Source organism: Magallana gigas, chromosome 9 (genome assembly GCF_963853765.1).
Source record: "Magallana gigas chromosome 9, xbMagGiga1.1, whole genome shotgun sequence".
Lineage (NCBI taxonomy): Eukaryota > Metazoa > Mollusca > Bivalvia > Ostreida > Ostreidae > Magallana > Magallana gigas.
Window position 1 is genome coordinate 22,331,067 of NC_088861.1, and position 72,089 is coordinate 22,403,155.

Consider the following 72,089-nt stretch of genomic DNA (forward strand, 5'->3'; position numbering starts at 1 on the left):
AATATAAAACAATTCTTTATTCCGCCTTAAAGAAGGTGTGACCCTTTATTTAAACAAACTTATTTTCCCTTTATCTAAGGATTCTTTGTGCCAAGTTTGATTGAAATTTAGCTGAGTGTTTCTGGAGAAGAAGTCGAAAACGCAAAATGTTTAATACGACGGACATACAGATCACCGCCGGAGAAAAAGTTATAAGAAAAACTTACTTGAGCTTTCAGCTCAGGTGAGCTAACATGTTTAGGCAATACATGTTTGATCGATATCGTCCAATTTTGATAAGACAATTTACAATAGCTGGTATGGAAATGGCAAGCCAATGGTATAGTTAACGAAAACGAATGTCATAAATGTGAATACCGGTATGCATTAGTTTTCTCTGGCATTAAAGATTTTATCGTGTGTTACCTAATAAGGTGTTTTTAGTGTTCAAATTTCCGTAAAATTAATCACCCATATATCAGAAAGGAAAAATCTTTTGAAATACAGTATTGAAGAAAAATTTCGTTAAACTATGGTGTTCTGATGGGGCCACTTCGACCTTCGCACTTTCGCCTTTAGGTCGAGGTGCGAGAGTGAGAAGTTGTGAAGGCGAAAGTGCGAAGGTGCGACGGCGAAGGAGCGAAAGTGCGAAGATGCGAAGGCGAAGAAGCGATACTACTATCGCTCCTTCGCCATTGCAACTTCGCGCTTTCGCCTTCGCCTTTTTATAATTGTAGAGCTCTCCATCGTTTAAAGACAATTTTAGCTGTATAAAAGGACACATGAGGTAGACGATGAACTTTTTAGAATTTATTTTCAACAGCCTGTGTAGATCCATAACATTTTCTAGGGGGGGGGGGGGGTTCCGAGACATATTTTAGAGATTTCACTATATATAATTATTACATTTTCCGGTGGGATGGGATCCGGACCCTCTCTCCCCCTTTACTGCATGTGTGAAGTTATTAATATTGGATTTTCCGGGGGCGGACCCCCTCTCCCCCTCTAGGTCCATACATAAACAAGGAGTGTCGCATAATGAAATTAGAATGTTTCTGTGTATGATCCACGGTAAAAAGACAGCTGGTAAGTGACAGGAGTCTAGAAGTGAATATGTATACATTCTTGCGGACATTACATTCTATACGGAGTATATAATGATTCGGCATAGCCAGCACTGGTAAACTTATATGTCACATATACACTTTGAAATATTTATAAACATTCATAGTAAGCAAAATGGCCTAGCGCATGCGTACCAATAATAGCATGGATTAATCGGAAAAACCTTGGCGAGTACGGTACCCGCATCAAATTCTATGTAATCGACCGAGACTTTCTGAATGCTATCAATAAAGGCGAAGGCGAAAGTGCGAAGTTGCGAAAGCGAATGAGCGATAGTAGTATCGCTCCTTCGCCTTCGCACTTTCGCCGTTGCATCTTCGCACTTTCGCTCCTTCGCCGTCGCACTGTAAAATGAACATTACTTAATTTGTTGTTATTATAAAAATGTTATTAGATATTTTTTCATAATAATCCAATATAAAAAGCAAAAAAATATTTTACTTAAAAGAAAATGAATTTAAAAAACGCCGTCTATATGATTCGAACACTTTCTCACTTAAGTTGAAATTGCTTCGTCTTCATTGCTCCGCGTGGGGGATATACAACGCCTTGTACGCCCCTGTTCTTTGTATATTTGGTGTGAAAGTATATGTACATTTTGCGAATTATTAAGCTTTCATTTTGTTTTTGAAAATAAATTCCTGGAAACAATATTTACAGAGGCATTTCAACAAGGCATGGTTTCCCCATTTTTGAATCCTCCATTTTCGGGTCATGTGGATTCAAATTAAGTGTCAGTAATGTTGGGTAATCGTCTCAGAACACAATTTTTATAAATTTGCAGCATATAAAAAAAATAATGCCAGTCAGAAAATATATTTACAACTACTGATACTCAAGTAACAGTGACCAGTTTCTTAGAAATGTAAATGACAGTTGCGATTCAGAATGAAATGATCGTCATTGTGTCAGCATTGTGACAAAAATAAAAATAGACCTTAAGAAAAATAACAAACAAGATTTAAAAAAATGACACCTAAGCTGGATGAATCATTTTATTCAATTGAATCTCTTTTTTCTCTCTTTCACATTATCATAAATGCGCAGAAAAATATGTTTCAGGTATAGTGACCCGCAATTGGGGAAATTTCTTCCGATTGATTGATTGATTGGCGTAAATTTATTTGAGCAGTTATCATTCTCAATAATTGTTGACATATAACTGAATGCATGTGCAATATCTTTCATCCATTAATGCCCTCCCACAACTTTCACATCACGCTGCAGCGTAAATAATGAAAATAGCATGTCAAAGATGTTTGAAAATCTCCATCTCGAAAGCGCTTGATTTCTGAATTTGTTTCTTGGAGGGTCTGTCAATGTTAATTTTCGAAATATCGTTTAATGATCAAAGACAAAAAGGCCTATAATTCGTGATCAATATATTTATTAAGTTATTAATGCTTCAATTTAAACAAGGTGACATGAAAAACACATGAATGACCCGGAATTGGAGATGACCCGCAATTCAATGGCTATTTTCACTGTATATGAATAAAAATTGTTTGTCATTTACTAGATAAGTTGGGGAGCGCCTACTGGCACTGTACCAGTTATTGGCTAAAATTTAACGTTTTCTTTTCATATTTTGATCTTATTTCTTGATATTTTTTGGATAAAACTTGACATACTTTAAATGGTGAACTCTTGGTTTAATTATCCATCTGTTTGAATTATATCATTATTAAGATCTGATAACATCTTGTTTTTTTTGTGCTTTTTAGTAGCCCCCAGTTTTATGATTTACTGTACCAGTTATCGGTTTTGCAATAATAACGGAGAAAAACCCCTGTTCATGTTCATTTGATACTCTGCAAAATGTAATTTGAATTATGCCCCTTTTAGGGTCATAGGGGTTATGATACATAAACAAAACTCATGAAATTATTTGTTTGTTATCATACGGTAATACAGTCGCACCTGTTTTAAGCGGCCACCTGTGGGACAATGCCAAACTGGCCGCTAAAGACAGGTGGCCTCTTATTCCAGGTTTCAAATTAATGGGAAAAAAACATCGAGTATTTTCATTTTGGATCCATTGCACCGATTTATTAATAGCATCTGTAATGGCGGCGTACACAGAGATGGTGAATGCACAGCTCGGATTGCTAAATAAACAGTTTATATTAATTTTAAATGGCCGTTTTAATTCCATTTATCTATCAAGGGATTAAGAACAAAACATTTTCTGCTAAATGCGCCCAAATGATAATTTTCAAGGGATTAAATGCAGTAAACAAACAGAAGTAGCGTTTCCGTACAAAGGCTACTTACTGAACTACGATAGCCAATGTTTTACCTTTTTAAAAAAAGTATCAAAATTCCATTCTTATATATATTAAGAACCCGTTTTATTATCTCAAAGAAATTTTTTAGGAAAAAAAGTGCATATTACCGGCTAATTGCTGCACATGTTAAGCTGTTCCGCGCAAGACTGGCCATATACAATGACTTTGTAATGAAGTATATAAGTACGTGTCGATATATAAACAACACAAAACAGGTGTTATGATAATCAATTATCACATTAAATCTCAGCAGACTTCAAATAACACACTCAATTATTTGTCATTAACTCATTATCAGCTTTCGAAGTTTTGTGACAAAACAGACAAAATGGCCGTAGAATACTGGCATGTTGAAGCCACAGGACCTAAAAACAGTGGCCGTTGGCCGCGTTAAACAGGTGGCCGCTTAAATCAGTTAAAATATAGTGTAAAACTAAACGGGCGGGATTAAAACTGGCCGCTCATGGCGAGTGGCCGCTGAATAAAGGTGGCCGTAACAGCAGGTGCGACTGTACATAAAATCTTAGACTATTCAACATATAATATTCTGCAATCAGGGGTTCAACTGCGCTATGAATCTATCAAAATTAATCATTAATTTCCTTTTGTTTCTACATGTCATATGTATATACTGGTATATTGATATTTTATGTCAAATCAAAGAAGGCATATAATGACTTATCACAGAGAAGTAATATTCTATTTTTAACGTATAACTATTACGTCACGTCTGCCACTGCTGAAAGTGCAAAGATGTACCAGGTAAATCAGTGAGAAACAATGATCGTTTAAGCTCATGGTTAAATCATATCCAAGAAAGTTTTATTTATTTGAAACAGACGACTGAATTGAAAAATCTCGAAAAGTTGCAAGCAGTAGACCCGGACTCTCACTTTACCCAATAACTGGTCTTAGCCGATAAATGGTAAGGTACCAGTATGGTGATTCCAACCTAACTTAATAGGTCCTAAGATTAAGATACTGCATACAGGCCCTTCTACACTTACAAACAGTTTCGCCCAGATTTGAATTCGCCCAGTTGCAGATATTATTTGTAACATAGAATTTGCCTAGTCTCAAATTCGCCCTCTGACAATGAGGGCGAAAGAGGCGAAAAAAAAACGGGGGCGAATATTTCCCTGTTTACAGTATGCACAGCCCACACATGTATATGACACATATGACAAACAATACCAGCAGGCATGAAGCTGCAATAGGATGTTCCCCTCCTTCAAGAATAAAGATTTTTGGGGGTATGAGGTATATATTAGTTCTGAACCCTGTCAGTATTTTGTGGTGTTTGGTGTCCCAATATGATCTGCATTAATCTGGTACAATTACCAATGATTGGTATGACACAATTAACAAGATTTTAAAATATCTGATCAGTGAATTTGTTTCGGTTTTAAGCTGCGGTCACACAATGTAATTTTTCATTCGATTTTCAGTTGACTTGCTTAGGTACGTCGATTGTTGAGGAGGTCATATAATACGATTTAAGATCCATTTTTGGTTGGTAAAACCTATTCTGTATTATTGTATGGGAAAAGTCATTGTGATGCCACGATTCTCACCAAAGGAGTCGATAATCGGATGCACATCAGATTTTTAATTGTCTTTCAGACTTTGCTTTTGACTTGCTTTTATTTTTATTAAAAATTGTCCAAATGTGCTGCATAAATATCTTGGGACAGACAGTAGTACCTGCTAATCAGCCTCTGTATCTACACCATCTGCATACTGTTTTTCAAACCTCAGAGTCAGACTCTGTATCTACCTGCATATCAACCTTGTGTAGTACCTATACCTGCATATCAAATTTTGTATATCACACCTTGTATTTCAACCTCAGGGTCAGAGTGACTGTTTACCAGCATGTCAACCTTGTGTATCTACCTGGCATTAATTGCACAAGTAACTTGTTTTATAAATACCAGTATCCACAAGCATCCTTCGTTTGTAGTTCTTCACACAAACAGGCACACTCAATGACTGCTGCCATCTCAATCTGGCAGCTGGTGACAAAGTCGGTATATATATTAGCTACCTTCTCTGGGGGACAAGTGGTCACATCTGGATTGTCGAAGGATCGTCAGGTTATTGATGTCCCATTGAGGAGCGCGGTGTTACAATGTCGCGATGCACCAAATGAAACCAAGTCACTGCAGTTATCTTATTTCTCTAAACCATCAGCTATAAGGAATTTCAAGGTCTGATATAAATATATACATTTACAAATCTTCTAACATATATAATGATTTCATAGATTTGGTTTAACATGCTTAATTTGGAGTGATGGACTTAATAACAAATTGGGACAATTAGTTACAAAATTATATTTTGCTGCATTATATAATAAATTTTTAAAGCATATTTTTTTTCGAGATGTTCGAGTGTTCATAACCTAACATTTTTAATGGACATTGATTAATGGACCAACTGACAAATGATATTCAAAGAGGGTGATGCAGGTGAACATTTTAAAAAATTGTACAGGTAGTCAAAAAACATGCGATGGTGGAATGAACAGACAAACATTGACCTTTGCTATAATAATTCAGATGTACTTTAAAAAGATTTAAAAGATTTAGTTTAATATTATTTTACTTTTCCTTTTACCCAAGGTTGTCGGAACAATTATTTAGAAATAGCCGTGAACTTTTTTTCATGTGATATCAACAATGATAATTATTTTTTATATTGTGATAAAATTGAAGCCACATATGTTTGCCTTTTTCCTCACTTAATTTATTTAGTGTGTATCGTTGGATAGGCAGGTTAGCATGGTAATTACGGTAAGGAGATTATTTTTTTTCATAAGTGACTTGATTAAGTAAAAAATCAATCTGCAAAGAAATGGATTTCCATAAAAAAAAATAATGATCAAAAGTTAATAAGAATGGCAGGTATTTTCTCCTGAGTGGGTTGGGGGATGGCCTTATAGAGACTATTTTAATTTACTGAAAAGTTGTGCGGGTTTCTGGTCTATTTATGTTCTTTTAATGGTTGACTTTTATCAGTAAGGCCTAATGTTTTGGGATGTTTCAATTATCTCGCCTATGTGTCCCTAATTTTATTTGATGTCCAGAGGTTAACTTGGGGATGAATATTGAAAGGTGTACTCTTCTGTGTACATGTTTTAGTCAAGGTCCATAACCCCAGGTATCGTCAGGCTTACGCGTCATTTATTTCACTGTAATCTGAAATCCCACTGGATGGGGATGGAAGGGTCTTTTCATTCATGCCCTCATCACGACCCCGGCCCATGTTCTTTTTAGAATTCTTTTTAAAAGTGCACAGTCCGTAATTTTTTCTATGTGAATGTATGGTTTTATTGAACCTCAATTCTAAAGCAATATTAATACTTGTAAGTTGTACATGTACTTCTGAGTTAAAACTATTTAACAAATTAATTTTACCTTGTGTCATATGTCATAACTTTAATTTGCAAAGGAATATGAATTATGTAAGTTGTGTAAAAATCTGTATTTAATTGATACAAGAAGTACGCAACAGTAGGTTGAGGTTCTTTTACATACATAACATGTTTTTATAAAGTGTGATGGAAAAATCTTACGAAGAAGAGGATATAGGTAGTGTATTTAGTGAACATAAGGAAATGTCTCTGAATCTCTAAAGATTGTGATCTAAATGGATAATTTCATTTGCCAGTTTCAAATTTATGAGAAAAAACCCGGATCTAGATAAACAGGAAATCTAATGTTATTTTGGTTGATTTATTTATGTATATGTCCTGTTTTATTTCGAGTGGATATCATCATATGTTTTGTAGCTTTTATGGGAATAAGTAACATGTAGGTGTAATTTTCACATACTAGTGTACAATTATAATCTGAACATGCTTAATGGGCACAAGCCTGATTTCGTAAATTTTTTAAAGTATAATGCTTTTCCAAATCCTATTACCATTTAAAAAGATGTTGATATCTGCCAAATGGAGGTGGGGGGGGGAATAATGGAGAGATCAATAAAGTAATGATGGCTGTAATAAATCTAATAAATCTATCAGACTTAAAAAAATAGGACTAATTCATGATGCATAAACAGTGGAGCAATTAGAGTACCCTCCCTATACTTGGTATTGCATAGGAATTGTTCAACCTTGTGGAATCAAAGTGTTGCTCCAACCATCATCTCATCAACTCAGTCATGGCAGCTAGCGGAATAAATTCATGGTGTTGAATCATAATAATTGGCAACTGACTTATAATTTGTTACTTAAATGTTAGAGGGCAGAATGAAATGATTGCAATCAATTAAACGTAAAATGTCGTGACGGAGAATTTGTGGTTCTGTGCAACAGTTGGAGGGTTTTTTTATAACTAGGACAAATTGTAATTGTTTTTGTTCATATAATATGACAAAGAAGTTCGTTGTGGATAAATATGTGGATCTTGCAGTGGCAAAAATAACTGATAAGTTGAACATCAGTTAAAAAAAAAAGAAGAGCAGTATTTGTCTGCCTTAAATTTCTATACATTGTAATGTACGTGTTTATATTTCACCTTTATTTCAGTCTTCACAGAATCAGAATTATTGGAATTAGTCCATTTGCATAACTTCTGGTAAATAATAGATAAGTGAATTTTTAGTAGCTTTTGTTATATTCATTGTAAACATGGTAAAGACATAAAGCTTACACAATGTATGGAACTGAACTCTAGAGAAAGGATTTTTCTTTCCCTCTCTTTGAATATGTCAGGATCCAATGACGGATTTTAAAAGAAAATGACAATGGATTGGAAAATTATTTTTTAACTCATTTTTAATGGGTCACGATCAGTTGCTGTTCCATTTAAATACCCAGCTTAAATACAAGTTTGAAGAAAAAATGCCTTTACAGGTACATATGCAATGACAATAGATTAATTTTCCAAAGGGTCACGATTGCTGTGGCCTTTAAATACTGACGAAACACAGATACAGCTATGCTCCGCCCACTAAACTTCTTTTTTGCACCCTTTAGTTGAATGTCCTTTTTTTTTCCAAATAAAGCACCTTGCACGCAAGGCTTTGCCCGTGGTGTTGTATGATGCCTGTTGGGAGAACACACTTAGATTATCTTCAGTAATCTCCCCTGAGGAGTGTTTTCTGTAGAGATTAGTGGAGCAGATTTTGCAAGTGGACATCTATGGTGTGTGATTGTAGCACAGGTTCAATCAGACAAGATTTCTTTTTATGAGAATAATTAGTATTGTATGTACAGTACATGTTTTGAATTCATCACATCTGGGAATGTTTTGATTGCAGGTTTAAAAGTGTGTTTGTGACTGAGAGATTTGCCTTATACAATAGCCATGCTAGCAGTGCTCAGGAAGGCTCTATAAATGTAGCTGTACATGACACAATATGTAAGTACTATTCTGCTGCTGTATACCATTATGTTCACTCCAAGTACATGTATATATTTTGATTTCATTTATGAAAGATGCATTACAGTACTTATAAGTTATATGGCAGTAAATAATCGTGTGTTTGCAGTGGGGTTATTTTATTTTTGTATTTTAAATGTAGCGATGCAGGGTTTTAAATTTGAATGCATTACCTTTGTTGCCAAACTTATTATTGGCATGCCATATAACATATTTGGATGATCGAGCTTTATACATTTATAATGTTTGATCATTGAATGTACATGCTATTTTAAAGCATTAAGGAATGTCGCTCTGTTAATTTCAGAATGGTAATTCTGTGTTAACATCAGATAAAAGCTGTTTACTGTATCAACTTAGAATTCTTTAATGTACGCTTCACTGGATCAGTAAACTCAGGTACACAGGTAAACTAGCTGTCTATGTTTCCTCCGTTTCTTTTCCTTTGAATTTATATGACATATTAGAAAACACTCATCCTCCCTGTTTACCGTATTAAGTTTTGATAACTTTATTGCATTGAAGTGTGTATTGAAACTATTCAGAGATAAGGTTTGTGCAGTGTTCAGCACTGAACCAGTTTGTAGACGTGGAGTATATAACTGATCTATCGGCCCTTGTGAACACCTTGCAGTCTCGTTAAGTCCTCAGGTAACCATCAGGGCCTCTCTCTGGGTCATTGGACAGGTGTGACAGGTAGAGGCTATTTTTAGACATGGTCTATTCACGGAAAGGGCCTCCCTTCTAGTGTTTTTCTTTGTGAGCTAATGTTTGCTTGTTTGGAGTTTGAAAATCTGTATACACTTTGTTAACATACAAGTTTGTGGGGGTGTGGATTGAAAGGAAGAGATTTTGTAACGATGGGGGAGACACACATTGCGAAATTTTGGTGTATTTAAAAAGTTTCTGCGTGAAATTCCGTAAAGAATTTTAATCTGTGTCAACTGTGCTTGCGTGGCCCGGTGGGTTTAAATCAGCTGGGAATTCTGTTTTGAACGGTAGGAGGATTTTACGAATTAAAGGTAACGTATGACTTCTTGTTTCATAATATTAATTTTATAGACGTGTTCAAAGATAAGAAGGTTGTCATTGTTTGAAATTAATGTCGTTGTTTTGTCAAAATTACATCACTAGGTGTCTCCAATATTGTTTCATAATAGGGTGCAGTAGATTAAGAGAGATCTAGGGACGTGATTTAGTTTGAGACAGCTAGCTAGAGTTCATTAATTGAAAGGAAAGGGTTCTGGGGAACGTCAGTGAAAGTATTTGTGGTAATCAAATGGCTATACATGTACGTACTTCGGCTAGGATATTTGACAGCTAGAGTATGTGACACAAGATAGGATCAAAGCATTACTGTGAAAATTTATGTACACCTCCCCTCCCCCCCCCCCCCAAAAAAAAAAACGGTGAAAAATGATTTCAATATCAAAACACAGTACACACATGAAATATGACATTGACTCTGAGCTTGTGTAAAAATCAGAATATCAAACCTTTAGTTTGTTTGAATGAATGAAATTCTTGATAAAGATTTATATATGAAAGATCTATCCAAGAGACCAGGTCTGTGGGTTACTGAGGCAAGGGTTCAGTGACACATCAGATACTAATTAAGATGTCCCCACCTGTACCACCCCTCAATTACCTCTGTCAGGTACAGTAGAACTTGTGACTGTGTAACAGCTGATGCTGATGCTCCGTGTCACATCACACTCCACCACACAATGGGGGCACACAACAGGTGGGCCGGTAATGCGAGGGATGCGATTGCATCTTAAACAGTTGCTCTATCTGTAATAAAAGTAGAAAATCGATCGGTACAACATGGTCTCAAGACAAACAAATTGAAGAAATGTGTGTAACTGTGACAAACTTGGATATTAAGGGGACTGCATAAAGGGAAATGTTTTCTAGAGTTGAATTTCTCTAATGATTTGTTGCTGGATGTAACTGATGCTCTTTTGGAGAGGGGTGGAGGTGTTTATGCAGAGGGTTTTAACTTTTAAGGTATTTGTTTACCTGAGGTTGACTCAACCATTTGCACTTAAATGCAGATATATATCACTCATATATGTAGTTGCTGTGCAGAATGTCATCAACAACAGTCTGAATTGAATTGGTATTTTGTTGAAGGAGTACTTTTATAAGATATTCTTTCTTTTGCAGCTAATAAGTCAAAAAACAGTTTGAACAATTGATTGTTAAAAATTGTTTAATGTGCTCTGGGAATTATACATGTATTGGCTGGCCACTTAGCTCATCTTTGAAAAATGAGTCAAACCTGGTTTTTCGTTTTTATAGGCATTGGATATTCAGATTGTCAATGTCTCTGATGAAATTTTGTATGTCTGTCTGCCTCTCTTAGTCTTATATTTTTAATGCACTGGGTTTGCTGTTGTTGAAACATCCATTCATTAAAAATGTTTTAATTATGTCATCATAGTTTGTTCACTTTTGGCAGTTGTAAACAGTAATGAAAAGTACTTAGAACTTTGTGGTAGCATGCAAGTTATTATAATTTTAATACACTTATTTTTTTTTGGGGGGGGGGGTGGTGTTTGAATGTTTGCATTCCACACATAGTGAAAATTTTTCTAAGGACACATAATGGTAGTTTGTGATCAATGTAAGATTATAAGATAGATCTTTCAGCCTAGTCAAATGTTTTAGGGTGTTGTCACCTGTTGTCCCAGATTGCGTAATGTTTTGTAGATAACTGAATAAAATGGACTTTACAGGCAGGTATCAAAAAGTCCAATTAAAGAGAAGGCCTTTTAAAATTCTTACAGACTTAAAATTTGTTGTGAGCGATGATGTAATGTGGTCTTTAAAAATAAAGGCCTAATTAGATGTTTCTTTGTTATTAATTTGCAATAGATTAGTTGTGTATATACTGTCATTTGTGATGTTATTACTGTTCTATTTTTCAGGAACTTGTGATGGTAACATAGCATTCTAGGCTGCAGGTTACTTTGTGTTTAAACATTTCTATTTGAGAGACTGATAAGAATACCACATGTAACAGTAAATTCTACGGCAGGCCAAAGCAATATACCACCAAATGATGGAGTAACAGCACTCTTCGTTGGTTGAAATCCTGAAGGAGGGACTCCTTTCCTCCAATGATGGAGGAGCTCTTGAATCTGGACAATTTGTCCCAGGAGGAGAAGGACAAGATCCTCGGTGTCCTCCAAAAGGACGAGATGGTCCGCCAAGCCGAGGACAAGAAAATCTGGTGGGTATGATCCAAGTGTTATGTTATATACTGAAGTATGCACTCATGGGACTGAAAGATTTCCTCTAAGTATCAGTGCAGTGAGATTTGCTTGTCCATTCAAGATTTCTTGAAAGTTGTGATATTTTGAAAAAATCAGAAATTGAAATTGTCACTAAACCTTATCAAACAACCTTGAGGTGGCTTGCAGCAGTCATATCTATGCTAGTATGCTATTCCTTCTGTTTTGTATCTTAGAATTCTATCTGTCCATAGGATGAGATCAAACTCTGTGCATTAGATAAAGACGTTTTCATATGTACCTAAAATTACACATACATTGTGTTAATTATATGTAATGCTCTGACATATAAGAAGTTTTGTGTAGGTGTGTAATATATGTATAGGCCTGGTACAAATTCAGAATATCGGTATTGAAATGGCCACCACAGCTGTTATTAACATTACTCCATTAAGGGCACTATGAAGTTTTGAAATATCAATTGCATTATGAAATATGAAGGAGACATTTGTTACACATGACATTGCTCATGTTGTTCAGAAGTTCAATTGGAGGCATTCTCTCATAATGCAATGATTAAGCTAAAACTGCCTATTTGCCTCACATTAAATATATGTACCATGTGTGCATGTATAATTTTTTTGATTAAACAGAAATTCCCGCCTTTTGTATACCTAATACCATCCCTATTCCAACCCCTTTCTGTGCTCAACATTTCTTTTCTCAAACGTTCTCTCCATGATGCAGCTTCATAAATAAGGATTCCATGAAAAGACTTTATTTATGTTCATGAACAAGTATTTAGAGTTTTAAAAATGTAAACCTTTTATATGTATACATGTATTTAGACAGAAAAAAAATATGTTAAGCAGTAAAGCAAAGCAAACAACCTTTAATGTGATAATAAGATTGTTTATATATATTGTACTATTGAAAAATGATTAAGGGAATTAATATATTTAATAGCATTTGAGATTTCTGGTTATTTCTTAAGGGCTGTTTTCATGCAATTATTCTGTTTTATAAGGACAGATAAACTTTTAAAATACTACTATATAAAGGGAAATTTTTCGCCCATTTTCGCCCTTGTCAGCGGGCGAATATTAGACTGGGCGAATTCTATGTCACAAAAAATATTTCTGCATAACACATCTGCATTTGGGCGAATTCAGGACAGGGCGAAGCCATATGCAAGTGAATAAGGGCGACAATAACCCTGTATTCAGTATCCATAGAAAATTCATTCAGGCTAGATTCATTAATTTTGATGTTACGTGGTTGTGAATCACCCATCCAGGTTTGAAATAAATCTAGCTGTTAATTATCATGTTTATCAAATAGAAAACCCTGAACTGTATTTAAGGTGGTATGGGGCACCTTTTTGTTGATATTAATGTGGATAAAAGTACATAATAATCAAGATACTTTCACTGGTTTATAAGTTTTAAATTTTGCTATTTGACCAAAAAATAAGTATTAAAAGTTTTTTTAAAGGTAAAATTTATAATAAGCACCAGCATGATTCGAACTCATGACATCATACAGATTCATAGGTAACGCTATAACCCATTGCACTCTGCTGTTAGGTAAGAACAATGGGAAAGAATACATTTATGAACTCATACCATACTTGATTTTATTGTTTATTTTGATAGGAAGTACGTCACAATATGGAAGTGTCTTATACCACCTTAAAAAGTCAACAAAATTGACAATATATACCAAAAACAGATTGTGTTGCATTTTGTTTATCCTTTTACTCATGTGTACCATTTTGTAAACACTTGTTTCACAAAAGAATTTGATATGAATGTTGATTTTTCTTGCTCCATGAACAGTCAGCTCAAGTCGGAGATCCAGGCAATCCGGATGAAGAGTGTGCTCCGTGCAGGAGACGACCTCTCCAAGATATGTGCTCGGTGTCACACGGAGCTGGGATTGTTCTTCAACCGCGGCGACCTGTGTCCAAACTGCCGCTTCAGAGTGTGCAACATGTGTAAGGAGAACCTGTTCCAAGGAAAGTGGCTGTGTGTGTTGTGTTACAAACAAAGGTACGGCAACACATCAGTATATTTCTTTAAAATTGTGTTCCTTAGGTTTAAATAATGGGTATTTTTTTTTCTTTTTAAAATTACAAGCTAGGATAAGCTGGATAAAATGAAATTTGATTTTCTGATTTGAAATTTTTCATACCTGCACTGTATCAATTTTGAATAGAAAGCTGTAGATGACTAATGGAATGTTTGGTTTGGGTTTTTTTGTATATAGGCAGCTGAAGTTTTTTATGGGGGACTACAGCTCTGGTCAGCTGACCCGCTGGCCGTCAGGTGGTGACCTGGTAAAAGCCTCCATCCACAAGTTATCTGTGTTCAAAGGTAGGACAACTCAAGCATCAGGTGTGTAGTTACCTGTGACCAGTGGGAGTTCTTTCCCTTGATTGCTGTTGCAGCTTCTGCCGCAATATTTGTTGTTCATCGCTACGGTAATTTGATCTCTACTAGGTGCAAGAAGATTCAGTGAGATTGGATGTCGTTTTAAGAACAGATTTTTACTTTCTTTTTAAATACCTTTCCAACATGTGATTGAAAAAGACTGCTTGAAGGTGTTCTTAATATGAATAAACCAATTTTTGCTAAGTCTGGTTGAAAATTTACTAAATTTATTTTCTGAAAAATATACTCCTTTCCCCTTCTCTCTTGTCTTCCAACTATCTGAAGTAATCACAAACCAAACCCTCCTTTAAAAAAAAAAAAAAAAAAAAAAAAAAAAATTGGGTTATGTTGTTTTTATGTTACAAATTCCTGGTAATGAATTAAAGCAATTAAGTGCCACATTTTTCCATGGAGATTTAAACAATAGAAATCTATGACACAGCTGCTTCATTCCCATGTTAACAACAAGTTGTTATGCCAATGATGAATATTGTACAAACTGTATCGCTTTGGCTTTGATGCCAAACTAGAATTGATTTTCGATCATAGAAACAGCTGGCAATCTCTTGCATCTTTTATATTTTAAATGCCTCTGAAGTTTACTGTCAAACAAATTGTTTTGGTCTGTCTTTTTATCTGCATTGATGCAAACATAACTTTGCATGGTCATACCTTCTGAATTATACAAGATAAAGACTTCATATCAGGTCAAGTAAAGGTCAATGTCAGAGGTCAGTAATGGGTCAAGGTTGTTGAGCTCTCCTCTTTGACACATACTTATTTTGGTTAATTTTTTTGTCTCTCTGTAATTATAAAAGACATGGTTGTTAGAATTTTATGATCAGCAATAAGACTAGCTGTGCCTGTCCCTTCAGAATTGTCAGAAAAATAATAATCAGTGTAACAGTCCACCATGAGGGGATCTTGACGAGATAAGGAAAGAATAAAGGATTTATTACACTGAGAACTAATGTGATTGAGCATAACTCGGGGTATTGGATAGGATTATGCCAGGTTTATTGACACATTATAGTTTGAATCCTAGCTTTATCAGCCTGGAATTGCATTCTGATATGGACTGAGCTATTAAAACAGTGGCCGTGTTTTTATTTTGTATCTATTACAGAGGAATAATAACAACTTTACAAGTCTTTGTATTGTCTATTTCAGAACACGATGAATAATGCAGAGTTTGAATGCATTCAATATTTCGGTTAATAATGCATTAGTATTGATTTCAGTTGTATCAATATCAGATGCTGTATATATCAAACAAAAGCTCTTGAATTTGAAATTTGTTTTAGTGGAGACTTTTCATTATTTATCATGTTTTTTGTTTGTTTTTTGGAAAAGAAGAGTTTGAATTTAAGATTTATATTAATTTGGTTTTATATTTTCTCAAACATGCACCAGCAAATCAAGATACACGTACGAATTACGCAATGAGACTAAAAAGTGTCTATAGAGAAATCTCTTGGTTATTTTGGAACTTTGTTGGATCTCTGTGATGTAGAACAGCATGATCAAGGCTTTATGATTAGTGGAGTTGCCATGTCAGATCAATTGTTTGGCTGTTACAGTCTTCTGTTTACAAATGCACAAATGTCACAGTGGAAGAAATGCAGATTCCTCGGTCTGTAATTGATTTGATGAATTCTCTAGTAGCACGGAGCTCAGGGTGTCTCTAACCTACTTATAGCTGCCCTGATGCCACCATCATCTGTTTGTTGACCGTTCCCTGCCATAACTCTAGTGTATATGCATATTAACTGGTTTGTTCTGTTTATCAATTTGAGGGATGATCAATGAAGATTTAATGGCTATTGGATTTATATAGACTAATGTAGGTGGTCATAGTTGGTATTGTAAAGTACTGCAAGGATGTCAGAGTCCCGTAGGCCGGCAGCGGACCACAAAGTCAGCTAGTGAGTAGTACGTGAGTATCATTGTCTTATCTTATAATTCACTCCTTGTTTTTGGTGGACTGAGGGTGGATTATAGGGTGAGGGAAGGCGGAATATAATGGTATGTATTGTATCATTTCTCGACCAAAAAGGATAAGACCCCCCCGCCCCCTTCGGCTTACCCTTCAAAATGAATCAATCAATAGTTAATTAGTCAAGGAGCACTTAATTGAGTAACTTAATTTTGTGTGCAGAAAAATTGTCTATTACCTGTTATATGTCTTTGTTACAAGTATGTGTACTGTAATGAGCACATTCAGACAGAGGGAAGAGGAAATGAGAGCTGCAGGCATTAGATATTAGGATACGATAGAGAGTACAGTTACATGCTTTGAGACTAGCCACAGTGAGAGACATGGGCCCTGCAGTCTCCCCCGAGTGATGCTTTATAGGGCAGCAAGATCGGACTCCCTGTAATTAGGCACCCTGACCGTGGAGAGAGATGCCTGGTCTATGTCTTACGAGGGACCATAGACCGGACACCTGATAATGTCATTATTGGAGGAGACGGGAGACAGGAATTCTGTTCTCTGGACCATCAATGTGTTAATTGAACACTGCGCCTCAGTCCGGCTTTGTTATGGGATAGCCTCAGTGTTTCCCTGGTAGTCTCCGGCTTCTCTCTATCCAATTGTGCAGATCTATATCATTGTAACCTTGGAATATCATTAGATGGAATTAGGTTGATTTCTTTGAAAACAGCTGGTTGAGAGTGATTTCTATTAATGGATATAAAAATCACAAAGTATGTGTGTGCACATCTTGAGAACAGGTTATTGATATTTTGAATGGTAAGTGCAGACATTTGTATCTGATATAAATTAGATCAATGTACTAGATATGTTGTCAATAGAATTAACCCTTTGGCAATGCTTTTCATTTTTCTGCTCAAACAATATTAGGGTATAATATGATTCAGACATGATAGATGTATGTATAATGTACACATACAAATTAGTGACTGAAAATTTTGTAGTCTAGAAAAGTGATGTAAGTATAGAAGATGCATAAGACTACACAAAGAAATACAAAAAGAGCAAATGTTTGCAACAGGCTTAAAACCTGAGGAGGAACAAGGTCAATATTATTGGCGTGTCTGACACTAATTCATGGTGTGTTTTCTGGATTCTGCAGTATCTCAGAAACCACAATGCTTCCTATATGTGTCTGTGTTTGGCATTGATAGATAAATATATATATAAATATGTTGAAGGTCCCTGGTGGTGCTTCCACTGGAAACTGGTTTTCCGTTTAGTGTTCCCACTCCATTGACATTGAATGGATTCAATAGAACGGGGATAGGGGGTCTTGATCACATTTGCTAACAGGGAGAACTTTAACAAATAAATATGGAAAAAAAGATCAATGATGAATTTCCTCATTGGTTTCAATTTATCATACCATTAAGTTTGCAAAAATAGGTAGATAGATGTATAATTTAAACATAAGACCAATTAGAAAAATTACGGTAATTAAATGATGACTTTGAAAGTAGACCCTAGTGGCCATAAAATTCCCTTTAAGCACACTAACGTTATATTAAGTGTCATCCTTTATGCATATAGGCATACATTTTTGTAGAAGAAATGATAGAAGTTTTGTAAAGGTGAAAAAAGTTTCTATTTTTTAGTCTTGCAAAAACTCACTCGACTGCAATATAGAGTGACTACTTGACTGCAGTAGCTGTGAGAGAAATCAGATTCATGTGACTGAATGTTTATGGATAAATAAAGCTTTGAAGCATTGTTTCAAATAGCATGACAATTACAAAAAGAAATGCAGTGGATACAGAACACGCTTAAATGATCAATATATTAATTGTCAAAAATGTTGTAGCAATTTATTGCGATTGAGAGAAGTTGTGTCAATAATCGTGTTAAATCTTTGACCTGTGGATCAGATTTTTGGTTTTCTCGATAATGCTGACCAAGTTTTCCTCCAACTGTGTCACATTTCACAGCAATTGTCATTTCTCTGCTCCGGAAAATTGGATTTAGAAATGACCTCGTTCATCAGGGCAAGTGATATTGCAGTGAAGCAGGGACCGGCAGCTGATATAGCATTAGCGTGAGGACCAGGATTCTAGGATTATTATACAGTGTGTGTGAGCTTGACGCCCATAGTGTGTCAGGAAATGATCATACAATGTCTTTTTTTCCCATTGGATATATGAATTAGCTGGGCTGGTGTGCGTGATACTTCTGTTTTATCAATAAATCAGATCGTGTTGGGGCTGTTATGCTCCTTGTACATGTATGTGTATATAGTCGTTTGATTGTCCAATAACATTCGTTGTTTTTTATCTTCTCGTTTAACACAAGAGATTCCAAATAGATTCTTCAAACCCAGCTGCCATTACTGTATATGGACTGTTATCCATCACTGGGAGTACATTGAAGAAATGAAGTGTGTTTGATGATAATTAGGTAGCTATTAATGATGACAATTCATTTCACAGTGTGTTGAATCTTAAAGTGGCCATTATTTTTAACAGCGTGCTAAGTCCTGAGCAGCATTGAGTATGTGCTGCTGAGAGGGATAATGCTGGAGAGGTTCCGAATGCTCATTCTGGAGGCCACTGGGGCCCCCGCCTCCCCCACAGGTACCTGGATGTTGTACATCTGTCAGTGCTGTTGTTGTGAACCTGTTTCTTAATTTCTACTGTAGTTTTTTTTTTTTTTTTTCGTAGAATTTATTTTGTATTTTAGAATAAGAGTTATTTGAAAATATATTTGAGATGCAACAAACTTTCTTGATCATTTTCTTTCATTCCCTTCAGTGACTTGTTTTATGTTCCACAGATGAACCCCTTTTGTTCTGCAGTGTAGTCTTTCCAGATTGTTGATTAAACATGTTAACGTTGTCACCATACCATAAACTCTAAAATATTCCCTACTTCCCTACTCTTGTTTTTGCTTGTATTGTTAGAAATTGTATTGTTCCTAGAAAGGAGTTGTACAACATACCCTTTGTTCTGTATGGTACGTAGTATAATTGATGAAGATTTATTTGTATGAAATAGATATGTTTATTCTGGTATACATTTATTGATACACTCTGTGACTTCTTACATCAGCTAGTATATCCTGATGCCACATAACTAACCTTAATTCAAAGCACATAGCAATATCCCCATAAAGAATATTGAACATAAAAACCACTTTGACTTACACAGCAGATCTTTTCCTGCATACAGTATACACATATACCGAAGTATATATAACCAGCTTTTTATCTTGTGTCCATATGACTCCGGTGCTGGTATTCTTGACAACTCCTGAACAGATAATTTAGGTAATCTGTCTCTCAAATAGGGTTTTGTGTTCTTTGGAGTAAATTATTTATAGGGCGTTATATATTTTTAGTTTCTTTCTAATATTGACTTTTCTTTCGTGCTTCAGACAGCTGCTCATATCCTTTTAAGATTGTTCATTAAAATTTTCAGCCAGCAATGTTAGTTCTATTAAGAAATCTTCAATTTTCTTACTGTCATTTAATCATAATAAAAACAATTTCAGTGCAATATCATCAGTTAACTATGGTCTGCATGATTTGATAACAGCAAACGTACACTCTTAAGATGCCTGCATGGAAAAAGAACAAATGCCCAAGAGCTGATGTTTTTGTTTTTCCTCAAAATCAACAGAGAAGCAGCTACATATAGTCTACTAAAATTGTGTGTTTGCTGCTAGTCTCAATCAATGAAACTTGACACCATTGGCCAAAAGTAAAGCATTTGTTATTTGGTTGGGAGACCTGAGGGAGGGTTCTAAACAGTGAAGATTTTACAGCATTTCAGATGTTTCCCTCCCAGAGTGGGCTCTGTCTTTGCCAAGTTTGGTGTGTGGTGAAAAGTTTATCTGTCAATACAGTTGTTTTTGTTTCTACATGGATTCCTAAAAATATTCACAGCTAAATTGAATATATGTTCAAAGCAATTTTCACACAAATTGTTATTAGAGACTCTCTCTCTCTCTCTCTCTCTCTCTCTCTCTCTCTCTCTCTCTCTCTCTCTCTCTCTGTGTGCAAGACAGAGGCTTCTATACTATTCTGTACTATAGGATGATTTTACAAGTACAAGGTGTACCTTAACCAATTTATCATGAAGGTCAAAGGTCAAGGTTCACAGTTAAACAATGTATGGTCTTGGAACCTTGTTTGGAAAATAAAGGCATTACTGATTCAACTGTTCAAGGTTAGAAAACCATAATTTGGTACAGAGGCCGCTAATGAGGAAGGAAGAACCATATTTACTGAAGAAAGATGAGTGTTTTAATTATGTTCTGTTGGCAAAACTGGTCTCCAGATCTCCAGATATAAGAGAGTTAATTACAGACATCCTTTAGATAATAAATTACTGTTTTTACTCTTTTCCTAATGCCGCTGTGAAGTCTCCACATCGAATTTCGATCAGATGATAGACTATCCTCTGATTGAAATCTAATGTAAAAGACTTACAAGGGCATCGATATGTAGGGTATTGATCTATCAGTAAGCAGGTGCTATTGTATGTACAACGATATCAAAAGTTTTAAGCTTATGTTCAGCAGACTTAACTTTCATGTGACATCCAAGGAAATTTAGCCTTTCAATACAATACAGAAAATCATCAATTTCAGGGGACAGAAAGTCAAGGTTATGCTCCCTGTAATCAACTTTTGAAGTAACATGTTTCATATGGATGATTTAATATGCTCTTACTATCAGACATGTTATTTGAAATGAATATGCGTAAGCTCTTGTATATAGTTGCAGAGTGGGCTAATACATTGTATTATTGGAGATCAAACCAACTGCTATGATGAAATTGTCAGAGCTACTATATATGGTAAATGCTCAGCCCTTATTTTACTCTATACTAACTGTTTATGACAACCTACCTCCCCCCCCCCCCCCCCCCCCCCCCACCAAAGAAAAAAAAAAATTAAAGAATGAGACTCGAAGCCACAACAAATGAAAAATCAGTCAAAACCGGACGTATCATTAATCCAGACCTAGTTACAAGCCTATAGTCTATGTGGGTTTGCTCCACTGGGAAGGCCATGCATCCAGTAGAATTAGAATACAGATAGACATTTTATGCATGAACTGCAGCTCTGCTGTTTGTTTTGAAGGGAATCTGGTTGACATGCTTATTTTTTATTCATTGTGTTCATCAGTGGATGAATAAGGAGTCTTGATCGTGCAGTGGATGGAGAGTTGACTGTTTCATTCCTGTTACTATGAATCTTGTTGACAAACAGTAACCCGCCTCACTTGTTTAGTTTGAGGACTGTCTCATCCCTCCAATATCATGTGATATGTGGTGGGATGTTTCGTTTTGAGTGTGATGATATATTACAATATGTAGTCAGCTACTGGGAATTGGTACACCTTTTAAGTGACAATGACTGACTTTATTGGTGTTCAAAGCTAGCATTTGATCACTGTACCAAGCTGATGGTTAGCAATTTTCTAAAGTGTGATCAAAACTTAAGGATGGGAATTATTGATAGATGTAAAGGACTGTGTCGAGTCCGTTGACTAATGAAGAGGAAATATGCTTTTTAATGATTTTCCAAGAAATTTAGTTTGGAATAAAATGTTGGAAAAGAATTGATGGAAATAATATGCCTTTTGAAATGAGTGAAATGGATGTTCTAATGCAATTGATATGATTGCATGTCAGTTGGGTGGATATTTTTTTTTTCCATATCTTCGATCAAGTGTATGTAAAAACATGCGTGAATGGCTGTATTTCATTACTGAATTGATCAGCTTGGATGTGTTAGGAGACGAGGCATGCTAAATGCCCAAAACCTGTGTTTTCCGAGAATTCTGTGCTGTTTCAGACAACTCAGACATCCTCATGTCACACAGGGCGGAGAGCCGGAGCAAGGTAAACCTATCCACTTCATAGTGTTACAGTGTAATAAGAAGAGTCTGATGTCAAAATAGCTCTGATGGCAGGCTTGGTTTATATTTTAATGAAGATTGTTCAATAAGAAAACATTACATATTAGCATTGTTTAGCATTGATTCAGTACCAGTATTTCATTATTGATCTAATTCTGTTTATCTGAAAGTTGATATTTTCTTGCGTTCCATGACACTTGAAAATCTGTCACATATGACAGTGTCATTTGAAGAATGGCATAAAAAATCATCAAGCTTTCTCTAATATCTTTCTTTATTAGTAACTAAAACTTTTAACCCTTAAAATATTTGACCAGTAAATGCATTTTAAAAAACTCTCATGAACTTCAAGGTTAAAATATGTAAAAGTCTTGGTGAATCTCGAACTCACAACTTTCAGATCAGTAGCTGATGCATTATCCTATTGCGCTATACACTGTTAGACAACAAAATTGTGAAATGATAGGTGTGTTAAAAAAAGTTAATTTCATCGTTTATTTCAAAAGAAAGTTGATACAATATGGAAGTGCCCTATACCTTGTTGAGCAAGTAGATATAGTATTATTGCTATATGTCAGGTCCAACTGGTACCAAATTCAACACATTGAAACAGTGCATATTCTGTGCATGTCTTCATTACAAAGTCAATTTTTGCATTCAATGCACCCCTTTCCTTCCAATATATTGAATTCCTGTACTAATTATTGCTGACTGACAGATTCATCATGTTTAGAACCCTACAGTTGTGAGCCTGGGACGGTTTTTTGGGTTCCATTGTATTGATCAGTGGTCAGGTTTCTGATCAGCTCGCAGGCCTTGCATTGCTGGAGGCCCCTGACAATACATGTAGTAGATGGTCTGTCTGCTGGTTCCAGTATTGGTTTTGGTTTGGCAGTTGTCATCAACATTTATCTCTTTTGTCTGGCTGCTCTACGCTTTCCTGCCCTCTCAGTAGGTGTGTGCTGCAGAGAAAGAAATATCGAAGTATTGGACCATTGATTTAACAAAATAATTAATTTTACTGGTATCTAAATATCATTTAATATTGGGATTGTTGTTGTCTTGTTCTTGACAAATTAGAGATGTCTTGTTCTTGACAAATTAGAGATGGAACGTGTATGTTTTATTGCAGATTGATTTGTCTAAAGGGGGTAAAAGAAAGAGGAATCATAATGAAAATATCTTTTCAGATTTTTTAATGTAATCTATAAATAATTATAAATATGTACCTTGTAATCTTCAAAATTCCCTTGCAGAAATTCAACTCAAATTTCTGTCATTGTTCTAGCTGTTTTGTTGGCATATATAATCACTTCTTTAAACAAAACAAGCACCAATAACCAGTATTGACAGGGCTCTCACGGTTCATCTTGTTACTGGAGCTATGTAGTGGTTTTAAAATTCGAATATAACATGTACAATATGGTATCATTGACATTTAGACATACACTGAACTGTGCATCATATTTTGTTACATGATACAGATTCTGCATTTTTTACTTGATTATATTTTGTTCATAAATATGTTTTGGGAAGATTTTTTGAATAATGATATTGGGAACATTAACACCATTGATTTTAATTTTTAAGAGGAAAGGGAGAGGTACCGTACTTGTTTTGTATAGAGAATGGTGCTTCTTTTAAGCTTGATGTACACAACATATACATACTTTTAAGTTTATAAGAAGTTTGTTTGAAACACTGTTTTATCCATGTTCAGTTGGATTTTTTAACATGTACCGGTAGTCAAGTTATTGAAGTTCATTTCTTCTTCTTTTTAATCTTTGCAGGAACAAGTAGTGACAGTGAAATCTTAGATAGTCCTTCCCCAAAGAAGGAAGCCAAGAACAGGAAGGCAGTATCCAATGGGAGTGTGCAGTCAGAAACCAAGGATAAAAAGGAGAAGGTGGAATTTCCTCAGGAGTCGGACCAAAGGAAACTCAACCAGTTGTTTGATGCCTTTCGTGTGCCTAAAGCCAAAGATCTTTCAAACAAGTCTCACAGCACAGTGAGGAGAGTCACCTCCCAGAAGTATGAGGACTCTGCATCCGATTCAGAATCTTCAGTGTCAACAGACACAGAGAAGGAGCAGGAGGTGTTCCGAAAAGATTCAGTGAAGGTGGATAGTGTAGATAGTGCGAGTAAAAGTGTGACGGCATCAAATGGTGTGTTAAATAGCAGCAAAAACCGTGTTCCAAGTGAAAGAAAACTTCAGAGGAATTTCTCGGATGACTCCGACCAGACGCTGTTGTCTGACGAAGTTCCGTTCTCAAAAAGCAGCACAGAGACCCAGATTAAAGTGGATATACACTCAGATGAATCAAATTCGCCAACCCTGTCTCTGAATAAAAAAGAGGAGAAAGTGAATTCAGTTGAGGAAATTGTGAAAGGTAAATCTCCAAGGGGTAATATGAAACAAACTGCTACAGAAGTGATAATGGCTATGAAAATGAGCAGTCCCTCTAATTCTCCCAATCAAAACCACCCAGGCAATTCTAAACTTGTTGACCCTCGTAGGTATCAGCCAGGGAGATCCCCTTCTCCTTATTCTTTTGATAGCATTCCTTCATCTCATGCAAATTCTCCATTACCTGTGAAAAGACACAACAGTCATCTCAGTCGAGAATCATCCGACACAGATTCCACATCTCGGATGAGTGCTGCGGATTACAGTGGCACGGAGTCTTCTCAGATTCGTGAAAGTAGCAGTGGTGCTGAAGACTATGTTGTGGAGGAAATTTCTAAGATACGATTTCGTCGGATGTCAAAGAAAATTGCTGAGAAAGGAAGAACACCAAGTGAGTCTGTTTTCTTTGTGTGTTGTCTGTTAATTCACTCTGTTACCTCACTGTTTGCTATTTATGTCCCTCTTTATGATTATTTTACCTATATGCGATATATCAGTAACTATTTCATTCTTTTATACGAGGTAACATATAATGTTATTTCATTTATAATTTTCTTAGTCAATTAACAGTCATTCCGTAAATGACCGTAATACACTGTATATATGACAGCTAGAGCTAGGAAAGAAAAAATATGCATGTGAATGTATTTTTATGTTAATTCTTAAATATAATTAATTACTCATATTGATGACATCAAAGACTTATGGAAACACTAGTAATACTTTCAAAATTTTTTAAAGTTAAAGGTGATTGTAATGGTATACCTCTTCCTATGTTATCTAGAATTAGCATGAAGAATCAGAATTTAAGTGCTCCTGTCAAATTAATGTTATTGAACTTGAATGTTATTACAAACAAGTTTGGCAATTTTCATTGGCACATTGCTGTTGTTAATGCACATATACAGCATTTACAATATAACATTATTTTCCATAAGTATGAGATGTTCACACCTAAACATATCAGATATCAAATCATGTATCAGGTCAACGTGATATATTGATCCTTTTAATAAAAGCCTTACAGCTTTAGGTTTGATATAGTGGAATTTTAATGGCTGATACCGGAATCTATAGGATTTATGGCATGTGACAACCTTTTTTTCTGACTTTATTATTTTACATCTTTAACCAGTACATGTAGTGTCCCAACATTTCAGTTTTGTTTCTGTGACATTTTGTTGTGTGCATGTTTTCGTTTCATTTCGTAGGTCCACCTCCTGAGTGCCGTCACTCTGGTGTAGGTGTGGTGAGAGAGGAGCAGTGGGGCAGTACCTCCCCCACCGACCACTCCAACACTGTCCCCCCTCCCCCAAAGTCACCCCAACCACCTCCCTCCACCATCTCCCCACGGGCTGATGATCACCAGCGGTTTGTAAGCCTCTCAGACACAACTGTGTGTGAAGTACTCTCCAATGTGTCGTCTGACCTGTCTCTGTTTGACATTGAGAAGGACTGTCAGTTGGACCCAGAGGTGTATGATATCACTGATTTAGCAGAAGCATCAAAATCCATGTTGGTGTTGCCCAAAACAGATTTAAATGCTGTAGGTAGAAAGAAGTCGCCTCGATTGAAAAAGAAACAAAAAGTGGATCAATCTGCCAAAGACATTAGTAAAGGTGAAAAGAAAAAGTCTGTTGAATCCATGCAACAGGAACTAAAGAAGACCACCATAAAGAAATGCAGCATGGGCATCCAGGACTCTGGGCCCAATCTCCAGACGACCACTTCAACATGCAAGGACATTAAGTCCTCAGATTCATTGGTTGGTGAAATAAAACAAGATGAGATTGATGGTCATTCCAAGTCCAAGAAACTAATCCAGTTTAATCCAGAAGACCTGGAGTCAGATTCTACAGACTCAAGTCAGGAGACAGATCTTGCATCAGTGAGAAATAAGATTTCACCTGAAGGTCTGGGAGAGGGATATAGGGTCATAGAAGCTGATCAAAGAGAGTCACGTATAGATGATGAAGACAACAAAGAAAATGTTGAGGAGGTGGAAGTTGAAAATAATGGCCTAGATGATTCTGGAAAACATGATAGCTTTGATTCTTTGCTGGAGTCTTCATTGTTTCAGAATCATAGATTGTCTTCCATTGATGATAGAAAAAATCGGTTTGAATCTGTAGAAAGTTTCAATCTGTCGCCTTTAACACCTTTATCCGGCAGCAAGATTGAGACCAAGGCCCAGACTTACACTTTTGCTTTTGTGAATGACAGTGTATGGACAAATGAGAGCTCAGACAATGTGGCACCGAGTGAGGATGACTTTGATGAAATCTTCAACAAAGCTGTGGTTGATCTAGATACAAGTCAAAAAAAACTTAAACCTGCAAAACCGAGAAGAAAAAAATCACATCAACCCAGTGTGGACAGCAACAAGGAGCTGGAAGAAATCAAAGAAAATGTGGAAGATGCATTGGAAGACGACAAAGTGGAAGGTAATAGAAGAAGCTTTCAGATGGAATTTGGAAATGACCATGAATTCAAGTTCTCCACAGATGATGTTTATGTTGAACAGGAAGGCAATGGTGTAGAGCCTGAAAGTCGTCAAATTATTCTACAAAAGCAAAATGAAACTGCAAATCCATCACTTCTATGGAGGTTTGAAGATAGCAGTCTGAAGGATGAGTTCCATCAAGTGTTTGGAGCCCAGGAGCAACCTCAGAAACAAACCTATGCTCAGAACAGAGCATTCCTTCGAAAGACATTTGCCACTTCTACTGAATCTGTGAGCACAGAATCTGATGCTCTAAGTGTCATCCATGAGGAGATAGACAGCAGTGATCAGAGTAATGAAGACATGGAAGATGGCAGAGAAATGCACTTACAGGACATTCAGGAGGAAGATGATAGTTCTATGTTAACTGAGGGCACAGTTGAGCTATGTGTAAAAAAGAATGTACAGGAACTGTATCTTCACAAACAAGACAGTATAGAACCTGAGAATGTAATAGTGGACGATTCTGAAGGAATAGATGAAAACATAACTGTTTATGAACTTAAGACTAAAAGTGAGATGAAAGAGGACAGTGATAAAATAACATTAGATTCATGTTTGGAGGACCATTCATCTACAGACCCTATTGGAGAAACCTTGAATGAATCTGAAAAATTAGAGACTTTAAAAGATGAATATAAAAGTCCAAGGGATAATTTAGGAAAATCTAATGATCAGAGTAAAGAAATGAAAGGAGTTGATTATGAGATGGAGAGCAGCCTTAGCATGATGCTGCTGGCATCCAGTAAGATTGCAATGATGACTTTGGAAACCTCAGAATCTCCAGCTGACAAGTCCATACACAGCACAGAGGAGCTTGTGTCTTCTCTGGATGCCGACATTTGTCTGGATGAGGAAAGCTCCCAAGCAAGCGAAGATCATCTGCTCCAGCAGATCATTCATAGTCAGTGCAACAGCGAAGACCTCAGCATGCAGGACTCTTCTCCTGACAGTCAGACAGAGAAAGTCAGGAAGCGAGACAAAAGCAAGCAGCTGGTTCAGGAATGGTTGCAGACGGATGTGGAAGGGGTGGTAATGGAGGACACTGTCCCAGAGATTCCCGATCCTCCTCTTGTCCACGACTGGCTGGGGAGGAAGGTCCTTGAGGGGGTGGACCCGGCCCCTGTCCCTGCCCCTCTCTCCCTGCCTCTATCAGAGGGTGGTCAGTCTGCCGCTGACTCCTACCCCACCACTGCTCCTACTGTCCCTGTTCTTCAGCTAGAGGGACACTCAGGTATCCTTCTTTTAGTGTTCGCACCTCTTGTTCAACTAGTACCCTCTTTGCTCAAGCCTTTAAAATTCATGATAAATGTCAGTTCAGAATTTTATGTCAGGTATTTTCAGATAATCTTTGCAAAGCTTCTATTAATAACATTATTAAAGTTATATTGATTAGTGTTTATTAGCTTATAGATTTTTTTTTTTAAATGTAAGATTAATTCATTTTTTTTTTTACCTTTTTGTTTTTAATAAATTTTCTGGCAAACATTGCTTAGATAATCTGAAATTAATTCAAAGCCTATCTTGAGCACATACATGCAGCATGAACATAACTAACAATGGGGCTTTATTTTAACCATGATTACAAACTAAAACCCTGTCTCCATTAAAAAATATACAAAAGTATCTAACCGTATTGATAATGTAGCAGCAAGCTTTGATTTAAAAGGCATTGCATCACTTCATTTTAAAAAAAATAGTTTTTTTTTTTTAGCTTGTCTATATCATAGTGATAACTATCATCAAAAGTCAGATTGCAGTCAAGGTCTTTGAGCCACAGCTTTTATGTAAAATTGATTTTTCCATTTTCTCTGAGGCAAAAATGACAGTAAATTATTTACTCATAGATCTATATTTAACACTTGGTAGATTGTTAATCGTTTTGGGGTTGTTGGGTTTTTTTTTTACCAATGACCTATAGTCTGTCCCAAGATATTTATGCAGCACATTTGGACGATTTTTAAAAAGAATACACATACCTGTGAAAGAAGTGCAATTGTAATAGTTGAAAGGGATAATTTCCAAGATAATTTCATTGACACATTATCAACTGTCACTCAGAAAAATTCACAAGAACGAAAACAGATTCCTTACGGAGATTTATAATGGGGAACGTTTACATCTTTACTCCATTCGGAATACACTCGGAATACATCGCGCAATTTTTCAACGTTATCATCCGGGCTTGCTGCAATACAAAATCTCCGTAGACATTACATTTTTTAGCATTGTATTGAAACCTGATAAGCTAACAGGGGCGTTTCGACTGAGAAATCTTGGAAATTTTTTATACTTTTGAATGAACATTGTTTGAACCCTGAGGTATTTATAAATATCAAGCAATTAAGCAAAATGTGAATCCAAGATATCTTGGGACAGACTATAGTATTTAATTCATGTCAATGCATTGTGTTAGTTTAAAGAATTTACATGATATTATGAAATTTATTTTTATAAAAGATAATGTATAAAACGTACAGCACTCTTTTTTTGCAAAAACAGGCAATTTGATTTTTAAGATGATGCTTTGCGTAATGTATTGGAATCCAATCACGTGCTCTCTGCTAGGCTTAAACACATTTTTTTATGTTGGAACGTGGATTTTAGAAATGATGCTGATAAACTTTGCCCCAGTTAAGATAGTTTTATGATCTTTTTTTCATGATCCTAGATTGAATATATGACAGCATATTTAGTCTAAAGAATGAATACTTATGACACACATCTCTTATGGAGTAAGGTCTCTCTATACTACCATGGTGAAAGGTTTCCTTACAAAGCTAAAAGTGCATTCAATTTGTTCATTAAATTATCTATAGCAAGGATAACATGCACTCAATAATTAGATGTAGAACACATTCTGGTAAACTAGACTTTGGGAGGTGGACTGATCATATCAGTAATGTTATTGCAATTTTAATTACTATCTTCTTCCCTGCACATCAGAAAACATGCATGCATGCCATTTTGCACTGGTAGCTAAATAAGTTAATGTACCCTATAGTAATGGGTTCATGGTATATTGGTGACATATTGATATTGAGCTGGTCAAGTTTTCCCGTCATGCACTTATTTTGGTTCATATGGCTTCATAATACAAATATATATCCAACGCGCCAGACTGTTTTTGTCAATTAAGCACCACGCTGGGAATTAGATCCCACCAACACTGGTGACTTTTATTAATATTGATGATTTTCTTGCGGTATATATTATAATTTTGATTGTTGCAGCTAGAGTACATAAAGTGGTTTATGTGTTCTCTTTCATCATATACTAATGGCATCAAGTAATATAGCCAATTTACAAGTAGAAACATATGAAATATTTATTCCAACCTCACTGCATATAGAAATTAGGTTGTTTCTGTTCAAGAACTAGTCTTGACCATTATTGTCAATCATCTCTAAATTTTTGGTCCAAACCTATTGGTTTAAGAGTACACTGTAGAATAAAGATTCAAAGAATGTCCTTAACTTTGTGCTACCAAAATGTATTGAACATGTAGAAATACTGTAATATTATATAACTGTACAACAGAGCATAACAGTCAGTATTAAAAAAGATAAATATATATAATATTTACAGTATGTACTGTATATGTATACATATAGTGTGGTATATAAATTAAATTGTTTATTCATATTGACCCTGTCTGTTGTTTTTAGAGGGAGTCCCTACACGCCTGTCCCCAAGGGCTAGCTCTGAGGGGTCGGGAAGTCTAGAGGACAGCGGTCACGTGAGTGGTACCTCCACGGAGAACACGCCCGAGCACCGCCGGACAGACAGCGCGGTCAGCCAGCTCTCAGTGCCTTCCTCTACACTCTCCACTGTCACTGATGTAAGTAATAGGGGGAGGGGGTTTCAAGGTTTTAGTCTCTATGCAACCAAGAATGGATCGACATTCTCTGTTGTCAGTACAATAATGAAAAGTTTGTTTGTCAATGGTTGTACTGGCAGTGATGATGTCCAGAGGGTGGCAATGTTTCAACTAAGTGAAGGATTCCCTCAGGGATGTGTCAAATACACACAGATAATTAATCAATTAATGATGTCTGTTTGCTGATCTGTCAGGATTGTTGGTTTTCAATGGCAGAGGGACTGTAGAATTCCTTATTAAATATCAGATTAAACAAGCTGTCAGCTAGCTACCGCCTACCATACTTTGTATTTATTTAGTAGAGTTTATCATGGATGTTCAACTTAGGGGGGAATGAATGAAACTTTCAGTACATGTATTAATTTTATGATAGATTTAGAACCACAAATTAGGTTTATGATTGACCATGGGTCAGGTGATTTATTTATCTATAAGTTGAATCTAGCTCTCTATACTTATTTATAGTTATCTGCAATTAAGATATATTTGATAAGCATGAATCAGAATTCTAACTTGACACTTGATTTTAAAAACTTATATACTGCAATATTAATTTTTCTGCAGAAAGCCTGTTGTTGTGTCATGTTTTGAATGGCTCAACTTTTTAGGTATGTAATGATATGACTTACCATGAATTAACTCTTTTGCAAGGTTCAATTTTGTCTTCACAAATATTTCTTGCCATGAACCAGTCTTGTTTTATATCATTAGTCGAAGTGAACAAGTTAGGCACCGGCAAATCGCAGAATAAGATTGTCCCCTATATAGGTTAAGTATCTGGTTTCATTGAGGGTACTTGATTATTTCATCTATCATATCTGGTCTTATTGAGGTGTGTAATGACTTGACCTCACTGGTTTTATAGAGGTGTGTAATGATATGATTGAGTTGTGTAATGATATGACCTTGCTGATATTGAGGTATGTTATTACATGACATCATTGGCATGGCTGGTTTTATTTGGATGTCTAATGATATGACATGATTGAGGTGTGTAATGATTTAACCTCATTGATATTGAGATATAATGAAGTCATTAAATGACATCATTGACATGGCTGGTTTTATTAAGATGTGTAATGATTTGACCTGTTTATACAGCGCTCCTCGGAGGAGACAGATATTGACGATCTGGTGGCCTCCCATCGCTCCATCAGTGTCAGTAGTCGTGGAAACCTGCTCTCCACCATAGCTGTAAGTTTTGACATCTATTTACAGGAAAAATTGATTTCTATTTTCTTGCATAAAGTGTCAAATGTTCATTAAACTTTTATGTACCATTATTAGAACAACATAAAATGTTGTCATATTTAACATATAAAGGTGTATGGAGGTAATTAATGAAGTTCATAAATAGAATAGCTGTTTTTGATTAAGTAGCAATTTTGCAAATCGTGAAGTAAAATTTACCTGTTTAAATTAAAATGAAGAGAAGCAGTCTTCAGTTTAATTTAAAGAGATCAATTTGAAATCTTTTGTATCAAATACTGAATATAATTTCATTGAAGTAAAATATTGATGGAAACTTCATTTTTCTTGCAGGACAGCCGAGAAAGTATACTCAGTTTCTATAGCAATGCAGGTGAAGTGGATTATGGGAAGATTCCAGTGACGGGGGAGATATGTTTTGGTCTGGAGTATAACTACCGGACTGGAACTCTGGAGATCCAGATCAAGCAGTGTAAAGGATTAGCTCCGGCCGACCCCAAGAGGAACAGATCCGATCCGTATGTTTATTGTCAACTCGCTGTTGATTGGGAGCAGCATTGTTTCTGATGCATAGAATATGTCTTATTGATACTTAAATAATGTACCTCAAAAAGGAAAAAAATGCTGTCATGTACCGGTACCAGTAAATGCAAATTGTACCAACTGATATCAGAATAGTTTGGGGGAAAATAGGAACTTAATGTTACTTTTTTAACTGAAAACCTCAAGTTTTCTGAAGTTTTTACGAAAACAGAAATGTCATTGTTGGGTATAAAGATATATTTTCATATTTGAATGAAAATGTCAATTTTTAAATGTCTGTCTCATATTGTATTGAATGAAACTATGATAATTTATATGATTTATGAAATCAGTGTTATTATCTCAAATTTATTTGTTACATGTTAATAGATGTCCAATTTCTCACCAGGTATGTCAAAACTTACCTTCTTCCGGACAAAACACGAGGAGGCAAGAGGAAGACTCGGATCATCAAGAACACCCTCAATCCTGTGTTTGAGCAGACACTCAGGGTGAGGCTAAAAACCACTACATTAATTACCACCTCAGGCAACATGCTGCAGAGGGGGAAAAGTTGACTCAATTCAAAACTTTCGTCACCATGCATGTACTGCTAAAACATGCTTTAAAGAAAATTTTAGTATTTTATTTTAATTATTATTCAGTACCTAATGGAACACAAACTGTCACTCTACATAATGCTTCACTATCTAGATTTCATCTACCATGGCTTATAAATACCATTATTAACAGTAGATTTGAAATTTTACTGTTTTTGTTATATCTTTGAGCTTATGGCATATGACAATAATTGGTGTGTAATTTTCGTAACAGTACTTGCTACCTTACCTTTGATAATACATGTTACACATGAAGTACATAATTAATGTGTGTTCGTTGTTTATACAGTACCTGATATCTAAGAGTGAGCTGGAGAATCGCACCCTGTGGGTCACGGTGTGGCACAACGACCGCTTCGGACGCAACGACTTCCTTGGAGAGGTCACCATTAACTTTGATTACTTCCGGTTCGGAGAATCCTCGGCCAAGTGGTACCCTCTCCAAGAAAGAGTAAGTTTGGTTAGGGATCTAGATCATTGGGTGGACTCAAACTGCTATGTACAGCTTATTTTTAACAGTTAGGTTCAAACAAACATTTTAAAAAAACACATCGACACTGGCCTATCAATTGCCTCTGAATTAACGACTCAATAAGGTATGCCTTATTTCCTATTACAAGCACTATGCAGGAATTTATTTGAAAAATTATTATTCAGAGCAGTCTGCCCATAAAAATTTTACGCTTTCTTTGGGTTGAGAAAATACCAGTGCTGTACTATTTTTATAACCATTTTCTCATTAAAATTAAATTATTGATACTTTTTAAGTCAGATATAGCACACCCCATCAGTTATGCTTGGAAACTCAACAAAACAATAAATTATGTATCAAGAGTGCAAACAAATGGAATGGAACAATAAACAAATTCAGAATTTTAAGAATTTCATTTTTTGGTGAAAACTGAATAAATTAAGCAGGGAATCCTCTGTGGCTTTGTCTATGTATGAACACAGGAAGTGGGCTCCAAAAGTCTGCATGTTGTGTATTAATTATAGATGACAGGTGTTGTTCTTCCTGTACGTAACATCTGTCTCCCTCTGCAGTTTATTATCTTCTCTCCAGGGTTAGACAAAGAAACTTTAAATTTATGGATCTGTAATTTAGCAATAACATTTTTACGATTATTTATTTTTCCTTTTCTTACAGTGCAATCTTTATTGCAGTTGAAAAATTATACAGTGAAGTACAGTTGATCATTTTATAAATGTAGAAGTACTGCTTCTTTCATGAAATTTAAATTTGAAAGTAGGGGAGAATTTGTTAGTAGGGGAGAATTTGTTATTACACGATGTCAGCTAAAAGACAGAGTTTGAATCCTTGACTAAAAAACAAAATTGAGGCACTTTTAGTACAAATGCATTAAGGTTTCACTAATAGAAAATAGAATAGGTTTATTAGCACCCGCTTTGCGGGCAACCGTTAGTGATCAGTCTGTCCTTTCATCCATCTTTCCATCCAAGATCACTTGTCTGGGGCATATCTTCTCTTCCTTTGGCCCAATCTGGCTCAAACTTGACCCACAGAGTGCCTTTCTTTAAAGTGTGTTCAGTGACTTTGATCCAAGATTCTAGATCTAAGGTCAAGGTCATTGTAGAATTATGTGAAAAAAAAACCTTGACTTCATCATATTTTGCATCCCCTAGGTCCAAACTGGCTCATATGTCACATAAACAGAGCTTTTGGGTGAAGGTTGTGTGGTGACCTTGAACCAAGTTTCAATGTCTTTCAATATCAAATGTGAAGGTCATAGCAGATCTCTTTAAAATCTATTTTAGACCAAATATTATTTGCCTTTTGCTTAATCTTGCTTAGATTAAATTTTAAAAAATGCCTTTTATAGGTAAGGGGTAATGAGCTAGAAGTAAAGTTCTATGCCAACTGGAAAATTTTTAAGGCTTAGGTTAAGATATAAGCAAAATCCTCTGAAATGCTTTTCATTCTATTGCCCTTATTTAAGCGGGGCCTTTTGAGATGATTACCATCTTAATGATGTCTAATTATCTTGTATTTTAAGGTATTTCATTGAACATGTATGTAAAAGTGAAATGTAAATATGCTGAAAATGATATTATTTTGAAGAATTGAATTGTAAAAGATAATTATATATATGGAGCAAAACAATAGGTCACCCTAATCTGTAGAATTGTTTCTATAACGCAAAAAAGGATTGGAAAAGAACAAAAATCATAGATTCCTGATCAGATGTTGATGCACACTACTTATGAAATAAAATAAATTAATCTATGAAAATTGAGGGAAATCAATGGTAAAGAATAACTTAAAGAAGATTTTATTTGAAATGTCACCCAGCATAGGACTCTTGTTTAGTTTCAGTGTGTTTTGTAGATTGAATCGGTGCCAGCTGCTAATCTGACTTACAAGGGGGACCTGTTCCTGAGCATCAAGTACGTGCCCCCAGAGAAAGTCAGGAAGGAGGACACCACAGCCTCCCCCTCCAAGAAGAAGTTCCGAAAGGGGAGGTCAGAGGTCGGGGGTCCTAAAGGTCAGCTACACGTGCTGATAAAGGAGGCCCGCAACCTGACAGCCGTACGCAGCGGGGGATTCTCCGATCCATTTGTCAAAGGGTAAGAAAATATCTATGTATCATAGTGTATATATGATATGTCTATGTTTATCAAATTAGAATTGACGGCAAACACAGTACATGTTTTGAAAATTGGCTAGACACATACTCCTCTTGATGTACAGATCAAATGATTTCATAATCAGTAAAATGATCTCTTGACGCTTTTTGTTTTATACAAAATTTAGATAAATTTATGGTCCTTTGTTATCTTGTGATATCAAACCTTCACCTCATTCTAAAGTTATAGAAATATCAACACAAATAGACAGCCTTTAAAAGCTGACAAAACTTGTATCAAACAGGTACTTGTTGCCAGACAAACAGCGAGGCCTAAAGCAAAAGACAGGTGTAGTTAAACGCAACTGTAACCCTCACTGGGATCACACGTTTATATTTGAGGACGTGAACAAGACTGACCTGAAGGAGCGGTGCGTGGAGCTGACCGTGTGGGACCACGACAAATTGAGCAGCAATGAGTTCCTAGGGGGACTCAGGCTCAATCTCGGAGTCGGTGAGTGCTCCTTTTATATATCTCAGCAATGAGTTCATGGGTATATTCAGGCTCAGTTTTAGAGTTGGTGAGTTTTCCTATCTTAATATCACATGATCAGTGGCAAGTTGGAGGATAAAATCTGACCCAATCTCTGAGTCGGCATTTTTGATTATAGCTATTCAGTTAAAAGTCCTTTGGTGAACTCAAACTCAATCTCATTAACATCTCATGAAGGTCGTAATTTGGGATTAGTCTTATTTTCACATCATAATATATAAAAGAAGCTAATGGTTGTTTGAAATCTCAAATGTCTTTATTTAATGCTTGTACATATACTTGTACCAATGAAATGTAAAGACCGTTCATCCAATTTAACAGTACACAATAAAGAGTAAGGATAGCATGACATGTACTATAAAATATTATTGATAGCTCAAATTAAATTCTTTATTCATATTTAAGGTAAGAGTTTTGGTAAGGCAGTCGACTGGATGGATGCTCACGGAGAAGAGATTTCCTTATGGCAGGCGATGCTGGACCGACCCAACATCTGGATCGACGGGGCTCTCATGTTACGCCCAAATATGGACAAACGCAAATATTAATCCATATTCATGCAATCATTAAAACTGAACAATACCTACCATTGTAGCAACAAAGCCATTATTGGCCCATACTATTCATTAGATCTGTTTCTCTTTTTCACATTGACTGTAACTGTGGGAGAAAGATTAATTTTTTAGAGGTTGTTTTGAAAACTGTCAGCAACAGAGAGTTTGATCTGTATGAGACCCAGTGAAATCCATGTTTCAAACATTAATATTGCACTCTATTTCATTTGAGTGGCAGTTTTATGGGAGAATTACAATGTACTTTAATTTGTGAATGCTTTCTCCCGAAAGGGAAATAATACCTTCATTATATGAAGTTTCCTGCATTTGTCATACATTATTAAGATATTAAAGATGTTTATGTTAATTTAAAAATCATTATGGTATTATGTTAGATGGATAGTGAAAACAGCATAATGTATAACATTATTTATTGCTAGAAAATTGTAACTTATTATTAATATTAACAAAGGCTTTTCTAAAATTGTTATTAACAAATTTATTTAACCAGCACATACCCGGTAATTGAAAACTGAGTGAATATAATTTATGATTCTGTCATTTGTAAGACTGAATTTTCAATCAACATTCACGTGACAGCATTGTATGACACAATGTCTGTATTTTTGTTCATTATTTGCTTATTTCCCTAAAAAAACCCACAATATTCAGTCTAGATATTATCCAACAATATTTATTCATAAGTTTACTACAGGGTTCTTTTGTCTCAAAAACTTGTATTTATTTATGAGGGATTATATTAATTTGGTAATGAATGTGAATAATTTGTAATTGAGTACATGTATTAAAACAATATAAAATTATACACAATTTGTTTCAATTAATAAAGCTGTAGAATAGTAGACTAAAAAACTGTGAGTTAAATCTCTGAAATGTTTGTATCCACGTTAATAACATGAAGATTCTTTGTAAATAATTTTGAAAATAAGTTCTGTTGCCCAATATTTGAATGTGAATTATCTTTGCATTGGGTATACATAACAATGGCCAAGTTACATGTACATCCACCTTTCTTATATAATTGCAATACTGAGAACAGTTTATGTGTAGGTATATGTGTACCTCGTATATGTAGATGTTTAAAGATAACTTACAATCATTTGCTCAATTACAACTGAATTTTTGTTTATACATGTAATATTAATTAAATAAATATACATAGCTGAATAGTTCAGGTAGATGAAATAAAATCGTATAAAGTTTGCCAGGTGCAAATTGGAATACGATGCTGTTTTGTTAGCTAGGTAAATCAATATTTATATGTCGAAATCAATTTGTACTGCATTTCATGCACTGAAATCCTGTTTATTTTTTTGTTATTAAACCATGCCCTACGTAATCCTGTTGATAAATTCCATGTTGCATAGTACTTTGGGTATCATTTCTATTTATACTAGTATGTTTATATTTTCTTGTTGGTATTTTCTTTACTGTTAATTGTACAAAGATTTTTTTACTTCATGTTGATAACTGCTACTTTTATAATAAAAATAATACTCTTGACAAATTTCATCAAGTTGTGATATTTTCTTTGTATACAAACTGGCCTCTGGAGCCATAACACCTCAACAAGATTACATTTGATCGTAGTTTGCTTTCTGGCTATTTATCCCTTTTGAAAAAGTGGCATTGAAATGAAAAGCGAGCTTACTTATTTCCTTCATATTTCATGGAAAATGACAGTTTAAAACATGATTTTTCATAGCGATTACCAAAAATTTAAGTCCTGATACACCTCATCAAAACAAAGCTATTGTTATGAAGCAATTATTTCTTTACCTGGTGGCACCTTTCATTTACTGGATCTTGCCCCTAGAGCTGAACACGACTCATCAATAGGCATAAACCATACAAGTTGTTTTCCTATCTTGATTTCAGCACGTGGGTAATATAAACTCGTATACCGTTTGTTTGTTTTGTTTGTTACACGCAATTGCACACCTAGAACTCGTGGTCAATGTAAACTTACTCCTTTCACATGGTATACATGTAATAAGTTGTTTGCATTGTATTAATTTTGTTTTCAAAAAAAAAATCATTTTGTTTTCAGTGCATTTTCTGTTTGTAATGCATTGACCTGTACAATAATTGTTCCATTTCTCCTGACGTGCAGCAAGTCCATATTGCACTTCATAGATTTATCTCTACTGTACAGTAAGGTGATGAAGTCCACATAGGTGAGGCCTGTACAGAGAATCATTGAAACTCTGAAGAAATCAGTGGCTTATATAATGGTAGATAGTAAAAGGGCAGTGAAAGAAAACCATAATGGACAATGTCTTTTATGAAAGGTGTTCAACTGAAATATTCTTGGTTAAGAATTTTTTATCTGCCCTATCTGCACTGCATCACAATTTCTGTGTGGCTCCTTGTCATCATCGGAAACCCACGGTCAGTAAGCGTATGCGAGACTGGCCGTGGGTTTCCGACGTAAGCCAGGACTAGCTGTCTCAATCATTTCATATATATACATGTAATTTTGTCCAAGTCTATCCAGAATTAGTTCAGAATCCATGTTTAACATCATCTGTACCTATGCTAAGGAGAAATGTCAATTTAAAAAAAACCCAGCAAGCCCAGATTTATACCCCCGCTCTCAGTTAAATGATGACTTTGCTTATTTTTTTAACCAAAATTTTCAAACAAATTTTCGTCAAAGATTTCTCAGCAACTATTTATCGCAGATGCTCAAATTTTTTACACAGTATTTGTATAGGCATGCCATATCTTGGGATATATTTTTGTATCAATCGGACGTCAACTTCCTGTTAAATAATGACTTTGTTTATTTTTAGCCAAAATTTTCAAACAAATTTCCGTCAAAGATTTCTCGGCAACTATTTATTGCAGATGCTTGAAATTTTTACACAGTGTTTGTTAAGGCATGCCATATCGTGGGATATATTTTTGTACCAATCGGACGTCAACTTCCTGTTAAATGAGTACTTTGTTTATTTTAGCCAAAATTTTCAAACAAATTTTCCGCAAAGATTTCTCAGCAGCTATTTATCGCAGATGCTTGAAATTTTAACACACTATTTGTTAAGGCATGCCATATTGTGGGATTTATTTCTGTACCAATCGGATGCCAGCTTTCTGTTAAATGTTGATTTGCTTATTTTGCATATTCATATCAGAGTGGGGGTATCACTAGTGAGCATTGGCTCACAGATATCTTGTTTCAATATGTTCCTTTCCAGTTTGGTTAAAGTTTAGCAACTTAAAAAAAATTACAGTCAGTAGAAATACAAAATACTTAGAGCATATTATGAATTAAACATCAAATTCTCACTGGAGTACTTACAGTTTTAAAATTTATGTATGTAAATGACTTCTTTGAAAAAAAAATTGTCTAAATCTTAATTATTGCCCTCCCTCATAGATTTTGTATTTTGAAGAAGATGTTTAACGTAGAATCTACTTTCAAATGGAGAACCTAATAAAAACAATCTAAATAACTAGACAGTTTATTTTTTGTTTTATTATTGCATCATAAAGTTCTGGGTGGCCCCATCAACAGTCATTATAATGGACAGGGAGCGGGGATCTCGTCTGTTCTTCTTACAAACTAGGTGACCTTTAATTGTTTGACCTGGAAAAAATACAACCAAAAACATGAATATACAAGTTGATTATACAAGGCTTTCAGAAAAATTAATTTTGGACATATACATGTATGTATAAATAAAACTTTTTTTTTTAAAGTTTGACTTACCAGATCTGAAAAACTTCACCCAAAGAAAAAATTAAATGATTTATCAATACATTATCTAGCAAGAGTTTATCATGGTCTTCCACATACATAGTAATCACTGATTAAGTTTATCTGATTCAGCCTGTATCAGAACTTCATTGAAACACTTGCACTTTCCAAGTTCTGCCAGGGATATACAAATATTTCCCACTTGATCATTCATAAACCAAGTAAATTAAGTTTTGTGATATTGCTATTGGAGACATTTTTACCTTTGGTGACTTTTATAGGTTGCTGTAGCAGGAACACGGTTTGTTTCCAGTGAGTGGGCGTCGCCCCTGGGCCAGTAGAAAACATCACCTACACAGAGTAACACAGACACAATATAAATCTATGAATACTTAACATTGAGAATTAATTAATTTAGTTCAATGTTAAACTTTATCAAATAAAAAAAAGAGGGGAAAAAAAATAGTCCTCACAAATATCAGAATTGGTTGCCAAAAAAAAAAAAATGGGTTTTAAAAAATTTAATACTATTAGGCCTTATAGCATCAGTTTATTCATATAATTTTTAAACTTCTGCCTGGGGCCATTAAGCTACATTGCTCTGATTTCTTCAATAGATTTCTTACACCATATTTATTGTGGGTTATTTCTGCTATAACAATTTAAAAGTTTTGAATGTTTCTTCTGAAAGTTACGGGCAGCCGCCTGCAGATACAAAAATAAGGTGATCAAATTGACACTGTTCCTCTTCATCCCTTTGCAAACAGAGTATGAGAGTGTACATATGTTGCTTGCTGTCAACTTTTTGTAAAGAACATTAATCACAAGGCAAGTGCATCGAAGTAAACTTTTTATGAGTATATATACTGTAGATTCCTTATTTTACGCGAGTACTTAATTCCACGATTCAACGATTTTCCATCAAAACGCGAGAATATAAAATCGCGAATGCCGAAATTTAATCATTGTTTCATGTAGTTTACATGTGTCCGAAAATTAAAAGCGAGATTTTAGAATTTGCGAGACCGGCTTCTCGCGATTTTACGTGGATATTAATTCCTCATGTTTAATTAGGAATTTACAGTAATCCTAATTTGATTTTGATGAAGAGAATGAAAGAAACTAATGCCAGGATACTGTGGATTGAAAAATTATTGGTGCCAATTCATGCAAGCCCAATTCATTGATAATTATATAGAAGGAATATTTAAATTATCCTGATGGGATGATCTTTTTGTGGCATTACCTGTTTGGAGCATCCTTTGTGAAAGAAGATATCAAAGTAGCCAACAATGGCGTTAATTTGTCCCTCGCTGGTCGCTGTGAGGGTGAAATCCTGAGAGAACTGTAGGTCTGTCACTGAACAAGTACAGGAATCCAGGGTCTGCAAGAAACAAAACAACAGGATGATCGAGAGCCCTGAAGGGATGTTTAAGATTTCAGGTCCTCTTGATATAACTTCATTACTGTTCATTTCTTTTTTGACAAAATTGTCAGATACAAAATGGTAATATAAGCTTTTACTTCACTGAATATTTTAGCTGAAATTGCTTGAATTTCAGTACAATTCGATTTTATTATGGAAAATCATTATCACACAAGTTTGGCAACATTTCATGTCTGTGTTTGCATGGATAGAGAGATGTGCCTTAGGATTGGTTTAAAAAATGTTCATGTATTATCTTTGCAACTTCCACTTACATGTACAAGTATATAATTCTACAGAAAAGTACGTGTAACTATATATTAAATAATTAAATCCTCTTGCTCTTTATCTTCTTTTCCCCTTCTCTCTCATCTTTGTCTTTTTCATTTCAGTAGACTGACCTCTGAAACTCAAAAAGATGTCAAATTGTAATAACTAAAGCTGTACCTTGACCACTACTTGATCAGAGATGATTTTCTCCGCTTTCACAATTTCTACGCTGGCCTCCTTAATCACCTTGGACTTCATACAGGTCATTTTGAAACCATACACATCATCCCAGTAGGTCACATGACTTGCCTGAAGGTCAGGGTCGTCTAGGGCCGCTAACACAATAGTACAGCTATCTGGATGAACTACAGAAGAAAGAACTTCTCTACATATAAATTGTTATGTAATAATCTTAATGAAATTTTGATAGGTCCCATTCATAATTACCATCTTATTAAGAATTCTGAGACATGTAATTGGAAATGGTTACGCTCAATATTTGCTTGCCTTGAAGTACAAATTTATACTTTTTTGGGACTTAATTAAAATTTAACTTCTCTATTTGTAAAGATAACATTTTAGAAAGTTCAATTCTCATAAGTTTAACATGTTTCTCCATGTCTTCTCATAAGCACATAACAAATTAACTAATTACATGTGAAAGCATGCATCTAAATGACTGTTATTGACTGTACATCTTAATGCTTCATGTTAAAGAGTCAACCCCTCCATAAGGCGTCGTATAGATCAATAAGGGCGTGCCCTGTCTACTGACCCACTCCGTTAGGCTGTAAGTATTTGTCCCTGGCATACAGGACCGAATCCAACATGGACTCAAATAGGAGGAAGTAGCCCATCCACTCGGAGATGATGATATCCACTTTATCCACCGGTAATTCCACATCCTCTATCCGCCCTTTCAGCAAAGTCACCACATCATCCAATCCATTTTCTCTGAAAATTGATTTAGATTTAATATATATTTCTTTATAAAATTATTTATAAAAAATGGACTTCATATCTCTTTAAATTTTTAAAGAGATATGAAATACATTTTTTAGGAGACACTTGATAACTAAATTATACAATGGACCTTGATAAAACTTCAAGAGATTAAAAGTTTAAGATAAATAAAGAAATCTATGTTTAAACCTTTAGGGTTCAAATATTCTAGTAGTCAGAGGTTTACATATTATAACATGGAAGAATTTTCTCAAAAGGTTTTAGCCAATAATTTTCTAACATTGCACTATTGATGTTGAAATCACTAGCAAGTGATTCTGAATTATAATTACAAGAAAAATGTTGTCTGCAGGTACATGTAACATGTTTTTAAATGGTAAGATCAAGTGAAAAAGAAATCTGTGAGGCTTCATTTATCTAAACAGCTCCTGTTCAACCCAATCATCTGGATGTAATGAATCATCTGGATGAATAAATCTTCAAACATCTATATAAGTTGCATCATTTCAAATTGTAGTTGGTAACCAAAGGTGAAGTGATGGATTACTGAGGCCCCACAGTCCTTGTTTCTGTTAAACACTTGTACGGTAAGTACCTCACAATGTCCATTGCCTGATACACAATTTCTGATTGGTCCACCCCAATGACCTTCCTGGCCCCTGCGCGGGCAGCGAACATGGAGAGGATCCCTGTCCCACAGCCCACGTCTAGCACCACCTTGTCCTTGAACAGGGTGGGGTTCTGGTACATGAAGTCCCGGTAACTCTCTGTCCGGACCTTGTCCTAGAAAACAGGCCAAGATTAAAGGCAAACTGCAGTTATTGTGTGTACGTATTAGTGAATTCATCCAATAGAAATCCCCCATACCCTTCTATGATAATATCTCTGGACATTATAACATGGAGAGTAGTATAACTGGGAAACTTAATCTTTAATTTGAGCAGAAGAAAAGAGTTAGCTGCTTTTGAAAATTATTCACAGTCAATACATGTATTAAAATAGGAATTTCCAGAATGGTAATATAATTAAAGTTTAACACAAAAAATGCTTAACAATTTCACAGAAATACACACTGTAGATGTGTTAAAAAAAAATTCCAGTTTCTAATTTACTGGTAACCAATGCTGACTTATCATTATACTATGAGGTACATACTTTCAGCATTTCTTGGTGGATACTGAAATGAGCATAGGATCCAAAATAAACATCATCTTCATCCTCGGTCAACATCTGCACAGGATTGTCTGCACTGATTGGCTGGCTGGGCTGTGACATCAGAAGGTCTTGAGCAACTTTTCTATGAGAAGTATTTTACAGTTAGTGATAAGTTTAAACAACAATTTGATTCTCATTTGCAAATTAAACATAGGGCCTTAACAGTTGTTTAGTTTCTCAAGCACCAATGCAACAAAATAAATGCTGCAGGCTTGCAGCATTAAAAAGCTTTATTATTATGCTTATATGACTCAATTTTTCAAATTTTTTAAAGTTAGGAAAAAATTGAGATACCATTATGTTATCCCCTTTATTTCAAATCTTGTAAAAAAAAAAAATACTTGCCAAGTGCATTTTATTACAAAATTTTTGACCTCAAACAAAATCAAATGTCCTTATTCTATTTACAAAAGTTTTTTTTTTTAAATAACCGTTTTTATTGTCATTGAATGCTCTCTTTCTCTAACTTTGAATCACACTGAATGTGTTTAAGGAAGAAAAACCCTTATTTTTCCTGTGTCTAAGGCGACTCACTTGACTTTGTCAAAATCTCCCAGAACTCTGCTCAGTTCCTCCTCGAGCTGTCGGACTCGCTGCTCTGTATCCTGGAGGTGGGCGACCATCGTCTCAGACTCTGTTTGACTGACACCGTTCTGTTCCACCGCAAGCATGGACAGCTTCTGATTGGTCAGTCGGTCTCCACCAGATGAAGCACTATCAGGGACTATAACTCTGTTTGTAAAATCTTCCTCTATATCATCTTCAATATCTGAAAGATAGTTGTTTTTTTTCTTTGATTTAAGAAAAAATTATGAAAAGTCAATAGACCCATCAGAGAAAACAGATTTTGCAGAAAAACTTATTATACATAATCATATTGCAAGGAGCACCATTTTTGTTGACACCTTTCAATGGTTGTCACAATTCATGACACTACTAGGGTGACTACGCCAATCAATTAACATTTGATTTTTTTTCTCTTACAAACACCTTACCATACTGAAGGAGCAGGTCCTCTGGGTCGGCCGGGTTCATGAATTCACTGCTCTCCCAGGGTGGTGCTCCATGAGTGAAGGAAGATCTGACATCTCCTGTTGAGGGTTTCTGTCCAAACACAGAACATTGATTACATGTGTCGTTTATAAGCAGGTATAGTCATTTTTATTGTATCTACAGTTTAAATGCTTTTGTTCCAGAGTTGAAAAATCACTCATTCCATTGCACTAGAGAGAGGAAAGATTGAAGATACTAGTTTACAAGTGAAGAAGAATTTTTGCATTTGAAAAAAAGTTTAATGTGGTTTGGGGAAATACATGTATGATGTAACAGTATTTGTTTGATTTACATCATTTCACTATCAACTGACTAAAACTTCTCCAAAATACCCCTATAGTACTGGTGTATCAATCAGTACTGCAGCATTGTAAAATGGTTATTTGTAGCTGATTACTATCTTCACTAGCTCCTTTTAATGTAAGTTGTTACCCTATGAAGGTCTACGGAAGCTTGAGGTTTAACTATTATCATAAGGATAGGTCATAAAAATATTCAACAAGTCATATTATGCATACCAGTTTTTCAAACACTTCATCTAAATGAATGTAATTAAACAATTTCACAAATAAGGCTCACTTTGTTTTCAGAAATCTGAGTGCCAAATATTGTCAATGACTGGTTTATAATTTTGTCAATATAAAGTCAGTAACATTTCCCCTCTTACAGAGCTTCTTCATACCTTCATATGGCAATCAAAATAAAGCAGCGAACATGTGACTGTAATCAGGCTGGTTTGATGGTTTAATGTGTAGAAAACTCTGAACAGATAGATGTACAGTATATTTCTTAACATTTTACAGCTTTTGAATGGATGAGCTAAATAGTTGGATATTATAAGATTAAAAACCAACTTGAAAATAATTATGTAAGCCACCAATGAATACATCTTAAGTAGGATGTGCGTTCCCTCTGTTGGACACATCAGTAACCAACTTATTAATAACTACAGTAAAACACGGTTATAACGAAGCGCCAGGGACGGGCGATTTTGCTTCGTTATAAGCGTAGTTCGTTGTATCCGTCAAGTCTACAACATGTAATATAGTCAGGGGGAATGAAAATCACTTCGCTGTAAGCATCAATTCATTATATGTGTTCGCTATAACCGTGTTTTACTGTATCTCCAATCCTCAGCAATGTTCGATAACTCTTAATTATCCAGAATTTTTTTATCCATACCATAAATCTGCCTTTTATATATAAAAATTTAATTAGTCTAGAAGTGTTAATATTACACTAAGGCATTCAACCAACTGCTTCGCTTAGTGGCTCCACGGAGACCTACTACCTATCAGTAAAGGGGTTCGAGCAACCGTTGCACCAGTACAACCTTTTTTTTCTTATTTGATCTCAACTTGCATACGTAATTTATTCCATTAAATTCATTGTGGCCAAAATTGCAATAACTTAGCAAAATGCGTGGATGCTATTAAAAACAGTTTTAGGATAAAAAAAAAAATACTTTGAGGCTGAAGATCGAAAAACCTTAAATGTACAGTAATTTTGTGCATAAAGATTTTGTGAGGCTTTTATAACTTACTGTCATATGCTTTCAAATAATGGGGGAGGGGATACCTTTAGTCTGATATAGTTGATCATCTTGATGTACTGTATGCAGTCAAGTCCGTGCTGTCTGCTCCATCTAATCAGGTCAAGGTCATGTGCACTCTGACAATGTGTGAAGATTTCCTCTGCAGAGGTGAAGGTCATGGAGCAGAAGAGACAGGTGACCTTGCTGACCTCTGTCTGGTCCTCACATTCCTCCCAGTCCTCGCCCTCCTCAGAGTCCTCCATAAGCTCCTCTGTAGATAAATAATAAGCATTCTGAGAATACTGTGTCAGCAAGTCATGCATTCCCTACCGGTATGTACCTCTATATAGTGCGTTGGGTTTGCAATTTAAATAGGAATGAACTGACGAAAGGGTGAAAAACTGATACAACGAGAAAAGCAAATATCCATGTCAATTTCATCAGAAGGGGACTTGATTGCATACATATGATTGAGTACATATTGTGTTATCAATTCAGGTATTTATGCTGTTCCAATGGGGCCACTTGAACCTTTGCACTTTCGCCTTTAGAGCGAAAGTGCGAAGTTGTGAAGGTGCAAAGGCGAAGGAGCGAAAGTGCGAAGATGCGAAGGCGAAGTGCAAAGGCGAGAGTGCAAAGTTGCGAAGGCGAAGAAGCGATACTACTAAAGCTCCTTCTCCTTTGCAACTTCACACTCTTGCCGTCGCAACTTTGCACTTCACCTTCACCTTTTTATATTGCAATCAGCAAGTCTCGGTCGATTACATAGAATTTGATGCAAGCAGCGCACTCGCTAAGGTTTTCGGAATAATCCATGATATAATTGGTACGCATGTGCCAGGCCATTGTGCTTATTACTATGAATGTTTATAAATATTTTAATGTGTACATGTGACATATATGTTTACCAGTGCTGGCTCTGCCTAATAATTATATACTCCACATAAAATGTAATGTTCGCCATAATGTGTACATATGCACTTCCAGACTCCTGTCACTTACCAGCTGTCTGTTACATGTAACCGTGGATCAAACACAGTAACATTCTAATTGCATTATGCGACATTTCTGTCTCATGAATGGATCTTGAGGGGGAGAGGGGGTCTGGACCCGGCCCCCCTCGGAAAATTCAATATTAATACTGGTAATATCACACAGTAAAGGGGGAGAGGGGATCCGGACCCCAACACCCTGGAAAATTTATTATATATTTTATACCATAAAATTTCCAAAATACGCCTCAGAACCTCCCCCAATTTAAAGATGAGCTCACTTATAATCCCACTTTCAAGTTATGAAAAGGAATATATAGTGTAGAATATTTTATCATAAAACTGAGATTAAAAGTGAGCTGGTATAAGTTCTTGGCCCCTAGCTGGTAGGCCTGATCCTAAAGATGACTTTATAACATATGACTTTATAACATATGTCAAGTTCTGTCATTTTAGAGTGAAGAATGTGTCAATGTATGTACATATATCACTTAAATATACCAAGCAGACTTCATTGATTCATAACAGCATTGTAAAAAAAATTAGGAAAAAACCAAATATAGATTAACTAACTGACAAAGAGTTGAACAAAAATTCAAGACACAAAAAGAAAACAGTCTCTTCTAATTTCAAAAGAATGAACTGTAAAAGAAAATGAGAAAAGTATTTCAGTGTTTAAACTACAATGGTATTGTTACTCATTCTGAACTTTTGAGTTGCCATACAAATAAACAATTATATTTATAGTCAATACATGTAATTAAATTTCGGTCACATTCATAATTTCCATTCTTCATATAAAAATATCATGATTATGTGAAAAGAATTTTTTAGCATACCTTTAGAAAACATTTTGCTAATCAGAAGAGATGCTATACGTTGTTAATTAAACTGATCAATTATAATTTTTTTAAACTTTTCCTTTATAATCTTACACTAGACCGAGTTTCCTCGAAAGCTTCATTCCTAATCGCACAAAGAATAAAAAAGCTCGATAAATCTACTGTGATATGACATCATCCTGTTTATCAACAGACTAAGACTACCAGGCACCCATCTCAAATGCCATATTAGTCTTATTAGAGGTGTTAGATTGATCAACACGTGCTAACATACCTTTCTGTTTTTCGGCCATGTTTACGTATGTTAACCTCGGAAGCCCTCTAGGTTTTACCAATAAAAGATATGATTGGCGCGCGGACGTCATAGAAAACGCCTTTCATCATGATATGAGGCAGGTAAAATGCCTTAAAGTTTAAAAAAGTGTTACAATATCTAACATTATTGGTCAGGAGTTTTGATAATTAATGACAATTGTTTTTCTATCAGCAAACTGATACATAATTTCATACACCGGTTTTCATCTATCAATAAAAATGTAATTAAATTAAAATTCTGATGTCATTTTTATGGTGATACTTTTTTCTACAATTATGTTGAAGAATTAAAGGGACTTGGACATGATTTGACTTAAAATTTTCAAATTTTATTTTTCCATTTTCAATGCTTACTGATAAATATAGGTTTATAATTTTATAATGCTTTGTCAAAATTTGAAAGTCAAATATTAGGTTATAAGCAATTTACAGAGTTCATAATTCTTTGTTTTGTAAACAAAGCCAGAATGTTGTCATTTTTACATATGTATTGTATTGGTGTAAGTTTCGATCAAATGTATCTTTTTTTTGTTGATAATTCATGTAGTATTTATGAAGATACTGAATTAGTTTAAATTGTTTTTACATGTCATTTTGACAAAGAAATTGTAATTCTCTACATTACATTTTTTGTAAACAACTATAAGACTCGAGCTTTGTTTACATAACAACCAATTCTTAACTCAGTATCTCGCTTGTAACTTGACTTAAACATTCAATATTTTGGTCCATCATTTAAAATGCACTAGTAAACCATTTTATACATAAAAAATAAAAATAAAATTTTTGATCTTAAATCGTGTCCAAGTCCCTTTAAAGTGTAAGAAGTATAAAAGTATGTTTATGATTAGAATCATCTTTGCAAGCTAAGGGTTTTTGGTCCTCTCCGCTCCCTTTGAGTGGATTAAAAGCCCTTGGGTTGCAAAAAAGTAGCTTATAAAGCAGGTGTTTGTTTCTTATTACTTGACAGGTCTTGATTTCACCAAGTGTAAATAAGGATGTTTGTTTCATGTTGGTTCCACAAAAACAAGAGTCGACGGCAGTTTCTTCCAAGTGTTGCCAAGTCATTGGCTTGAAATGAATAAGAATTTCAAAACTACTCCGGTACAATAAAAAGACAACTCTCAATCATTTCAAATATTTTTTCTTTATTTTTTTTTTCATTTCAGTTTCTTTTTATTCTTTTTTTTTCCAATTCAGTTTCAACATAAAATGTACTTCAAGTTAAATGCATCATTAAACTTGTTGCAAAATATGTCACAATAAGCACCAGTCCAAGTGACAAAGACACTGGTCTCTTGGCTTCGTGTTCAGATTCCCCCCAGCTGAATAAATACCCCCTCGTATTGTCAGACTACTCCTCAACAGTTCATCATCATCTCTATGAGATTGTCCAACATTGCTCAAAGCAACTCAATATTAACAGACTAGATTGATTGTATACAACAGAAATTACAATTTTACAAATCTTGTGTTAAACTCAAGCAGAAAAAAAGTAGTAATAAATTATCAAACAGTGTCCAAATATATTACAGTAGTTTTTAGGACAACTTTTTCAAAAAAATATCTACAGGTGTTCAAGATTTCAAACATTTTGGACCAAAAAAATTGCCTTACAAAGTCAGTAAAATAAACTGATAATGGCTATTGTCTACTAACATAGCACAGTCTTTAAAGTTTATATAACATTGTATTGAGCACCATATTCAACAAACAGTATTGAGCTAAATGAACTATTGACCTTGTGTCACACTTCACTGGTTACCGCTCACTTGCAGAATTTTTAATGTTAAAGGCAGCTGAGATTCTGAGTTTCTCCCTTCACACAGAGTGCATAAAAAAGATGGCAGATGGCAGATGCACCCAGTACATAAACATTCCAGAGGTAGTTTTTTTTTTTCTTCTAGGAAACAAAATCTTTCATTTAATTGTTAACAACTGAGTAATATCACAAGCCAGTGATCACTTGTAATAAAAAAAAAACTTATTCTTAGTACCAGTTTTTTTTCTTAACAATAGATATTGTACATGAAAAAAACTCTGACAAACATTTCATAAAATAACAACTTGTAAAAGAGAAGTTCAGTACAGTCATGTATAAACTTTTTCTTTTTTTTATTAAAAAGTTTGTACATAACCAGACTTGCTTCTCTAGTTTGTTTGTTCTTATATTGTTCAATGGCGAAGCATATTACATGAACTGTGAACATTCACAGGCAGAAAAAAAAACATTACAATGATGATTTTCATATATGCATGTAAGAAAGACTGAAATGCCTTTATAAAAGGAAAATTACGAGTCCAACTCCATAAAAAAAAATACTGCCAATATTAAGGTTCTTGTGTAGTTTCATCATTTATTTTTATTTATGTTAAGTTTCTTAATATTTAAACATTGGTCAACATGATATCTTGCACCAAGTGCAGTTTTGTTTCACAATTTTCAACATATCCATTCCTGATATCAATGATAACAATGAATAATCAAAATGAAATGACTGGAAAAACATTGAGTAAATAGTCTTTTGTTCTTATCTGTCACAATTGTAATAAGCTTATGCCTCATGCAAATTCTTGTAAATAACCTTATTCTTAATGAGTATAAGATGCAATGAATTACTACAGGGTATGTGACAATCTTTTTTCCCATGAAAAACCTCACAATCTCTCGAAACATGCCGCCATTTTTTGATAATACAACTCTCAAAGTTCATCCTCATCTTTTACCTCATTTTTCATTTTTCTTTTTATGTTTTTTTTGTAGATGCAGTGCAATTTCAATAATGCCACAGTAAAATCATAAAGACATACATTGATTACATTGAATACAATGCAAATTCTTGCCAGATCTCCAACTCATTAATGATAAAAAAAAATTACCTTTCCATTCACATAAATCTACCGAAAAACTTTAAATCCAAAAAAAATACATGTGTAGCCAAAAAAAATTCAGCAAATTACATTTTCTTGGCTAAAGTTTAAACAGCAGATCAGTACATTTCAACCTCTTCATAGCAAATTCATTTTGATTATTCATGATTTTACTGTGGCCAAGAAAAAAATTTTTAAAACTGAAAAAAAGAAGGAACATGGAGAACACTATAAACAATATATCACAAAGCGACAGGAAGCCTTCCCAACAAGCATCACAATGCCCCTGTCAGGACCACCTCAGGCCTGGGGTGGTGTCCAGGGCTTTCGTGGCTCCTTGAAGCCGTTCGTGCCGTCAGGGCCTTTGGGTTGTCGAACGGCCACGACTCTCGGTCCGGTCATGTCTTCTTTGATGCTCTTCATTCGACTCAAGAGACGCTCAGGACGCTGCCTGTCTCTACAATGGCAGACAAACACAGTCAACAAAATGCAGACTGACTCGATATCATAGTTACACAAATCAAAATCTGATTGATAATTTACATTGATTGACCAATTCCACTTTCATAACTATAAAAACAATATTTAAAGAAAACACCTCTCCCTGAATGAGTATAAACCATGAACTTCAAGGTACTTACGTAATTTTGCGCAGGCTACAAGCAGAGTATTTTCCGTTGCGTTGATTTTGTACGACGACAAACTCCACCTCATCTCCAGTCTGCACCTCGATTCCATCGTGAACCTCGGTCATGTGGAAAAACAATTTCTTCCCTTCCTCTGCCTCATAGTTGATAAATCCAAACTGCAATTTAAGATCAAAAGCAATAATTATTTCATCAATATTTTAAGCCATCAATGTTCTAGGATTTAATGAAAATTACTGTTTCTAGGATTATACGTTTATTCATGAACAATGATTCTATCAATACAATGTTTAATCAAAAATTGCATTTCGATGAACAAATAATTTCAACTCAACAATGAAATCTATAAAAATTGGTATTAAATAAATATCCATAAAACAACATTAAAAGATGGAAATTGCACCTGTTCTAGAGATATCTTTTTTAAATCAGTCTTTCAAATAATGATACACTTGGTGAAGATTTTGAAACTAAAAAAGAGAGCAACATTACCTGTCCTTTGACTGAGTCTACTCGAGCCCGAGTGAACTTCCTGATGGCAGCGATGTTGACGGCCCTCAGTAGTCCGGTCCGCCTGTGGGCGGCGATCTGGAACTTGACCGCATCACCCCTCTGTAGGAAATCCCTCTTATCGGTCAGACTAGTGATGCCATAGGGGTAAACCTCAGCATCCTGATCATCTGTAACACACACAACACATTGAAGTATAACAACTCATGATGGATGATTACTCATAATACTCATTCATGCCTCTTTCTAAGTTCAGGGAACATATGAATTGTATAGTTTAATGCTCTGATAATGAATACTCTTAATGCTAATTAATTTTTTGTATATTTTTTAAGTATAACACACCCAAGATGAATGTGCTTAATAACTCTTATACTTGCTTCTCTCAAAATGAAGGTTTCATTTTTGTCAAGCAAAGACAGTTGAAAAATCATATCATCATGGGTTGCAAATAGAAAAACTGCAGAGTAAGTAAAAGAGGTCTGAGATAAAAATCAATGTGTTACATGTATTAGTAAAGACAATGTAATCTGAATTATTTCTATTCGTAAAGAAAACATTGCAATCATCTCCTCACTTGCCAGTGCCCTACTTACCATCTCCGCCAACCTGCACAAGGCCTGAGTACTCGTCTTGGTCAGGGTTCACAATTCTCATTGGCCGAATCACTTTTCCTTGAAGAACTCCTTTATCATACAATATGTCCTAAAACAAAGGAGAAATACCGTAGTAATTTCACTGCCTCAAATATCAATGCAACCATAGCCTTCTTATGCATTCACTGTTACCAGCAAAAATAAATAAGAATTCAAGAATACATTAAGTAGAGAAAAAAACACTGACCTCTGGAGCCACGGTTCCCTTTGGCACTTTACGGATATTCTCAGCACTAAGTTTGGCACTTTTTCTGGTGACTGTGTACTCCACTTCATCTCCAAGGTCCAAGTCATTTACATCTCCATCAAAGGAACTGTACAGCAAAGGAAATACTGGTACAGTAGTTATCACTAACAGTAAATTATTATACATGTGTACAACCTTCGAAGGTGAGTTAACATGTAAAACTCAATGAACACATTAAAAGAATATAGAGAATACAATGTAATACATGTACCATATTCAAAAATCTAAATACTTTCAATATCCATTCTGAAGATTGTCTCAGACAGGATAAACAATTGTGTAAGTTGAGTATAATTCTTCTGATTTAAGCAATAATTGTTTGATTCATTTTTGTAAAGCCTCATGTTAAGATTCTTATCAAAAAATCTTAAGAAAAAAAGATTTGGTAAGTTTTACACATACAGACTACATTTTGTTTGCTCATAAAAACCATACATTTCACTTTTTTATTTAAAATACCTAAAATGAAAGAAGACTTCTTTATCGTGGTCGGCATTCTCGATAAATCCGTAATTATCTTTAAGGGTTGCGATGAACCCATGACACTTTCCCTGAATATTTCGGATGACCACTCTCACCGCCGCAGCAAAACGAGAATTGGATCGCTTCACTTCACCGATGGAAAACTCCACCTGTGAATAAAATAAATTAATCTCTAACAGCAGTTACCTTCAACAACCATTAGAAAAGAATTTCAGGAAACTTTTTATTAACTGAAGGACTAATCTTTTACAAGAAATGGATTCTTAATTTAGTAAATTGCAAAACCGTTCTTAACTGCAAAACAGTTCTAATTTAGTCAGTTTTTTAGTTTTCTTAAGCTTGATACAATTTTCATTCAAATCCAGTTCTGTGTATTTTTTTAAACAAATTTTCTTTATGCTACTTTAACAACAAACATTCAATCTTTTGAATCTAATTATATTTCTGCACACCAAATATCAAAACAAACTGAGGTACCAATGATGAACCTGGCTTTTATGCTCGCAGCAATTCATCTACATGAAAATTCATACAGGACTCCTGTTGTCCATACTGAGATGATCTACATATAGACCTTAATCCAGCGACCACTAAGAACTCGGACTCACCTTGTCTCCGTATTTGGGGGCGTCTCTCATGTCTGCGATATCTTTATGGTAGTAAGGAATATTTTGTATCTTCCCTTCATAATCAAACACTATATTACCGGCAGGTTCGTTGTCTTTGATCTTTGCTACAAGTGTAAAGTTACGACTATATTAAGTGACCTTAAGCAGATCAAAACAAACAGACCCATTGAAAGATTATACACTTATTATATATTAAACGCACTTTCCATATTTATTATAATCAACATGCATTTGGTTTAAAAAAATATTTGAGAAGACTTGAGAAGATAAAGATGTTGATAAATTAAGTAATAAACCCTTACTAGTATGTAGATTTGTACTTACATGGACTCTTGTGACTGGATGGTTCTTTGTCGACTGTTCCTATATACTTTTCTGGACGAACATTTACAAAAGATATGCTGCCTCTTGGCAGGCTTCTGATGCGGATTGCCATTGGTCGATTAGGGGTGGATGGATCCTACATTAAAACCAAAAGCAGACTGTTAATAGATCTAAGCACCACTGTCAAGAGCATTGTTAAACTGTTAACCTTAGTATTGATTCTCTATGTTTGGTTGTCTAGTTATTGAAGTAGATTTTGTGCATAAACCCTGATAATGAGGACATAAGAAAGAAGCATTCGAGTACCGTAATCCGGTGAATATAATACGCACTTTTTTTCTAGGATTTTTTACCGTGAGAAAGGGGTGCGTATTATACATCCCTATAGGCTTTGGACATATTTTTTCCCTAGCAGAAGCACGGAGTATCATACTACCGTATTACCTATGCTGTTCACAGACAGGACCGATACCCCGCTATTCATCGTAACATTACTTAATTATCACATTTATATTATAATTAAACCCTTAGGAAATGATTGCCATAGCGTGTAATTAAAGAAAATGTATACTTAAAGTCTGTTAATAAATAAACTGTTTCAAAATGGCCTTTAAAAATTAATTTGAACTGCCTATTCTTTATCTCCGTGTAAGCCGCCATTACAGCTGTTATTAATAGAATGCGGGCTTGGATGGCCACGTGTTATTTGTAACTGATCTTTGAAAACAGCTTACACATCTTTAACCATTTTCATGTAATGCTAATTGATTTATTGCAAATAATTATGATTATAAATAATTCTATAACCTATTCCGTTAATTGAAGCCATTGTTGTGCTCCCCCTCCGCTAACACTTGACACCTTGGGTATCTCAGACACTCCCCGTAGGCTATGTGTACTATACACAACACAACTATTTGTGCACATGTTTTAATATGTTCCAGGCCTCTAATTGATCACTTTGATCGGCATCATTTAAGAATTTAATTAGGTCCATTATCTCTACAGTATACCTGTACACGGCCCGTTTTTCACTACACAGGGGTTGTAATGACTAAACAATTATAAAACGCTTTTTAAAAGTGGTTGATTTTATTTACGGTAGAATATTTAATACAGGTCTATTTAAAACATTGATTATGAAATAAAGATATTACCGCGATGTATTAGTTACAATAAATCCGTGTCTAAGAAAATATTGTGTTTTTCTTATTTCCGGTAGCGTATTCCCGCGACGAAGTTGAGCGTGCATACAAAGTATAACTGCTTTGTTGATACTCAGGATTACCGTTTGGTCAATTTTTTTGATGCGTATTATACATCCCAACAAGCTTTTTTTCACCATTTTCAGGCCCAAAGTGGGGGGTGCGTATTGTACACTACTGCGTATTATATTCACCGGATTACGGTACATGTGTACTCATATAATAACTCAATAATTCAGGGATACGGTTTAATCAGTTGTATGTATGAGACACACAATATACAGATTCCATCTCCTTACGGGGACTACTGTGAATTCCACTTCCTCTTGAGTCCGTATTTCCTTCTTGCTGTCCACAAGCTCACTGAAGTGGAAGAATATTTTGGATTCTCTATCCGTACATTGGATAAATCCATAGCCATCCTTCAAGTTGGATACCACTCCCTGTAATGTACAATGATGTATAACATTTTGAAATCAAAATTCAAGTCAACATTAAATTTTTTGAAAATGTTTTCTCCGTTTTAAGTATCAGAATTCTTTTTCTATTTTTTTCTTTTAACGGACATTTTTACTGAAGATAAAGTTTTTGACAACAGAATTGAAATGTTTTCCCATTAACAATTTGAAATCAATAATTTTTGGAAATTTTACTTAAGTAATGACATGCATTATTGCTTTAACGCTACAAAATTTGTTCACAAGAAGCGATACCTTTTCTCGTTTCTCTGAGTTCTGGCTAAACGTCTCCTGACACAGCTGTATCTTGGTGGCCCTCTGGAGTTTGTCTCTGCGATCCGTTGCTACCTGGAACTCCACTAGATCACCAATCTGGAGTGTGAATTCACCGCTCTGATCCTTGTCCCCGTAAGGATACTCTGCTGTCCTGAAATCATTAAAGATTTCCAAAGTCACAATAAATCAAAACTGGAAAAATCTTACAAATTTCAGAAGTGCAAGTTTTGAATATTTATTTTGGTAAGTAAAAATGCTACTTAAAACATCAGAGACTCAATTTTCTATGTATCAAAATAAGCCATTTATATGATTTTCTACTAAGAATGCTCCAATCACTGACCCCAGACCCCTTAGACTATGACAACTCACCCTTTGGCCGATTGGCACGAAATCCTGCCCCCTAGTGGATCACTCTGTCTCCGGTTACTTTTCAATGTTTTGATTATTTTCCCTTGTATTTTGTCGATGCTGATATCTTCAAATATCACCGTCCCCACAGGTAGTTTCTTAATGTTGACAGCAACCTCTTTATTCTGAAACCAACAAAATTGCAATATACTTTGTAGGTCATCCATGTATTATGAATTGAATATTTCGTAAATTAATTTTCAAATTTTTGTGAGCTGTACCTAATTTGATAGTTTTGAGCAAAAAACTAGGATTTGTGACAATACATAATTAAAGTGAGTTTAAAATTCTTCCCTGGCAACATTTAATGAAAAGCTTACATTTCTGGACTGCACATCAAATTCGACATCGTCTCCCAGAACTAGGTCGTTGATATCATCGTTGTATTCACTGTAGTGAAAGAAGATCTCCTTCACCACATCAGCCCGCTCAATGAAGCCAAACGAGTCCTTCATGGAGCACACCACCCCCTGGCACCTCGGCGGTGGGGTGGGGGCTACCAGCTCTATCTTCCTGGCCTGTATGTTCCCATTTCTACAGGTCAAATAACATAAAGACTGTGAACACATATGGGATTTGTAACAAATATTATTATATCATGACAGGCACTTAATTTTAAACAAGACTAGCTTTTTCTTTCCTTAAAAATATATTATCAAACATAGGTAATCATAGATTACTAAGCTCACCGAGACGGAGCATCACCCTTATGAGACATCACTTTCATAAGACCACCTTTATCATTTTATATGAAAATCATACTTTATGATCTTGGATATTCATGGATTCTGTTTTGACAAAATATTGTGTATCATCTGATAAATTTTTTTATGATAATCATATGTTCATATGTTTATCAATTCAATGATATAAAATTAAATATTGCATCATGTCATATTTATAATATATATCATATAATACAATAAAATACCGTAATAAACAATAATGAGATATGATATTGTAACGTATGATATGACATTGTATTGTGTTATACCTTATTGTATTTGATCACATAATACAATATCATAAAATATAATACAATATACTATTATATTACAATATCATATTACATAATACATCATAACATTGAAACATGATATTCTATTGTATAATATAGTATGATATTGTATTAAATGACACTGAAACATATTTGATACATTATATGATATTATATCATATAATACAATATAATTTGATTCCAACATTGTATCTTATCAAATGATACAATATCATGTGATAAAGTAAAATATTATAAAATACATTATTATATGATACATATTGTATCATATGACACAATAATATATATTACAATATCATATAATGCAATTTCATGTGATATAATTCTATATTACTGAATCCATGCAATATCATATTATAAATATTGTATGATACAATATTATAGAATATACGATATTGTATCATAGGATACAATATAATATTTTGCAATATCTTATGTAATTGTATCATTTGATAAAATAATAAATTAAAAATACAATATAATATTATACAATATTGTATCATAATATACAATACTATACATAACAATATCATGATACAATATCAGATCATAAAATATCAAAACAAATGATACAATATCATATCGTATCGTATAACTTTTTATAATATAACATATGATATCATATTGTATCATATCAAACAATATTGTTTCATATCATACAATACTATATCATAGGAATCATGTTATATCATTTATCAACAAACACATCTATCTATCGATCTGGTTTGAGTGAGGTAGGAGATTTCTTTAGCATCCTTGATAATGGAGATCAGGCTCTGCATCTGAAGCAACCTCTGCGTTTAATTTATAATAAAGTTAAATCAACTATGCAAGCTTTCATCTATAAAACATGTGACCTGTTCCAAAAAACTAAACCTCATCCAGCATCCGAAACCTATGACTCAGATTCAGCATTCAAGCCCATCAGGTGCATTGGTATCATAAGACGCATCATCCATGCAAGTTTGGTGAAGTTTGGACCAGTAATAACTAAGATATCTTCATCAGAGGGCACTAGCAATGAAAACCTTTACTTCCTCCAGCATCCGCAACCTATGGCTCAGATTCAGCATCCATGCCTGTCAGGTGCATCTGTATCATAAGACACACCATCCATTCAAGTTTGGTGAGGTTAGGACCTGTAATAACTGAGATTAATTTTTTAGCATCCTTGATAATGGAGATCAAGCTCTGCATCTGAAGCTACCTCTGCGATTCATTCATATTACAGTTTAATCAACTATGCAAGTTTGAAATAGTACTATCATCTATTAAACATGTGACCTGTTCCAAAAAACTTAACTTTATCCAGCATCCGAAACCTATGGCTCACACTCAGCATTCAAGCCTGTCAGGTGCATCAGTATCATAAGACACACCATCCATGGAAGTCTGGTGAAGTAAGGACAAGTAATAACTAAGATATCATCATCAGAGGGCACCTGTTTCAAAAACTTTATTTAACCAGCTCTTAAAACCTTAACCTCCTCCAGCATCCGAATCCTATTGCTCAGATTCAGCATTCAAGCTTATCAGGTGCATCAGTATCATAAGATGCACCATCCATACAAGTTTGGTGAAGTTAGGACCAGTAGTAACTAAGATATAATCATCAGAGGGCACCGGCAACAAAAACTTTAACCAGCTCTAAAAACCTTAACCTCTTCCAGCATCCGAAACCTATTGCTCATATTCAGCATTCAAGCTTGTCAGTGCATCAGTATCATAAGACGCATCATCCATACAAGTTTGGTGAAGTTAGGACCAGTAGTAACTTAGATATTCCTGCAACAAAAACTTTAACCTGCTCCAAAAACCTTAACCTCCTCCAGCATCCGAAACCTATAGCTCAGATTCAGCACTCAAACCTGTCTGGTGCATCAGTATCATAAGACACACCATCCATGCAAGTTTGGTGAAGTACGGACCAGCAGTAACTAAGATATTGCTATCAAAGGGCACCTGCAACAAAAACTTTAACCTGGTCCAACAACCTTAACCTCCTCCAGCATCTGAAATTTAGGACCCAGATTCAGCATCCAAGTCTTTCAAGTCCATAAGTAGGTCCAGATGCATCATCCATGCAAGTTTGGTGAAGACAGGACAAGTAATAGCTTAGATACAGGACCTGCAACAAAAACTTTAACCAGGTCCGGACGCCGACGCCGACGCCGACGCCACCGCCGACGCCGACGCCGAGGGTATAGCATAAGCTCTCCTTGACTTCGTCTCGGTGAGCTAAAAACTACAGAAATTTTAATCAAAACATTTACAATCATGTTAAAGCACTTAGCTGCAGAACCACAAAATAAGAACATATTTCAGGTTTTACTTGAAACATTTTGGCAAATATTGCCAATGAAGTAGTAGTGGTGCAGACAAACCTTTTATCGGTGGCCATAAAGAAGGACACCTTGTCGCCCGGCTTCAGATTGAGGCTGCTGTCTGCGACATCATCAAGTCCAAAAGGTAGAAAAAAACACTCTCCATTGTGTTCATATGTCACTCGACCCATACCATCAATGTTGCCATTCACACACCCCTACACAATGTCAAAGTTACAATCACTATAGAGAAAACGCCAAGGTTATTCTACTTCATGAGAAAATTAAAATTGAATTTCTTTAGTGAATAGAATTTTTACCATTCACCATGTTCACTTAGCTTTGCTATTTTATAAGCTCTTATTGGGTCATTTTACTATACAAATTACATGCATATTAATAAGGCATACATGTATCTTATTGTTTGACAATTGAACATTGTGGAGTACTAGTTTAATTGGGAAAAATCAATATTTGTATGTGGTAAGGAACGAAATTCAGACCAAAATTGGCTGTAGGTGTCTCACTGTTTAATAACAAGAAAATGTTTGTATGATGAATTGTATAATTAAAATGTTTTAATAAATGGGTGAAAAAATTGGGAAAACATTCGAGCATAAGGTCTTTCTCTTTACACTTGATATATTCAGAGTCTTACATTTTTGCTCTTGCTAACTCTGGCCTCTTGCACCACAGTTCCAGTGAATCTGTCATCACTGATCACCTCGTAAGATGTCTCGTCCACTTTCACCACAGCACATGCAATGGGACGACCGGTTCTTCTGTCACTGGAAAGCTGGAACTCCACTGCATCTAAAATTTACCAAAAACTGAGCTTGACAACAGTTTTAAATTTTACTTACTGTGTAATAAAATCTATAATAAAAGGCATCTTTAATCAATGGAATGGATAGAGTACTTTAAACTCACCCCCTATTTTCACTGTATTGATGTCTCCTGAATATTCGCTAAAATGGAAAAACAGACGAGCTTCTCTCTCACAACACTGGATAAATCCATAGGAATGCTGCAAAATATTAGGTAATTTTCCTTGTAAAACTTATAACTATTACTCATTTACTGAAATGTTGAGCACTTAATATGCACAGAAATGTAATCATAATTTTTTTTTATAAACTTGTCAGCGTCAGATCCAAATGTTCATAGTGTCCAATGTAGTGTACATTTCAGTAGTTGCAATGATTAAAATTGAGAAAAAAACGAACTTGACTTAGTCATTATTAAAAAACAAGCATTCTGAGAGTATTGCATAAGCAATACATGTCCCCTACCAGTTTGTGGAAATTGTGAAAACAATGCACTGTTATGCAGAATATCGAACCCGAACATTAAAAAATTGGAATATAAAAAATTCATTTTCTCGAAAATATGTCAACCAGACGCTTCAAAAGTGTAAACTTGATCTGTAGTTTGACATTTTGAAGCTGTTCAGCAAATTTCATATTATTCCTCCAACGCATAAAGAAAAAAAGTGTAGAAAACTGAAGTGGGACAGACAGACAGACGGACTGACAGACGCAGAGGAAAGCTATAGTCCCCTCCGGTGAAAACCGGTAGGGGACTAATAACAGGTATTCTTGACTCACCAGAAGTTTTTCAACAAATCCGGTTTCTCTGTTGCCATTGGTTGATGGTAGGAGGTTACTGCTAGGTGACCTCTGGTAGGACAGAATGGCGGGGTCCTGCTGAGGTGGCGGCTGTAGGTTCAGAATCATACACGGAAATATTAATATGCGATTCAGAATCACAAAATCGTTTTTTCTCCCTCAATACTTAATCATAAATGATCTTAAATAAAAACTTAATCATCTAGTCATAATTATGAGAAATCATGAATTTCCCCTTTAAAATTTTGACACACCATTTTATGCTTTAAATGTTGACATTAAAACATGAGAGTTTTGTTTTTTAAAAAAAGATTGTCATCTAAAACATGTAATAAAATGTACCTGGTATATAAAAATAACTTCATTGAATTTGTTTTCATAAAATTTGTTACATATACCTTCCATGATTGAGGACTGTTCATTTTCTTGACAGCTGACGTCATTTTGAAGTTTCTTGCTTGATATGATGTTTCACAGTGGTCAGTGTCTTTGCCTCACACTGCAGTCTGTGCAATAGTTCTTGTAAAGTTGGGCTGGGAAGTTCTTGAAAATTTTTTGGCGCTTGTGACCTGGGTACAGGAGAGCTTTGGAAGAAGTTGCTTGATCAGATAGCTACAAAATACAATGTTACATGTGAATTCTAACAATAAATAGGGAGATTTTTGTATGATGATTCAAAAGTAATATAATTAACCATGTTAATATTCCCTACTACTTCCAATTTTTCTTATAATGAATAAATACTTCATTTTCATTCATTCAACAAATTCAAAATATAATGTTAATAATTATAAACATATTTTCATCCTCCTGTTTTATTCTCCATTCCCCCATCACTGTCAGAGTGGTGAGAAGATACTCAAATTTCTTTTGTACAGTACCGACGTATTTTTTTAAATCACAAGAAAATGTAGAAGAGTCATTTAACGAATGGAATTTTTTGGAAATAAATTTTCTTATCATAAAACGATTTTTAACGACCTTGAACACACAAATATTCCAATAAATGAGATATTTTTTTACCCCAACTTGCACAGTACTGCAGCTTGGCCGCCATGTTTTTCTACCAATAAATTAGTCATAAAGAAAAACTACTGCATTAAATATTCACTGACAACAAGATCTTTGATTATAGTCTTTCCAGAGCTATGTTTTAAAAGAATATCTAAACATATCATGATAACCAAAAATCAACCAATTTAAGTGTTATTTCAGACGAATCTTTGAAAGATATTTAATTTAGAGACTATATTCTGTGACGTCATTTTCAAAACACAGACCCTGAATATTTCCTGACTCAGTGTCATATTTTTCAGACTCAGGTATTTCTCAATCTTATAATAGAATATAAACGTCGTTTGTTTGAGACAAGCAAGTAATATCCTTTTTATGTGCATCAGCTTCAGGAGGATTTTCATTGTTGTAATATTCCCCTGAGGTAAGGTGTCTGGATAAATGAGAACTACATATTTCTGAAGTGTTGTTTTTGTTTGAACGATCCGTGTTTATAGACATGCCGTTTTAGTCTTTTTATGCTACATACATGCATTTTAAGTTAAATCAAAGCCGATAAATTCCAGTGACACCATTGTTACATTTGAAACTGACCAGGTATTTGATCATATCCCGAATTTTCTCGTTCAAATTTACTCCTTATCTTGCAATCTCCCATGCAGAGTTGTCTTTCGTTCCTCTCTCAGACACAGTGAATGTATGAGCCGATGGCAGAGAGTGCTTAATCTTGATATAAATGGTTCAGGAATTTTCATTTATATGTCTACATGGTCTACTCGCTGAAATAGCACACACTCTTAATTTTTGTGCAAATAACCAAAGATCATATTGATTTGAATGCCAGTGCCATTATGGTCCATACAAGTTTTGTTTTCTTTATGATGTGTGTAGATTCTACTTGCTGTAAAGTTAAGACATCAACCATGCCTTTGGAATGGCTTTTTGGGCGCAAGAAGACGCCAGAGGAGATGTTAAGACAGAACCAGCGAGCTCTGAACAAAGCAATGAGAGATCTGGACCGAGAGAGATCTAAGATGGAACAACAAGAGAAAAAAGTGATAGCAGACATTAAAAACATGGCAAAGAAAGGCCAGATGGTAGGTAGAACAATGTGCAATTTGTTATAGATAAGTTTAGAAATCTTCGATTTTAAACTTTTAATGTAACAGTTTTACCTGGCATAATTTTTGGCCTGGTAACCAAAATCATTTCTACCTATGATCATTATGAAGTTGCCAATAATTTTTAAATGTTTGGTGAAAATTCCCAAAATGGACCATAAACAGAAAGACTATTTTTTACTACAGTTATTCTCATTCTGTTAATTCTGCCTTCTTTAGCTTCAATAATATTATTCTCTGAGATGTTGGGATGTAGATGGGAAGGACCGGGTTTCGAAAGTAAAATTGTATCTTTATATTATATCTGAATCACAGCCTATAAAAATTGTTGTTACTGTTTCAAGATTCTTCTGCCCAAAATTTAAGAAAAACAATTACTTTGATCAGACAGTAAAAATTATGACACATATCTCTTAATGATGAATTTTCCAGGATGCTGTGAAGATCATGGCCAAAGACCTTGTGCGGACACGACGGTACGTCAAAAAGTTCATTCTAATGAGAGCCAACATCCAAGCAGTGTCCCTGAAAATCCAGACCCTCAAATCAAACAACGCCATGGCTCAGGCCATGAAGGGCGTCACGAAGGCCATGATGACCATGAATCGACAGGTGAGTTGAATAAAGCTTATAAATATCTGCTGCACATGCTACACACAGCTACACTGCCAGGGCTTTGGACCATAGAACCTAAACCAGCTCACATTTTTACCTGGCCACATTCACAAAAGGAAAAATAGTGCTGTGTGTATAAACATACCCCGGTATTTTGAAAATGAGTTCATCTAGTAAGCCTTATGATCCTGGAGAATGCTAGAATAGTTCACACCCTTAAAGTGAAAACTTAAGTGTAAATTATTCTTAAAGATTTCTGACTCCAGTTTCAAAACTGGAAAAGGGAAAATCTATCATAATCTCAGTAAACGGAGTAATGAATAACTTTTAAAAAAAAAAGTTAAGCTATGAATGAATTAAAGTACGGTAATACATATTATTTAAAGAAACAAATGAAAGTTCAATTCTTTGAATTCTGAATTTCAAGCTGAAGTTGCCCCAGATTCAGAAGATAATGATGGAGTTTGAGAAGCAGTCAGAGATCATGGACATGAAGGAAGAGATGATGAGTGACGCCATCGATGATGCCATGGGTGACGAAGACGATGAGGAAGAGAGGTGGGTGGGGATGGAATTTATGTGGGTGGCCTAAAACGGTCAGGTTTGATGTTGTTGATTTTGTGGCATTTATGTTGTTAAGATTTCAAACAACTGTGACTTGCCTATCCAAGAGGAAAGAAAGTTGGTTAGATTGTCCTTTGGCTAGTGAAGGGGAGGCTACATCCTATGTAATATCTGATAAATCATGCATTTATTATTATTGTGTAATGTTAAGATTCATATATATATATATATGCAGATTCATATACTTGGACAACAAATACACCATGCAACTTTTAAAAGAGAAAATTGACAGTAAACTGCGCTTCGCGTGGGTTTCTCACGTTGACAATCAGACTCAACACCATGCAGGAAGTTGCATCATGTACACCTAAGAGTTCCTTTTAATTCACTGAGACAATTCCACTAACATTATAATTTTCCTAGTTCATGAGTCCAAAATGATTAATGTAAGCATAAAGTAAGATGCTGAAAAATTAAAAAGGAAAAGATATTTTCTTTAATACCTGTGGAACTGCAATTAATTAAGTTAATTCTTTGCATGAGACCTTTAAGATACAAAATTTATGAAAAATATTGTTGATATTTTTTTTTCATCAGCGATGCCGTTGTGTCACAAGTTCTGGATGAATTAGGACTGCAACTAACAGATCAATTATCAGGTATGTATTTTGAAAATATATAGATCTCTAAACTTACTTTAGTCATTTGTCCATGATGAAGAATTGACATTTTTTGGTCATTTTGGGGGGATTATTTAATTCTTAAATGCATGCCAATAGAAAGACATTTTTAAAAAAAGCCTTTGAAAATAGTGAAAAACCTGTGAAAATAATTCTTCAATGTTTCTTTTATTTCCCTTGAAAAATACATGTATTTAGCACCCTGTATTTAATTAAATCATGTTAATAAAATCATTTGCAATTTGTTGGCTGTATTAATTGTACATACAGGTGTCCAAGTTTATAATTTTGTAGTCAACTAAAAATGGAAAACAAAATCTGAAAATATACTTTAATATGTGATTTAAAGAGAGATATCCATTAATAACACTTTCATATGCATTGAAAAAAGTCTTACTAATAAACATCCATCTACCGGGTACTGATAGTTGAAATGTTTATGCAAATGATAGATATTTTAGAATTCTTATGTACATGTACTTGTTAAAATTAAACTAACAAATAAAAGACTGTATTATATACATTATACATTTAGAAAATATCATTCTCATAAGCATCTATCAGTAGTGAATCTAATCAATACGTTGGGATTTTCAGATTATTTGTAAGATTATGTTATTTTTCTTCCAGACATCCCGAATGCGGGAACCAGTTTAGGAACCAAGACGGCTGACAAGCAACAGCCGCAGGCCGCCGGGGTCAGTGACGCTGACGCCGACCTGGAGGCCCGGCTAGAAAACCTCAGGAGGCAGTGAGGAGGGGGAGGCGTGGCTATAGTTTGATTGACAGACGATTGTGTGCACTGTGTGAATGATTGGATAGTATGAGTGTGTATCAAAAGACCAAGCGATGTAGTAATTTTGAGATGATTTTATTCAGCAAAAAGGAAAAGAAAAGAGAAACGCTTTCTAAGTAAAAGCAACTTGACTGGATTGAGTTGCAAAAAACTGGCATGTAACATAGCTGTGATTCTGAGGTCTGTATTTAGGACATGTTATACAATTTACATGTAACCAAACATGTTATTAATATGTACTGTAGTTGCATGTGCATTTGTAAATTCATGTTGACATTTTCTCATTTTTTTTGTGTTTTTGTTAAATATTATTATTGCCATATCAGGTTATGTTATTCATGTTTTTTTACATGGAAATTTTAAAATAGGAATAGGAAACTTTGTTTTTGATTAACATGTAGTATACTTTAACATCTTACACCTTTCTATCATACAGTGTAGTGTTGATGAATAATATCATGGGTTTTTGATAAAGATTTTTTCCACAATGATAATTATTTGCATATTACGCATAGAGCACTTTGTTGTAAAATCATTTATTAGAAGTTAAGGGCAATATCCCCTTGCAATTTTACATTTTTGTGTATCTGCCATATTAAGTTATTCATATTAGAGCTATTAACATTATGCCTACTTGAGTAAATCTGCAAATTTTGTGTGACACATGACCTTGCTATTAAAAGTTTACAAAATGTATTTAAGAAAAATTTAACTCAACATGTTGATTGTTAAATCGAACTGTTATCTTTCCTGTAAAATATAATGTTTCACATACTGCATATCTAAGTGAATGCAGGTGGGTACACATTTAATTTAGTACTTTTAGTTTGATTTCACACTACATGTAATTGTTTGAAATATTAAACTCATCTTACTTTTTATGTTTATAATATGTAGTGTTCTGAAGAAAAAAAATCCTGTTTTGTGTATTTTTAAAAACATTTGAATTTCACGATCAAAGTGGAACTATCTATATTTTTCATGGCATGATTTGTATCTTTTGGAAAGAAAATTAATGTAAAATATATTAAATTGATATTGAAAATTTGTTGTGTAATTTAACATTTTTCAATTTAAAAGATATCTCTCCTGTGTTAATTGACGAAGTGTCAATAAATTTAAATTGTGTTGACTGACACAGTTTCAAGAGATATATTCTGTGTTAACCTACTAAATATATTCAGAAGATATCCCTCCCATGTTAACTCTCACAATAACGATAGAGTTTGTAAAGTTAACTGACACAATATTAACAGAGTTTCCAGTGTTTATTGACACAGTGTCAAAAGGTTTCGTTTGTGTTAATTAACACAGTATTGGTGATACTTCCTGTGTTAATTGAAACTAACGATAAAGTTTTGGATGTTAACTGTCGCAGTATAAATGAAGCTTCATATGTTAACGGACACAACATCAGGTGATATCTCTTATGTGTTAACTGACACATTATCAGATGATATCCCTTATGTGTTATCTGACACAACATCAGATGATATCTCTTATGTGTTAACTGACACATTATCAGATGATATCCCTTATGTGTTATCAGACACAACATCAGAAGATATCTCTTATGTGTTAACTGACACACCATAAGAAGATATCTTTTTTGTGTTAACTGACACAATATCAGAAGATATCCCTTATGTGTTAACTGACACAACATCATAAGATAGCTGTGATGTATTAAATGACAAATTAACAGAAAATATTTTTTATGTGTTAACTGACACAATATCAGAAGATATCTCTAATGTGTTAACTGGCACAACATCAAAAGATATCCGTTATGTGTTAACTGACACATTATCAGAAGATATCTGTTATGTGTTAACTGATAGAATATCTGAAGATATCTCTAATGTGTTAGCTAACACATTATCAGAAGATATCTCATATGTGTTAACTGACAAAATATTAGAAAATACATGTAGCTCTTATTTGAACCTTCAATAAATTTACAAATGATAGATTTATTATATTCGTTTATTCCATTTAAAGAGGTATGGGGTCTTTTCCATTATTTCGCCTACATCTGTGTTTGAACTGAAAATACCTGTTACTAAACATAGCTTCATGTACCTAGCTGTCGGAATATAGATACTGATTTCATAATGTTGTCTATAACAACTGATTTGTCATGAATTCTCGAAACTGTGTGTAAAATGTCAGTTGATCTGAACCCTGATAAGTTCAAGCAAAATGCAACGGATTTGAGTATAAATAGAGTACATGTGTTAATGAAAATATCTGTTTATATTATGTGTGCTCATACTCGGACTGAGTTAATAAAACAATATACTATGAAAAAAAAACCCAGAAGATTAGATACATATGTAACTTAATTTCTTTATTCCTTTTCATGTTTCATTTAAATAGAAAAAAATATTTACTACTTGGTGGATTCGATCCAGCGACCACAAAGTAAAAAAAAAGTCCGCTTTACCAGTCGGCCACGCATGCATCTAACTCATTTAGAAGATGTATTTTCAACATATATGGCTATATAAATGATTGTATAAGAAAAGACACCAACTGAAATATTTCTCTATTTTCAGTACGAAGACTACGTTAAACCAAAACGAATTCATTGTTAATGTGTACTACAGTGCCTGTAGAACATAACATTAATCGGATTTCTTTGGTTAAGAGTGATTCAAATAGTCAAATACCCTTTTTTTAAATCGTATACTAATTATTTTCATATACATCCCTTAAAAATCTGAATATTTTAATGATGTCGTATAAGATAATTAAGACTCTTTCAGCATGGAATTGTGTTATTTGCGTTTCTTTGAATATATTATAAACTAAATAAATATTGTACATAATATTGAAAATGTCTGATGTTTGTAAAAGTGCCATATTTTAGGCGAAATCGTACATAAAGTGCGCTATACCTCTTTCGAATGATCGTGACTCGCCAAATTAAAACGATGCTTATATTTGTTGCATGACGAAAGCCAATATTTCCCAGAAAAGTAAACAATTACATAATTATGTTTGTATGTAAGGGGAATTTCTACGTTTATTGAATAAATGCGAATTCGGGATAAATAGATAGTTTGCCAAATTGTATTGCGTTTTACTGTCTTTTGAAGAAAATAAAACTCCTTACTATGATCATATAAACATGTATTATGTTTAATTATTATTCTTTCCTATCATAATTACGTCCTCTGCATAATTTGTTTTACTTACATTTCATTTCCTTCACCGAGTTCGACGCAATGTCAATGTCACACTTTTATATATTTTTTTGAAAAAAATGCATATCGCCTCGACATGGCAATAAAAGTAGACATAAAGATATGATTCTAATAATCTGTCATTGTCTATAATTGTAAACCAATTAATACTAATTAGTCCACGCTTCTGGTCAAATCAATCTTGTCGCTTGGCATGTTGTGTTAAATGAGCTATATAGTTACTCATATAATTGTCTCCTCTGATACTCAGGGCCTCCTGGCGGATTCCCAGATAATTATCCAATCATATATCATAATTACTGATAATTAGCTATAATTACATAGTTTTTACTTGGTCTATATATATACAGTTACAAGTTTTGATCCTTTATTCAGTTCAATACAGTCTTGCACGTACATAATGTTATTCCATGAATTTGCTTCTTCGATTCCATCTTTAAAAAGTTGAAATCTCTCAGTATGCTGGAGACTGAACTTAACAAAGCGGAGTCAAGTCTGTGTCGGGCTTACCAACAGATAGAAAACTTGGACCGGAAACTAGCGGAATTAACCATAAGATACCACCAAAGTATAATGGAAGGCAGCCGGATGTTCCGGTACAAATTGCGTCTGCGCATTGTGACTTTGGAAGGAATACTGAACGCTTATTGTGAATACGCGCTGTGGAAGAACGCCCAGGTCAAGAACCTAAGATTCCAGCTGTACCAAGAAGACCCGGATGTTCCGATTGGTTACGGAAATACGGATTTTTACAGCGATGTCGATGAAGATGATGAAGAAAGTGATGACGACGAGCTCGAGATGGAAATGGTTTGATCATTGACTTTACCGTTATTATTGGCTCATGTACGTATATATGTATGTACATTTAACCAAGTGCTTGTATGTAAATTTATCCTCCTCGTTTTAACAATTGCTAAT

At 34.7% G+C, this 72,089-nt stretch overlaps 4 protein-coding genes across 14 annotated transcripts; 2 read left to right on the plus strand and 2 right to left on the minus strand.

Annotated features, from left to right (window-relative positions):
- The first annotated feature begins 8,392 nt into the window (after positions 1–8,392).
- On the plus strand, positions 8,393–38,681 carry LOC105320073 (uncharacterized). 8 transcript variants are annotated; one of them, XM_034475653.2, is made up of 15 exons: positions 8,393–8,547; positions 8,664–8,764; positions 11,719–12,023; positions 13,863–14,075; positions 14,293–14,420; positions 24,106–25,113; positions 25,934–28,459; positions 30,894–31,066; positions 32,207–32,299; positions 32,648–32,832; positions 33,246–33,348; positions 33,746–33,907; positions 35,804–36,042; positions 36,347–36,555; positions 37,000–38,681. In XM_034475653.2, the coding sequence occupies exons 3-15, from the start codon at positions 11,911–11,913 to the stop codon at positions 37,140–37,142; spliced, it is 5,295 nt and encodes a 1,764-aa protein (XP_034331544.2). In that variant the 5' UTR covers positions 8,393–8,547; positions 8,664–8,764; positions 11,719–11,910; the 3' UTR covers positions 37,143–38,681. The 8 variants fall into 8 exon arrangements, with proteins under 8 accessions (XP_034331544.2, XP_065928344.1, XP_034331545.2 ...); XM_066072272.1 differs by having other exon boundaries at positions 14,293–14,399; XM_034475654.2 differs by having other exon boundaries at positions 8,410–8,566.
- Positions 38,682–40,632: 1,951 nt separating this feature from the next.
- Positions 40,633–49,544, minus strand: LOC105320074 (protein arginine N-methyltransferase 3). Its single transcript, XM_011417849.4, has 11 exons — positions 49,442–49,544; positions 47,378–47,604; positions 45,742–45,850; positions 45,281–45,515; positions 44,687–44,828; positions 44,127–44,314; positions 43,344–43,522; positions 42,746–42,933; positions 42,119–42,256; positions 41,136–41,223; positions 40,633–40,761 (listed from the first exon to the last, which is right to left on the minus strand). Exons 1-11 carry the CDS (start codon positions 49,530–49,532, stop codon positions 40,652–40,654), a joined length of 1,695 nt encoding a protein of 564 aa, XP_011416151.3. The 5' UTR covers positions 49,533–49,544; the 3' UTR covers positions 40,633–40,651.
- Positions 49,545–52,016: 2,472 nt separating this feature from the next.
- Positions 52,017–64,333, minus strand: LOC105320075 (cold shock domain-containing protein E1). The gene is made up of 18 exons (XM_011417850.4): positions 64,193–64,333; positions 63,568–63,781; positions 63,149–63,259; positions 62,472–62,568; positions 62,200–62,354; positions 61,602–61,759; positions 58,520–58,733; positions 58,161–58,324; positions 57,768–57,939; positions 57,354–57,497; positions 55,850–55,985; positions 55,505–55,629; positions 54,873–55,045; positions 54,354–54,480; positions 54,107–54,215; positions 53,493–53,680; positions 52,995–53,158; positions 52,017–52,810 (listed from the first exon to the last, which is right to left on the minus strand). Exons 2-18 carry the CDS (start codon positions 63,610–63,612, stop codon positions 52,654–52,656), a joined length of 2,439 nt encoding a protein of 812 aa, XP_011416152.3. The 5' UTR covers positions 63,613–63,781; positions 64,193–64,333; the 3' UTR covers positions 52,017–52,653.
- Positions 64,334–64,353: 20 nt separating this feature from the next.
- Positions 64,354–68,099, plus strand: LOC105320076 (charged multivesicular body protein 2a). Of its 4 annotated transcripts, none has more exons than XM_011417851.4 (6): positions 64,354–64,491; positions 65,075–65,280; positions 65,737–65,916; positions 66,347–66,477; positions 67,081–67,142; positions 67,794–68,099. In XM_011417851.4, exons 2-6 carry the CDS (start codon positions 65,107–65,109, stop codon positions 67,916–67,918), a joined length of 672 nt encoding a protein of 223 aa, XP_011416153.1. In that variant the 5' UTR covers positions 64,354–64,491; positions 65,075–65,106; the 3' UTR covers positions 67,919–68,099. The 4 variants fall into 4 exon arrangements, with proteins under 4 accessions (XP_011416153.1, XP_011416155.1, XP_011416154.1 ...); XM_011417853.4 differs by having other exon boundaries at positions 64,408–64,491; positions 65,093–65,280; XM_011417852.4 differs by having other exon boundaries at positions 64,444–64,607.
- The last annotated feature ends 3,990 nt before the right edge of the window (positions 68,100–72,089 follow it).

Excerpts from the sequence above, each read along its gene's own strand:
- LOC105320076 (XM_011417851.4), top strand. The coding sequence starts at position 65,107 with ATGCCTTTGGAATGGCTTTTTGGGCGCAAGAAGACGCCAGAGGAGATG. Across the intron at positions 65,917-66,346 it reads TGATGACCATGAATCGACAG|CTGAAGTTGCCCCAGATTCA; the intron begins GTGAGTTGAATA and ends CTGAATTTCAAG. Across the intron at positions 67,143-67,793 it reads ACTAACAGATCAATTATCAG|ACATCCCGAATGCGGGAACC; the intron begins GTATGTATTTTG and ends TTTTTCTTCCAG.
- LOC105320074 (XM_011417849.4), bottom strand. The coding sequence starts at position 49,532 with ATGACGTCCGCGCGCCAATCATATCTTTTATTGGTAAAACCTAGAGGG. Across the intron at positions 47,605-49,441 it reads CATGGCCGAAAAACAGAAAG|AGGAGCTTATGGAGGACTCT; the intron begins GTATGTTAGCAC and ends ATTTATCTACAG. Across the intron at positions 45,851-47,377 it reads TCAACTATATCAGACTAAAG|AAACCCTCAACAGGAGATGT; the intron begins GTATCCCCTCCC and ends GTGTTTGGACAG.
- LOC105320075 (XM_011417850.4), bottom strand. The coding sequence starts at position 63,612 with ATGACGTCAGCTGTCAAGAAAATGAACAGTCCTCAATCATGGAAG. Across the intron at positions 62,569-63,148 it reads GATTTGTTGAAAAACTTCTG|CATTCCTATGGATTTATCCA; the intron begins GTGAGTCAAGAA and ends AATATTTTGCAG. Across the intron at positions 57,940-58,160 it reads TCGTGCCAATCGGCCAAAGG|GACAGCAGAGTATCCTTACG; the intron begins GTGAGTTGTCAT and ends TAATGATTTCAG.
- LOC105320073 (XM_034475653.2), top strand. The coding sequence starts at position 11,911 with ATGATGGAGGAGCTCTTGAATCTGGACAATTTGTCCCAGGAGGAGAAG. Across the intron at positions 14,421-24,105 it reads TAGGACAACTCAAGCATCAG|GAACAAGTAGTGACAGTGAA; the intron begins GTGTGTAGTTAC and ends TAATCTTTGCAG. Across the intron at positions 36,556-36,999 it reads CAGGCTCAATCTCGGAGTCG|GTAAGAGTTTTGGTAAGGCA; the intron begins GTGAGTGCTCCT and ends TTCATATTTAAG.